The 72,089-nt window shown below is 37.8% G+C and overlaps 1 protein-coding gene and 1 long non-coding RNA gene across 8 annotated transcripts; one reads left to right on the top strand and one right to left on the bottom strand.

Annotated features, from left to right (window-relative positions):
• Nucleotides 1–2,483: 2,483 nt before the first annotated feature.
• On the bottom strand, nucleotides 2,484–6,487 carry LOC131201494 (uncharacterized). Of its 2 annotated transcripts, XR_009155873.1 has the most exons (4): nucleotides 6,303–6,487; nucleotides 4,746–5,167; nucleotides 3,362–3,537; nucleotides 2,484–2,776 (listed from the first exon to the last, which is right to left on the bottom strand). It is a non-coding gene; the product is annotated as an uncharacterized LOC131201494 (long non-coding RNA). The 2 variants fall into 2 exon arrangements; XR_009155872.1 differs by lacking the exon at nucleotides 3,362–3,537.
• A 152-nt stretch (nucleotides 6,488–6,639) lies between these two features.
• On the top strand, nucleotides 6,640–46,045 carry PCGF5 (polycomb group ring finger 5). Of its 6 annotated transcripts, none has more exons than XM_058189499.1 (10): nucleotides 6,640–6,659; nucleotides 28,616–28,921; nucleotides 30,048–30,144; nucleotides 32,924–32,979; nucleotides 33,077–33,136; nucleotides 33,626–33,774; nucleotides 34,836–34,934; nucleotides 36,125–36,214; nucleotides 38,760–38,819; nucleotides 41,991–46,045. In XM_058189499.1, exons 2-10 carry the CDS (start codon nucleotides 28,810–28,812, stop codon nucleotides 42,036–42,038), a joined length of 771 nt encoding a protein of 256 aa, XP_058045482.1. In that variant the 5' UTR covers nucleotides 6,640–6,659; nucleotides 28,616–28,809; the 3' UTR covers nucleotides 42,039–46,045. The 6 variants fall into 6 exon arrangements, with proteins under 6 accessions (XP_058045482.1, XP_058045480.1, XP_058045481.1 ...); XM_058189497.1 differs by lacking the exon at nucleotides 6,640–6,659 and adding an exon at nucleotides 7,207–7,375; XM_058189498.1 differs by lacking the exon at nucleotides 6,640–6,659 and adding an exon at nucleotides 7,408–7,605.
• Nucleotides 46,046–72,089: the final 26,044 nt, after the last annotated feature.

Genomic DNA, 72,089 nt, shown 5'->3' on the forward strand with positions numbered 1-72,089 from the left:
GTTTCAAAGCCGAAGAGCCAGTGCTGTCCAAAGACATCTCCGTGGTCATGTGACCGGCATGACTCAACGCCAAAGGCACACGGAACAGTTACCTTCCCACCAAAGGTGGTCCCTATTTTTTCTATTTGCATTTTTTATGTGCTTTCGAACTGCTAGGTTGGCAGAAGCTGAGACAAGTAATGGGAGCTCACCCCTTACACGGCAGCACTAGGGATTCGAACTGCTGAACTGCCGACCTTTCGATCGACAAGCTCAGCATCTTAGCCCCTGAGCCACTGCATCCCTTACACCAAAATAATCACACATAAATCTCAGAATTGCTGCCTTATTGTTAGGTCTTTAACCATGTTCTCTGTTTGGCCGCTGAGTCTATTTCCAGCTCAGTCACAGTTCAGCAGGATTTGCACTAGAGTCAGTTTCCAAACATGTCTCTTCAATGGAGAACTGTTGTTGTTTTTTCTTTTGCAGCTCCAAAGGCCAAATACAGTAAAAATGTGGATAAAGAATGAGTGCTGGCTTTTGGGTCCACATATTGGTTAACTGAAGATTAAACCGGAGGATATATTCATGACCTCATTGGGTGTTCTGTACACTTTGAGGTGTACACATATCGATTTAAGACAGTTGTGAGTCAGTCTAAAACTATTTCCAAAGGCATGACAAACTAAAATTGTGAAAGTCCTGCAGCAAATGAGTGGTTTCTTTGATTCTGGCTTAGCATGTGCATGAACTTATCCATTGTGGTTTGTAAACCATTGTTTATGGTTTAGCTGTTGTATTTCTTCCTTAGGAATTCTGAAGAGGAATTTGTTTGTCTCAAGTGGCCTAGTTCATCCATTGTACTTGATTGCTCAGTAAACATTCTGAATATTCCATTCTCTCAATCATATTGTAATATACTGTACACTTAGCATTAAACTACAAAGATGCCAAATAGATTAGCCTTGCACTTTAGGCTCTAGGCTAAGGGAAATCTTGCCAGTCATAATTTCCATGGCTCCAAAGTCAAGTTAGCTTTGCCATGGTTGACTCTTAGTTCTCCATTACAGAAGAAGTGTGTGAGAACAATAATCTGTCTAGAGAGAATTTAAATACATTCAACTTTTTTAAAAAAAAGGAGAATTGGAAGCTTTGAAACTGAATATCAGTACTTAGTATTTGGATAGCAGATGAACGGACAAACAGATCCTGGGCTGTAATTTTTCTCAAATTACTATGATGTATAGAACTTGGCTTGGTTTTAGCCATTTCTACCCCCACTGCAATCAAAATAATTTTTGGCAGTTTAGGTACAATGTATAATTTAAAACATCCATGGTGACATATAAAACAAACAAAAAGTAACGAACAACAGTAAAATCAAGAATCAGTCACAAAACAAGATGATGCAATAAAAATGAAAGTGAAAAGTTCCTATCCATATAAATTTAGGGGAAAACCATGCAAAACGATTTGATTTAGATGATACAGTAATTCTTACTTTAAAATGTGCATTGATTATGATATTTACACATTATCATAGGAACATTTTACATACCCTTCCTTGTTAATTGGTAGTATATAAATGGCTGTTCTGGATTCATATTTATTTATTTATTATTTATAGGAAATTTATATTGCCACCTATTCGCATATGGCGACTCAAGGCAGCATACAAGAATGTAACAATAATACAAAAATTTATCATCTCAGGATTAGCTAGTGCAGTAGAGTTTAGCTGTCATTACATAGAGATACAAATATATGAAAATTGTGATAAAAGGGAAGGGAAATTTTCAGCTGTGAATCAGATTCAGCCCCAAAATATTCCCCACCAAGCCCATGAATAATTTGAGAAAATGTCTTCCCTTTTCCTTTGTCTGGTTATGTTTGGAGTAATCTCAGTCTTGGTCTGAAATAAGATTAAGATTCTCAAGATTAAGAGAAAGTACATAAATGTTCAAAGTTGCAGCAGAATTGCAATGAGTGGTCAAAAAGTCCACCAGAAAAATGGAGAACTTCAGATGCTGTTGAATATGCAGCTCTAAAGGCAGGTGGCTAGATTTAGGATACAGCCATTATATAGAAGCCTATTGGGTAGAAATATTCAACACTGAATACAGGGTTTGTTCAAGACAATTAAAGGAAGAAAACAAAGTAACACTGCAAATATAATGTTTCATCTGTATCAGTGTATCTGAACCTTGGAAACTTTAAGATATATGGACTTCAACCCCCAAAGTTCTCCAGCCACTAAGATAGATAGGAAATTCTGGGAATTGAAGTTCACATGTATTAAAGTTATTAAGGCTGAGAAACACTGGTCTATATGTTGTTCATAATCTAACTAGTACTAAGAAGGCAACAGGAAACTGAAATAAAATTAAAGTTTCAGCAACTATACTCCACAGTCGCATCTAAGAATTACAATACTTGAGCAATCAAATCAGCATTATTGTACCAAATAGCAACTTTATTTATTGCATTATGTATTATTGGTAAAATCTCTATCACACAATATTCATGTATCAATGAAAGTCTTCTAATAAATATTTACTTAAACAGCAATATAACAAATTCAGGTAGTTCTTTCCACCTGAAATAATTACAGATTCTTTTTACATTTAAATTTTAAAAAAATAACAGTAAGCCGCTCATGAAGGAAATGAAACTATTATAATCAGAAAAATAATGATCTAGCCGGATGAACTCTTCTATGCTTTTTGCACCATGGAAATCTGTATGGCGCCACAATGTATCAACATTTTAGGGTCCAGGATTCATAGAAAAATATTATCTGAGAATAAAAAACATATCTTCATTTAAAAATGTTGCAATAAACATTACTTTTCATAAAAACATCTCAAATTCTCTTTGTATTTAGAAGAAGCTCACACAAAAAAGATGGATACTAAACAGTAAATACTTTAAAATATTTTGGACTTCACAATTGAAACTTTATTTTCATTTCAACCTTTATGGGAGAATTTGGATGCTGAAAAGAGGAAGAAAGCAGTCTTTTCATCATAAAACAAATATAATTCGGGAAAGGAGTAAAGTCCCCTAAAAGTTTAGCATTTGGCTTTGTCCACTTCAATGGGAAAAAGTTAAGTGCGTGCCGTAATTTTCCCATTTATTTAATGGGATTTAAAGGTGTTAATTCTGGCTAGAGTGTATCTGTAGCTAAACACAAGGTAAACAAACTGCTTATACATCTCCCCTTGGAGTATTTATCCAAAAGCTCCAACTCCCTAGGAATGTTTCAGAAGCTGTTGATTTAAGAGTTTTTGTGAATTAACAGCACTGTTTATAAAGGACATGAATTCCATGCTGTTTCAACCCATGTACTCTTAGACTCTTCCCAAATGTTTTGAAAACAAACCTGGCTTTTCCTTTAAGAGCTATTTGGATTGGCATCCTCTGTTGGCCCGGTTCATACGGCTTTTAGAAGCTGCAGTGCAGAAATTAAACAAGTTCTGGTTTCTCAGCTGCTTTTTTGCCAGTCCAGGAAAAGCTTCTCTCACTTAATTCTTGCATGCCAAGTTCCCTTGAAAAGCACTGGATAAACAACCATTTTTAATAGCAATAGTACTTAAGACTTATACACCGCTTCACAGTGCTTTTACAGCCCTCTCTAAGTGGTTTACAGATTCAGCATACTGCCCCCAACAATTTGGGTCCTCTAAAGTTTGCTTTTTTAAAAAAACAATTTTAATCAATCATGTGAGTATTAAATAGGTAAGATAGTGTAATAATATGCTTTGATTGCAACATGCAAAGGAATGCTTTATTATGAAATACAGCATTTTTTTAAGAAATAAAGAGGGGAAGTATATTCTCATTCATAAAATATCTACTCAGAAGTCTCGCTGAGCTCAATAGGAGTTACCACTAAATAGGCATGCATAAGAATTTTCAGTGGAGAATAATGGACATCTAGATAGCATGGACTGCAATTTTCACCATGCCTTATTCTATATTCTCCCTCCTTCCCTCCCTCCCTATGTATGTATTTTATTTTATTTTTGTCAAACACAACAGTATATATAAGTATAAGTATGAAATAACCATACAAATTGGATACAATCAAGGGGAACATTAAGACAGGAACAGTAGCACTCTCTGGGAAGTTTACAATGGCAAAATATTTCCCCCAACAATCTAGGATGGTCATCATTTTACCAACCTCAGAAGGATGGAAGGCTGAATCAACCTTGAGCTACACCAGGATTGAACTCCAGGCTGGGGGCAATCACCCTGCAATGCTGCATTCTAATCACTGCATCATCAGGGCTCCTAATATATAGCTCTATGGCTGGAGACCAATATGATTTTGAGTACCACATTGTCCTTTAGCCATAGAAAGATGGAGAACAGCCAACCCCCAAACAGCAAACCCAAACCCAAATAAACGCTAAAACAGAATATTCAATCCCACATTCAAAACATGGCATGAGGCTAATTAAATATAAAAGCAGAATGGTGAGTTATGTGATGTTAACTACTGTTATCCACAGCAATAGAGTTAGAGTCACTGGTGAAATCCAAATTTTCTTACTACTGGTTCTGTGGGTATGGCTTGGTGGGGATGGTGTGGCTTGGTGGGCGTGGCTTGGTGGGCGTGGCAGGGGAAGGATACTGCAAAATCCCCATTCCCACCCCACTCCTGGGGGAAGGATATTGTAAAATCTCCATTCCCACCCCACTCTGGGGCCAGCCAGAGGTGGTATTTGCCAGTTCTCTGAACCACTCAAAATTTCTGCTACCTGTTCTCGAGAATCTGTCAGAACCTGCTGGATTTCTGAAGATAGATTCCATTCCTGGACAAAAATTACATGCCAACCATGAACATTGCTGCTTTCCTTCCTGTGATTGGGAATTATTCTTCTTTCTTGGTTATGTGAGGTGGATGGGCGTAAAAATAGAGGAAGCAATTCCAAAAGTGGCACCCTCCAAATATGATGGCATGTCAGATCCAAAAAGAGTTCCCAAGCCATCTGAATGGCAAGAGATTGGAGAAGGTTGAGTTGAGACATAGGAAAACCAAATGAAAATAGTTTGCTAAAAACCAGGATTAGCCAGAAGTGTATAATGTCTGTTCATTAGGTAGTTGTATTGAATGATGAAAAAGACTGTTGATGGTTGAAATGTCTTTGAACAGACTGTTGATGGATTGCTTGATGGCAATCTGTGGGATAAAGATATTATTTATCAAAAGACAAAGGAGCAGTATTTGGTAAACAAATAATAGAAAAACCTACATTTCCATGCAGCAATGGAAAACAAAGGTCCAGTTAAATAAGAAATGAGGAGGCAGGAATGCCATTCTTTGTCTGTTACTAGAAATGCTTTTCCAACCAGAGGGGTAGCAACTGAAGGAAGGGAAAATGGTGGGGTGGGGGAAATGATAGGCAAGTTACAGAGAAAAAAATGTGCCCTGTCATTTGTTTCAATCTTGATTTGCTCCTTGGCAGCTTCTATTTACAAAAATAAAGGGAAAGAATTCACAAAACTGTAAGATTGAAAATACAGATTTAAAATCTTGCACCAATCCAGGAATATAAAGACTGGCTGAGCCATCAAGGAGCTTTGGAGACATTTTTACTGAGAAATTATCTTGTTAAAACCTGGACATCAAATCTTACCACCACTTTGAATATGCCTTTGGCTTATCTTGGGCTCATGTTTAGATACTGAAAAAATCAATTTTTCTTTCAGTTTTATAGAATATGCTGTGTAATTAAAAGCCCTTTGGGGAAGCTAATTTGTCCAGTCAAATTCTGTCATTTGAAATCAGGTACAGACAGGTTTAGGACTTGAACACACCAATCTTTTAAGAATACCCCAGCTGTCCCAAACTAGCATCTAACACAAGCTATTGAATCAGGTTATATAAAGGATGAATTTGCAATTACTGATTCATTTTGAATCAAATGCCCCAAGGTGGCAAGATCCATCTCAGGGACACACGAAGAGACACAAACAGTATACCATCTCTCAAATTTTGGCTCCTGGCTGCATTTCTCCAGATAGACCTCAGTGACAAAATCATTCCAATAAGCTTCCTTTCTATTGCTGGGGCAAGAGGCACTTTGTGTAGTGGTTAAGGCATCATGCTAGAAACCAGGAGATCCCGAGTTCTGGTCCCGCTTTAGGCACAAAACCAGCTGGGTGACCTTGAACTAGTCATGTTCTCCCAGCCTTAGGAAGCAGGCGATGCAAGCCACTTCCAAAATCTTGCCAAGAAAATTGCAGGGACCAGTCCGGCCAGTCTCCAGGAGCCAACACACACATACACCTCCCTAAACTCCACACACTCCTACTTTGATCGGTGTACTGCGAGTTGACTCGCTAGAGTCCTCTGTACATTAACCGCTCTGCGGGGACTTTAAAGCTCTACTTTCCCATGGGTAAGAAGACTACAACGATAGAGTTATCGTCCTAGCTTTTCCTTCTTCGAACCCAACACCTTTCCACAGTTCTTGAAACGTTCGGAGGTGCACAACTAAAGAACTCCCGTCGCTATTAAAGGCACGGGGAAGGGGGGGGGGGAAGGACATCTAAGGGCAGCAGCAGCGTCACCGCGCCTTCATCTTGCTTTAGGGAGCATGCGTCGGGAGCTACGCACATGCTCCTTGCTCCAGAGTCCTGGTAGCGTGTGCGCGGCTGGACCAGGAAGGGTAAAAAAAAAAAAAGTGTGTGGGGGGGGAGAATGCCTCGCGGGCAGAGTGGGGGAAGAGTCGAGCAGCGGCGGCGCGCGCGCGTGCGCAAGGGGACGCGTTCGCTCGCGGGCTCGCAGGATGCCATTGGCTCTTCGGCTGGTGCGCAAAAAAAAAAAAAAAAAGAGAGCTTTGCCACCCCGGGGAGCCGAAGTCCCTTCAGCGGGGCAAAAGTTGCCAGCCGCCCTCTCGCGCCGCTCTTCACTAAAGGGGCGGCGGGGGGGGGGGTCGGACTCCGAGCGGCGGCCGCACCATGGCGTGTGCGAGACGAGAGGGCGGGCAGCGAAAGGCTGTGCCCCAGTTTCGTGTCCAATCAGAGAATGAATTGTGTTGTGCACTGAGCAGGGCAGCAATGCGTAAACAACCAGCTCTGGGAAAGTCCTCCGCTTTCTCTTCACCCCCACCGCCCCCCCCCCACCAGCACCACGCTCCCTCCACTCCGCGGCGCGAGCCTTCCTCCTCCCTCCCTCCCACCTTCCTCCGCTCGCTCCTTCCCCCCCCCCTCCCCGGCAGGAACTCCTGTCAGCTGAACGGCAGCACCTCTCGCTCCCCGGCACCATCCACAGGAGTCCGGCGCTGCTGCTGCTGCTGCTGCTGCCCCTGCTGCGTCCGCGGGCTGCGCTCTCGGGAGGGGGGGCCCGTTCGGGAAGTGAGGGGCGGGGGGGGAGAGAAGAAAGGTAAGGGAACCTTCTGCCCCGGTTCTGTGGAGGGAAAGCGGAGGAGGAGCGGGGGGGGGGAGAGAGAAAGAAAGGCGCCTGGCGAAGGGCAGAAGGGAAGGGGGAACGGCTCCCACCCCCTGTCAGAAGAAGTTGAGGGAAGGCAGCGTCTCTGCTCCGGCCACTTCGCGCCTTGTGTCCCGAGAAGAGCCGCTCGTCCGCCGCCTTGTGCCAAAGGGCCGGCGAAGAGAGTTAATAACTTCTTTCTTATTTGCCTCTTTCCCCCCCCCCCCACACACACCCTTCCTTCTCCTCCTGCCCCCCCTCCCTCCCCGCTTGATTCGGAGTCGCTCCCAAACGGGCTGACATTTCCCAAGGCGGCGGGGTGGGTGGGGTGAGGAAACCCGAAGAGACCCTTGGGAGAGGTTGGCTTGAAGCTCCGCCAAGGGGAACCGAGGGCGGCCAAGCAAACACCCCACCACCCCCACCACCCCAAGGGGGCCCGAGGGCGGCCTGGGGGGGTTGCTGCGTCGCTTCTTCCATTCCGGATTTTTCTAGCCCAGCAAGCCCGCGTCACTCGGGGTTTTATTTTTATTTTATTATTATTATTTTTGCAAAAGAGCGAGAGGGTGGCTGGTCCCGGGAGGGAGCATCGGCTGCTCTTCTCCGTCCCGGAGGCGGCTTGCTTGCTTGCCTTCCGCTTTTGGTTTGCTGGGAGCCAGCCCGTGTTGTTATGTAAGGTGGTCGCAAGAGGAGGAACGGCGCAAGTTGTGACTGGGGCGAAGGGAGAAAGAGAGAGCCCGAATACCTCTCTCTCTCTCTCCCTCTCCCTCTCTCTCTCGTTTCTGTCTTTTTCGGGTGCGATGTTTCTGGCCCTGCTCAGCCGGAGGAAACCTTGCACACGCGCAGTCAAAAATCCCCAAAAGTGAAACTGACCAGCCCGATCGGGCGTGCACCTGACCCGGCAAGTGCCCGAGTCCAAAGGGAGGTGATGCTTTTTTGGTGTTTTTTTTTTAAGGTTCGGGATGGAAACGTCACCTATGGACTGAGGTGTATTACCACCGTGTACCTGTCTTTTTTGGGGGGGCACGTGGGTTTTCTACCCCCTCCCTCCGGTGCTTTCGTCACGTTGGAAAATAAGAGGTAAATCGATATTCGGGAGCCGTGGGTGGAGTTAGAAGAACTCAGGGGCGTAATCGAATCCCGCCGATTCTGGGTAAAAGGATTTGTGGATTAGAACCCACGTGTGTGTTTTGCTTGTTAATTCGGCCTCGAAAAGGATGAGTTGAATGGATGAATCATCAGTTCCCTGGAAGAATGACTCACTTCTGCTACGCGCGCCCGCGAGCATGCATGCTTTAGATTAGTTTTTCCAATCTCGGATCGAAGTAGTAGAGGGTGATCAGAGGAGAAACTAAATTTAAAAAAAAAAAAAAAACTGCTCTTTTGGTGTCCATTCCAACAAATTTCATTGGGAGCCGAACTTCCCTTTTGGATTTTGTCTTGGCATGTTAAATTATCTTAAGTCTCTGATTAAATGAGTATCATGTGTCAAGATGACATTCGCCTAGTTTGCAATTAGTAGAAGCTTTGAAGTTTATTCAAGAACACAGGGTGTTCTTTTTTGTTGTTTTTTTTTTAAGGTTCGGGATGGAAACGTCACCTATGGACTGAGGTGTATTACCACCGTGTACCTGTCTTTTTTGGGGGGGCACGTGGGTTTTCTACCCCCTCCCTCCGGTGCTTTCGTCACGTTGGAAAATAAGAGGTAAATCGATATTCGGGAGCCGTGGGTGGAGTTAGAAGAACTCAGGGGCGTAATCGAATCCCGCCGATTCTGGGTAAAAGGATTTGTGGATTAGAACCCACGTGTGTGTTTTGCTTGTTAATTCGGCCTCGAAAAGGATGAGTTGAATGGATGAATCATCAGTTCCCTGGAAGAATGACTCACTTCTGCTACGCGCGCCCGCGAGCATGCATGCTTTAGATTAGTTTTTCCAATCTCGGATCGAAGTAGTAGAGGGTGATCAGAGGAGAAACTAAATTTAAAAAAAAACAAACTGCTCTTTTGGTGTCCATTCCAACAAATTTCATTGGGAGCCGAACTTCCCTTTTGGATTTTGTCTTGGCATGTTAAATTATCTTAAGTCTCTGATTAAATGAGTATCATGTGTCAAGATGACATTCGCCTAGTTTGCAATTAGTAGAAGCTTTGAAGTTTATTCAAGAACACAGGGTGTTCTTTTTTGTGCCTTAGGGAAAAGAAGAGCGATATGAAACGATGAAATGTACATTTATTTCTCTAATGTATTATGTGTTTCCTTTACAGAAGTTAACTTTGTTGTGATGAATTTTAAGACATTGTGGAATTTGAGCTTGTTGAAATTATATAATATACATTTAGTTTAAATACCAAGCAACAGCTAAGCAATGCCCCTTCATCAAGTTCTGTTGTCCTGATCTTTTAGAAGAGATTCTCAATAACAATTTTAGTATGGAGATGCTGCCATATTAAACAATAGTAGTAGTATGGACTACAGCAGAACATAATAGAATAGCCAGTTTTAATGCTTAGATATTCAGGGTTTTGAAACATTTATAGTAAGAGGATATGCAATCATTTAAAGTTGTATTAAAAATGTTTCCCTGATATGCATGACTGCAGTGTACTTCACTGTACAAACAAAATCATTTTCTTCATTTATTGTTTGTTCAGAGCCTTAATGTTGAAATCATTGGCAATAAACCAGAGTGGTTTAATGGACTGAAGTAAACTCATAAGCTGTGTTGATGGATTCATCCCAATTAAATTTAAGTTACAATTACAATCCTAAACATTGTGCTATTGGAGGAAATCATCCTGAATTCAGGAAAATTTAGCTATTTCCACACTATTGATTTATAATATCTTACAGCATTGTCTGGTTAACTGCAGAGATTGGCTGGATGTCCACTATAAAACAGTATAAATCATAGGTGTGGAAGTAGCCTAAATAAACATGCACATGTTAAGCCTCACTGAGATTTCTGAGGAAAGTTAGTCACAAATAGCTAAGTCAGCACTAATTTTAGTAAAGTACTAAGTTTAATTTGCTATAGATTGCTGCACTTAGTATACCATAGCTACTAGAAAAATATGCTAGAGAACTTGGTGGGGTTTGGGGGTTTTTTGTGTTAATATGGAGTTATATAATGAGTTTATAATTTTATAACTTCACTAATCTTGGTGACGTTCAACAATTTAGGAATTTGTATTGAATATTTCAGAAAGAATTTGTTAGGATGTATGAGAATAACATTATAGCTTGCTTGAACCAAATAAGTCTGGATCTTGTAAATTACCAGGACAGACAATTATTGGGAATCCCCTGTTTCATTGTGGAAGAAAATGAAGTGTAGATGAGATAAGCCAACTTAATTGAATAAAAGTTACTTAATCCCAAGAATATATTGCAAGTACAGCAAAAACTTGTATTTCTGGGGTTGGTACCTTCTGTTTCTAATGAAAATAGGAAAATTAACTTTTCTGTGCTCTGAATTTATTGCAGAGCACAATAAACCAGTAATCAGTCAGAGTAAATCCTGCATGGATCTTTCTCTAGGAACTTTTGTTGTCTGTTTCTATTTGTTATTTTATCTCTGAGAGTGCACTCTAATGAAATGCCTGGGATGCCTTTGCAAAGTGTTACTGTGCAAAAGTGTTAGGCAGTTGTGCAAAATTGCTGCACATTAAGAATGCTTTCAGAAATCAAAGTGTTAATAGTTTATTTCTATCAATTAACAAAATGGAAAGTAAACGAAAAGAAGAGAAACCCAAATCAAATCAATATTTAGTGTGGCCACCCTTTGCCTTCAAATCAGCACCAATTCTTACACTTGTATAAAGTCAGGGATTTTATAGAATTAGAATCAGGTGTTTGATTAACCAATTATACCAAGCAAGTGCTAATGATAATTAATTTCCTATGTAAATCGAAACCAATCAGAAACAGAAACAGACACCTAGGAGGCTTAAAACTGGCAGAGGAACAGCTAAACCCTGCTAATAGGGTGAGTTGTGGAAGTCAGTTTCATGTCACAGGTCTCACACCATGGCAAAACTGAGGACAGGAACAAGGCACAAGGTATCAATACAATACAGCATCAGCAAGGTCTCTCTCAGGTAAAGATTTCAAAGTAGACCAGGGCTTCAAGATTTGCTGTTCAAGCTCTTTTGAAGAAGCACAAAGAAACAGTCAATGTTGAGGACTGTAGATGCAGGGGTCAGTCAAGGAAACAATGCAACAGATGAAAGACACATCATACTTACTTCCCTTTGATATTGGAAGATGTCCAGCAATGCCATCAGCACGGAACTGGCAGAAACCAGTGGGACGCAGGTACACCCATCTACTGTCCTGAGAAGTCTGGCCAGAAGTGGTCTTCATGGAAGAATTGTAACAAAAAAGCCATACCTCTTGACGTGGAAACAAGGCAAAGTGATTCACTATGCATGAAAACATAGGAACTGATGTGCAGAAAAATGGCAGCCTCTGGATTTGATGGGTCAAAATTTGAAATATTTGGCTATAGCAGGAAGCAGTTTGCTCACCCAAGGACTGGAGAGCAGTACAATAATGAGTGTCTGTAGGCAACAGTGAAGCATGGGGGAGGTTTCTTGAAAGTTTGGGACTGCATTTCTGCAAATGGACTTGGAGATTTGGTCAGGATTAAAGGTGTTCTCAGTGCTGAGAAATACAGACAGATACCTATCCGTCATTCCATACCTTTATGGAGGCATGTGATTGGCCCCAAATATATTCTGCAGCAGGACAATGGCCCCAAACATACAGCCAATGTCATTAAGATACACTCTGCTAGAGAGAAGTTCCCTGAACTTTTTTCTAGCATGGGTTCCATCATGAGTCCAAAAACTCAGAAGATTAAACCTCTGGTCCTGGTGACCAACCCAGATTGGATCCTTGGAACATGATTATGAGACACGTGTATTTGTCTTCATTAATCATTAACAACTATCATCAGTGTAAAGAATAACAAGAAAGTCCTGGAAATGATGGTTTGACCCCCACATAGCCCTGATAACATCATCAAATCTGTTTGGATTACATGAAAAGGCAGAAATATTTGAGGCAGCCTACATCCACAGAACATCTGTGATTCTCCAAGATGTTAAGAACAACCTTGAAGGAACCTTGCAGAGTTCTTTCAAAAACTGTGTGCAAGGGTCCTTGAAGAATTGATGATGTTTTGAAGGCAAAGGGCGATCACCCCAAATATTGATTTGATTTGGATTTCTCTTCTGTTCATTTACTTTCAATTTCATTAATTTATAAAAAATAAAGTATTAACACTTCTATTTCTGAAAGCATTATTAATTTACAACATTTTTGCACAACATCCTAACACTTTTTCACAATGCTTTAGGTCTGCTGTGATGGAGTACAATTTTTGATGGCTGAGCCACAGTTAATACTATAAGGCTGAGAATTGCAAAATATGCATATAGGTATAGCAACATTTTGAGTGGGGATTTTTGGGTACATTCTTTATTTCTAAATTATGATAGAATGTTTCCCACTTCAAAATAGCAGTGTTTCAGCAAAGATCCAGGAGCTCTAGGAGGGCTAAAAAGATGAACAAGAATATCCATACATATGTATCCAGCATGCCTTTCCCTTTCATTAAACAAAGCAAGAAAGAGTAAGAAGTACTAGGCAAAATAAATTAAAGGCAAGAGATCAGAGGAATTTTAATTCAAATGAAATTGCTGCTGGTACATTTTATTAAACTTTACCATAACTTTATAATCTTACAAATCATCCTTGTTCAACCATATTCATATACTGTCTCATGTTGCCTTTTCTCGTAAAATTTCTTACCTATCTTTATGAGGACCTCAAAAACTCCATCCTTATACAAGCTGGTTAAAGTATCTACTCTAATATGGTAGATTCCGATCTACCATATTAGATCTGAAATTTTTGAGATACAGTATCTAATGAGTTTTGTGATTTAGAAAGCATTTATGCAGCATACATACTGATTTTTTTTCTGTAATTACAGCAATAACAGTATCTACTCTACTTTTTTATCCATGTTTATTCTCACTATCAGCTTAAGTGTGGGTAGATAAAATGTTACTATAACTTTGAACTACAGTAGCTAATGTGCATATTCGTAGCTTTCTTGGCTTCTGAACTAATGATCAGGATGTTTGTTTCTGCCATTTGCAGGGGGAGTTGTAGCACAAAATGTAGAATACAGAAATATAAGTAGCCATAATTGGTTCTTACGGGCTTAGATACAAGTTCATGTGAAAATATTACTAAGTATGCAAAACTTTTAAGACTTTCACCTGAGTTACATATTGGCTATTATCATCTTTCTCATATTCTCATCTTTCCTATTATCTTCTCCTATTGGTATTTTATGATTTATCGCTTGTAGTTTGTATCTTTATGATTAATTATTGTAACTATGATTTATGACCTATCACTTGATTATTACATGTGTGTACACTGAGAGCTTATGCACCAGATTTATGATTTATCACTTTGTTACTTGCATGTACACTGAAAGTGTATGCACCAGAGACAAATTTGTTTCGTTTTGCTTCATTTCGTTTTTAATTCCAATTCCAATTCCTATTTCTATTCCAATTCCCATTCCCATTCCCCATTCCATTCCATTCCATTCCATTCCATTCTATTCTATTCTATTCTATTCTTTGTCTTTTTAATTAAATTTATTTATTTATTGCTGCAATTTATATTCCATCAATTCTGAAAAGGCTCTAAATGGCTTATAAATAATATAATCATAGTTACAATCATCAATCATAAAGATACAATATAACTTTACAATAAAATGTATAGATATAAAAGTGACTAACTTTCCAACCAATAACAATATTAAATCTTCCTGTTCACTAAGACACTAAGGAAAATAGTCATGACAACAATTTGCCTACCAGAAGAAGAGGACAATAGCATATTTATCAATCCTCAGAGGCTTTCCTGAATACCAGCAATTGGTGGGATTTTTCATTATTCTATGAGAGTGAGAATGCCTGAAGGGTTACTCTTGTGAGAAAAAAGTTCTATGAAAAGGATAGGAATATGACTCGAAGTATTTGGTTATAGGAACCAGGAAAGCATTAACCAAGCAAGCGGATAGACATTGGGTGAAATCCGTGGCTGCTGCATATAAAGAATCATTATATGCAAGAAAAGAGGAAGTTGTTAAAAGAGTTGGGGGGAGAACTCAGAGGAAAATAATGTTCATCCATGAGCTGTGAGCAGAACAAAAAAGGTGTGCAGAATATTTTCCTAGCTATACTACTGTATGGCAAAGACAAAAGGAAATTGAGATAAAGGGTACAATGTTCAGAGAAATATGACAAAATTGGAGGGAAACTAGGGAGTATTAAAACAAAAAAGCCTCAGGAAAAATCCTTATCCTTTGGTAGGTGTTCCATCAAGGGAAGTTGACTCTTAAGTACTGTCAAAGTTTGTTCCTATAAATGATCATTTTCAATTTATAGGAGTAACTACAGCTTAACAAAATGCAAACTATTGACTATGAATGGTTTCTGGAAGCTTCTGTTCCTAGATCATCAAAATTCCAATCCTAATGTTATATTTTGTGCAATTTTAAATTATTGTATGCCATAATAATTTAGTGCTTATGAAAGAAAAAATAGAATATATATTGTATTGTGCCAGTATTTAGGATATGCCTCTGAATGTGAATTTATTTGCAGGTAGTCCTCGACTTATGACCACAATTCAGCCCAAAATTTCTGATGCTAAGTGAAAATTAAGTGAATTTTGCTCCATTTTACTACCTTTCTTGACACAGTTGTGAATTGCTGCAATTTTTTAGTAACATAGTTGTTAACTTTGTCAGAAGGTCGCAAAAGGAGATCACATGACCCTGGGGCACTGCAATGGTCATAAATATGAGACAGTCACCAAGTGTTTGGATTTTGATCACATGACCCTGGGGTTAGGGTTGAGCAGGGGATTGAACTAGAAGATCTCCAAGGTCGCTTCCAAATCTGTTATTCTGTTAAAAACTTCGTTAACTTTGAGCGGTTACTAAATGAACTGTTATAACTTAAGGACTACCTGTATTCATTCATTTATTTAAATTATAGGCATTCATCTTATATTAAACTCTGGGTGGCTATCAGTCAACAATATCCGATTTATATTGCAGTCCTTAACCTGAAATAAGGAATTGTCCAAAAGCTTATTTTCCTATATGTTTGTAAACTGGGTTGCAGCAATTTCATCAGTAAATAATTTTCAGAAGTAGATGAAGGCAATGTCCACCTATGAACGTGCACATTGTATGTTTTTTTGTCTACCTGTTTTAAAACTGTAAAGGCAGATCTTTTTTTTTAAGAATGGCACCTTTAATTTTGTTTAAACAAAGTTCTTTTGTCACAAAGGTTAGTCAAAAGTGGCAAGGAAAAAAGATACAAGAAAAAATTGTAATTAATCATTCCAAATAATTCACATCTAGCCTTTTATTCTCACAATGATTATCCAGATCCTACAGAAATCTCATAAGCAGGTCACAAATGTAGTGTCTTCTGTAATTGACATCAAGAAACCAGTTGCCTCAGGTTTCAAAATTTTTTATTACTGGTTCTGTGGGTTTGGCTTGGTGGATGTGGCATGGCTTGGGCATGGTAGGAGAAGGATACTGTAAAATCTCCATTCCCACCCCACTCCAGGGGAAGGATACTATAAAATCCCCATTTCCTCCCAATCAGCTGGGACTTGGGAGGCAGAGAATAGATGGGGGTGGGGCCAGTCAGAATTTTTATTATCAGTTCTCCGAACTACTCTAAATTTCTGCTACTGGTTCTCCAGAACTGGTCAGAACCTGTTGAAACCCACCTTTGAGTTGCCTCCAACAATACTATTATCCACAAGTAACCTTAATCTATATGACTTGAACCTCTCTTAAGCAATTTAAGTTGGTGGTTTGATTTATTCTGGTAGTACCAAAATAAATTATGCTGTGTGAAGAAGAGCTTTTTAAATTTGAATTTCTACAATTTCAATTCAGTGGATAATCTGAGATTCTTAATTATTTTTCTACATGATACATATTTGTACATATATGTACTGGGCATATCTTGATCACACAACCCTTTGTTGGAAGAAATGTCCATCTGGGTCAGTTCCAAGTGGGAAGAAAGACACTGGAAATATGGAGACTGCTTGGAGATATGGTTTAATGGTGGACATGACCACACGATTTGAGGTCCTGGGCAAAAAGAGCACATGGGTGAGATAGGGAGAGAGTTTTATACCCTCTGTTGAGCTTTGAACTTGCTTCCTGTTCCATCGGCAAGAAATATATCCTGATTGGCTGTCAGACTGATTGGTTGTCAGATTTCCATGGGGCCATGCAGGGATAACTTTGTAGATTGTCTTGAGTCCCAAGCTTGGTTGAATCTTGATGGGTGATGTAATCTTCTCAGGTGTCATGTGGTGAGATGGGTAGAGGGCTAATCCTATTATGTCCTGAGGGTGAAGGTCTTTTATGTTGTAGATAAGCTGGCCTTTTGTCTTGTAGATAGGATGTCCCAGCCTTTCTGGGGCTATTAGCAAAGATGGGGGCTGCTTTCCAAGAGCATGTTTCTCCTGTTCTCATCCAGGGAGGTATAATATTCTGCCTTTTTAATATTTCCTAGAATATTTCATTCTTCTAAGAAAGGGATGGGTGCTAACTTCCTACAAATTATTTGTCTTGTTTTCTTCAAAGTTAAAGCTTCCTAATCATTGTAGCCTTCACCATCAGTTGCTGAAGCTGTTTGATCACTGAATGATTTTTTCTGCCTTTTTTTTAGCTCTTCAGTGTGTTTTGAGATAATGATCAGAACTGTTCACAGTTTTAAGTACAACTATAATCACTCCCATAAAGTGTATTGTCTTGTCTCTGAGGCATTATTCTACTGTGTCTTTACATCAGTGGTGGGTTTAAATTGTTTTTACTACCAGTTCTGTGGGTGTGGCTTGGTGGGCGTGGCATGGTTTGGTGGGCGTGGCTTGATGGGCGTGGCAGGGGAAGGATACTATAAAATCTCCATTCCCCCCCACTCCAGGGGAAAGATACTGCAAAATCCCCATTTCCTCCTGATCAGAATTGGGAGGCAGAGAATTGGGAATTGGGAGGCAGAGAATAGATGGGGGCAGGACCAGTCAGAATTTTTATTATCGGTTCTCTGAACTTCTCAAAAGTTCCGCTACCGGTTCTCCAGAACTGGTCAAAACCTACTGAAACCCACCTCTGCTTTACATCCTTGGATACATCATACTACAACTACATACTACTACGACAACTTCTGACCTTCGAACCTTCCGCCGCGAGCTTAAGACACATCTATTTATTTGCGCAGGACTGGACTAGAATTTTTTTAAATTTAAATTTTAAATTTGGTTTTAATGGGGTTTTTATTATTTATTTTACATATTCGGCCTTTGTAATAAGTTTTTTAATTAATGTTTTATTAGATACGTTTTATATGGCTGTAAACCGCCCTGAGTCCCTAGGGAGATAAGGCGGTATAAAAGTGTGAACAAATAAATAAATAATAAATAAATAAAAATACAAAATACATAGTTATTTCAGTGTGCCCCAGAGCATACTGGATTATTTAGGACAGTGACGGCGAACCTTTTTGGCACTGAGTGCTGAAAAGGGAGTGCTGCATGTGTGCTTGTCTGAGTCGCAACCCAAAAGAGGAATTGCCCAGGGTGCATGCGCACATCGAAAATGAACTTTTGGTTTTGGGCACATGTGCCATAGGTTTGCCATCACAGATTTAAGAGAAAATACAATGCTTAAATATACAAGTGTATTTAAAATGTATGGATGTGACCACTTCTATCAAATTTCTATGCTGAACAAAACAAGTTTGAATTATAAATGGTTCTCATTTTAGAAGCAGCAGCAGATAGTTGGAAATCAGTGTGCTAGTCCTGTTGACTTACATCTTTGTATATCATTGTCACTTTTGCTGTAATAAACAGGTCATCGCAAATCCCCCCCTTCCGGTCACCCCAAAAGTTGACTGAAAGAATGAATTTTTTCAGGAAAAAAGTGTTTCTCTTTCCCATTACACATGCTGGTCATTAATATACATGAACTGATTTCTTAAGATTGAGAAGTACTTGAGCATCTATTTCTGTATCACATTCCTCTTAAAATATTCTTCCATTACCTTGTAAAGGCATAGTTTCAATTCTTGCTGTAGTCTATACCTGTACACGAAAAAAGAAAGATCACAAGTTCACATAAAATAAATCCAAGAACATGTCTAGATATCATCTTAAGACAAAGAATGAAATTGAAATAGAAAGGATACAGTAGAGAATGGAATGAGGCAGGATGAGGCAGATCTAACGATCCTAATAACTCCTGTTTGCCGACAAGCAGACCCTTCCATAGAAGTTCCTTTAGTTTTATTCCAGCAGATTATCCTGATGCCAGGTCTCAATTGGTACTGTCTTAAAAATGTCTTTAAAATGGAACTATACATAGCAGTGTCATTTACATATTGAGTTCTCTTATTTTTAAAATATTTTTCACTATCTCTTTTTGATACTTAAGGGGATGAGAATGAAAACGTTTTGTGAAGAGAAGTTTCTTATTGACTATTGCTGGATTTGTGACAACAAAATATTCAAGATGCAATAAAAAACATAAATACAGCTTGGATTTGCTCTAGAATCTAGATGGACAGAAATTCAATATTTTATTGTGAAAGTGTTCTGTAATCTAGAGATCCAGAGTGCGACTAAAAAATAAAATTGCATCTAGATTTTTAAAAGTGCTTAAGATATCTAATAACATGAAACTTTTCATTATTTTAGTCAGGAAAATAGTTTTGATTCTTTTGTCACTATGTCTATTTTAATTGCCATACTTAGTTTAATTAATTCCCATAATCCCAAAAGCTTTAACCAAAAACTTTCTACTATTGACCTCACCCCATTCCTAAAAGGACTATAAGGGGCGTGCATAAGAGCACAAACATGCCTACCGTTCCTGTCTTATTGTTTGCTTGTTTCTTTTTTTCTTCTTCTTATATATATATATGCTTATACTTCCTTTTATTACCTCATATATATATTTATATACTATATAATCTTTTATGTGATGCTTATATATATTGTTGTGACAAAATAAATAAATAAAAAATAAATAAAATAAATGAGTTTTTGGATTGGCATGAATTTTCAGTGAAATAAATAAACAACATATACAGAAATCTCCAAGACTAGGACAATAAGTTATTGTTTCTTGCTTGTAGAGAGGAAATGAGAAAAGGAAGGTCAGATTTATTGCAAAACATTTTGTTATCTTTAATGTTCCCAGAATCATTAATCTGATTTACCCATAGATTTGCTAATTCCTCTCAATGGCCATATCTGGGTTCCATGTTGATTTTTATATCAGATAATAAAATTGTATCACCAGTGAATGTCAAAAGAAATCACTCAGCAAAAGGCAAATTCCAAAATTGGGGCTAAATTGAAATAGAAATAACATATGGTAGACTGGCCAGGGTGTGTATGTGGAAGGTGTATAATTAGTAAGTATGAAGAAAATACTATAAACGTTTAGCAAAATATCATCTCTGTTCTCTTGCCTTAAGTATACCTCTTAGTCACTCCATAAATAAAACATGATGCACAGGTTTCTGACTTTATGATTTTTATGGATTTTCAAAGAAGTTGTTTTTGTGATGAAAGAATAGGTTAAATAGGTTTTCTTAGATTAAAGATTTATACACTACGCTATTTGTGCTAACCACAACAGCTTCAATTACCTGAGACAGTAAGGCTCAGAACTATTATTCATTAATGGTAAAAACTATAGTGCTGTGGAGATTCCACCCACTTTATTAAAAACAAGGGATGCATCATTGTTTGAAGCACATCTTGAACTTTTTTATACTGTGTGAAATGTAACCTGGTACATTTTCATATGTTTGAGCAAGTAGAAAGTCTTTCCCAAGAAAGTCTTGCTTTAGGTATGAGATGCAGCCTACGTGGTCAATTGTATGCCAAAAAATGCCTATGTAATTCAGGAATATTAATTCACACCAGGAATAGTTTGCAGAAAGAGTTCCAGTTCCATTTTGTATCTGTACACATGTGATTCCAGAATAAGTATGTTTTTGAAAAGTGAGGTGCGTCAAAAAATAAAACTATGTGGGGAAAAAATTATCACTACTGTACAGTAAGTTTGGGCTAGGTTTGTTCAAAGTAAAACATATTTGTGTGCTTGTAGTAATACTCTGCAGGATGTATCTCAGTCATACTAGGATGTTGAAGTGAAGATGATCTATTCTAGTATAAGTTCAACAGGTTTCCTGTATAATGCAACTGGTATTAAATTATTCTGAGCAGTCCAAGAGAACCAGTTTGGTGTGGTGGTCAAGGCATCATTCTGGAAACTGGAAAATAGTGAGTTCTAGTCCCACTTGAAGCACAAAACCCACTGGATGACCTTGGGCCAATCACTTTCTCTCAACTCTAAAAAGGAGGCAATGGCAAACCACTTACGAAAAACCTTGTCAGGAAAACTGCTGGGACTTTTCCAAGCAGTCTCTGAGAATCAGACATGATTGAACAGAAGGAAAAAAAAACCTCACCAGGTAATACCTAATCATAGTAATAGCTGGTTATATATGGATGAGTTCAACGTTTATTCAAGACCTTCTGATATATAAAGCACTAGAGAAATGCTCTTAATGATGGGGTATGAGTGCGTATTGGTGCATTTAAACAATGTTATTAAAGACTTGGAAGCCCAACAACAACAAGATAAGTCTGCTTTTTCCTAAGAACATTTTCTTTGAGCAGTCAAATTCCTCTTTTCAAAGCAGTGAGATATCTACATCATATAACTGTCCCCAAACTCCGAAGGGCACTAATTTTAGCACACTGCAGTGTACTTCCCACACCAGTTTTACAAGACCAGTGTAAAAAAATTCCATATGAGTTGACACTGCACTTGTCCACAGTTCACATCACATCCTACTATACTGTAACTTCTGTAAGGACTCTGATAAAATACCCAAGAAACATTGATATTTTTTATGTACAAATACTATTATCAGAGCACTCGTTTCTTTGAATGTAGCTAAATTTTGTTATACTGTTTACAAAATCAGGCAGATTTTGAGTATTATCAACAATCCACCACTAATTGTAACATTTTAGTATTATTTGATGTCCCTTATTTGTAATGCTGTTCTGTGACATAATCAAAATTATTATTAAGCACTTTTAAAAGTGTATGATACTGTTTCTAAATCCATGGACTGCTATTTGCATGTAACTGGAACTGAAATATCCTATTATATTTGGAAACAATATATGAGTTGCTTTACTGTAAACGTATGAGAGGATGTATTTATTTTACTCCACTGTAGCATATATAATTATTCAGATTCACCTACCCCATTGTGTTAAAATAGTTACATAAAATGGCATTTGAATGTCATTATTAAACATTAAGCTATTGTTTGTAGAATTTCTATTTGTCTTCCTTCTCATGCATACTGCTGCGGAGTGTCTTATGGTGCCACATGCTATATCTAGAATAACTATGGATTGTCTAGTGCAGGGGTCTCCAACCTTGGCAACTTTAAGCCTGGCGGACTTCAACTCCCAGAACCCCCCAGCTGGGGAATTCTGGGAGTTGAAGTCCGCCAGGCTTAAAGTTGCCAAGGTTGGAGACCCCTAGTCTAGTGGGAAAGATAAGGCTTTGCAGGGCATCACTTTAATTGAAGTGTTTGAGCCAACTTCTCATTTCTGGATTTAGACACAGTTAACTTAAACTTGGATTCAAAAATCTAGAACATTAGTTAGCAGAAAAAGGTTTTCGGTATCTGCTGGCTGCTGATTTTGTTACCATCCAAATATGGGAGCTCTACCTGGGAAGAAGAAAAAGAAGATGCAATTTCTAGAGTTGAAGAATGGTGGTGCATTGATATTCCCACAATTATAAAAAGACCATTTTGCAATTGAATCTGCAGTGTCATAAAAGAAAGATATTCATACATGGAAACTCACTGGGACTTTTTGGACCAGTTATTCTGTCCCAGTCCAACCCATTTCTCAGATGGTGGGGAAAAATCAGAGGAAGAATGCTATGTGGGCTATCTTGATCTCCTAAATGAAAGGTGGATGTAAATCTGATTAATGATAATGGTCAATAACAATTTAGTTTTGATGTATTTTTGAACCACAGTTCAAATACAATCAAACTTAGGACAGTGTTTTTCAAACCCGGTAACTTTAAAATATGTGGACTTCAACTCCTAGAATTCCCCAGCCATAATACATTTTAGAGTTGCCAAGTTTGAAAAGCAGCTTCTTGTAATTCATATATCTTACATTGAGCAGATTTCTAAATTTTGTGTACTGGGAAATTCTACTGCTGTGGTGGAGTATTTTAACAACTCCTAAATCCCTGCCAGCTTCAGGCTTGGTAGAACAGTAATATGTCATCGTCGTAATACAGAAATAGTTGTGTTTATCTGTTTTCAACTATTCTAAAAGCAGTTTCTCTTTTCCCTTGAATCCAGTGGACTGAATATATTTAGCCATTCAAAAATTGTATAGACCTCCTGATCACAAAAAAAGAAATTCTTACTAGTGTAATCAAAGTTGGGGGCTGGCATTGAACTTACTTAGTTTTACACCAAATTAAAAGTATAATCATAAGCCAAAATTTAGACAGTGGGCATCTTAAAGTGTGACTACTAGATCTAGGGGGCAAAAATCTGGATAACCACTAGATGACAGCAAGGAGAGGCAGAAAACTAGCTCTTTGCTGCTTTCTTGTGGTCATGTATTCCATTGATAGTTCCAAACTTGGTTCTTTAGCCTCTGTTTGATTCTCAAAACAACAATGAGGATCAAGTAGGTCAGGGGTGTCAAACTTGATTTCATTGAGGGCTGCATCAGGCTTGTTGTTGACTTTGGGAGGGTGTCAGGTGCGTGTGGCCGGGATGGGTGTGGCCAGGGTGGGCATGGCCAGCTGGACATCGCTCATGGCCAGGGGCACCTATGGTGGCTCAGGTGGAGCTGGGGGGATCCATTGTCCCCAGCAGAGGAATGCGAGACAAGGGCAAGCACCAAATCCTTGTCCACCAAAGGAGCCTTGCCATCCCTCTCAGGCCATGCGGAGGACCCTTCGATAGTAGCACAGGCTGCCCAGAGCCATGGGTAGTGGAGGGCATGTGCCCAGCCCTGTCCAGTTTCCAGGGTGGCCCCTTGGGCTAGATCTAACCACCTCATGGGCTGGATCCAACCCATGGGCCTTGAGTTTGATGCCCCTGAAGTAGATCTTGTAACATTTTACTAGCCAAAGTAAATAATCTGCTTTATGTTTTACTTTCCATTTTCATTTCTCTACCAGAACAAAGATTTCACTTGTATTTTGGGACCACAAAACTCACAGCTGTTGCAGTTTGTGCCACCCTGTAAATATAGTAAAATAGCTGCTTGTGTAAATTTTGCTTTTTATCTGTTCAGTTGTAATCTATTCAGGCACTATTTTTTTTCTGTGAAAAAAGAAAAAAAATTCATTCATCTCAAACACACAAGGAAATGACTCAGCAATTTGGCTCAAAATTCTGTAAAGCTTAAAAGTTGAAGCTGAAACATAAGGAAGTCGCCTAACTTTAAAAATTACCTTGAAACCTGTATCACGTACAGAAAATCTTACACGTTGACCATTACAAATATGTTTAAAATATGGAACACTGCTTCTTTCCACTCTGTGAGCAGCCTTTTAGCATCCCAGTTTCTTTCAAGCAGTTGTATGATCATATGATTATCATATGATGTGAACCACTGTGGCGCAGTGGTTAGAGGGCAGTACTGCAGGCTACTTCTGCTGACTGCCGGCTGCCTGCAATTTGGCAGTTCAAATCTCACCAGGCTCAAGGTTGATTCAGGCTTCCATCCTTCCAAGGTGGGTAAAGTGAGAACCCATTGTTGAGGGCAATATGCTGACTCTGTAAATCGCTTAGGGCTGTAAAGCGCTGTAAAGCAGTATATAAGTCTAAGTGCTATTGCTATTAGGAAATGTAGTAAGCAGTGTTTCTCAAATTCTGCAACTTTATGATGTATTGACTTCAAATTCTAGAAAGCTGGCTGGAGAATTCTGGGTGTTGAAGTCCAGATATCTTAAAAGTTATTGAGCTAGAGAAAAACTGATGTAGATATTTGGAATTTCAAGTCACATCATCTCATACAGAAAATAGGAATTACAAGAGATGTGGTAACTAGGCACTGATATAGGAAGTGGCTTTGTTCTATTTAACTGTATTGACACCTTCACTGCTAACCTTATAGTGGGCTAATATCAGGCTTCTGTATGAGCCTGGGGGGGAAAAGATACAGCCCTATCTAATCACAGGAGGAAAAAAACTTTTCAAAGTTAATCCTAATGTCTCTAGTCATTTGGTAGTTTATACACTAGTAAGAAGTTTACACTGTACACTTTTTAAAAATCAATTTATTGTTTTATCATAGAAAATAAAATACAGAACAATAAAACAAACAAAACAAACAAAACAAAAATATACATTCAACACTAACAACAACAAAAAATAGTATACAAAAAAGGAAGAAAAAGTGGTAAAGTAAATTTAACATTCAATATATAGGATCCAGCCTGGCTGAATGCTGAACGAAAAGAAAAAGCAATAAATTCTCTTCCCCTTTTATCTATATCTATATCTAGATACCTCCCCTTCCCTCCCTCCCTCCCTCTCTCTCTTCCCCTCCCCCTCCCCCTCTCCCTCTCTTTCTCCATGTATTTATATATTTATATCTACATATGAATGAAAATAGGGGGGGGAAAGTCAACAGGTTGAGCTGAATGTTAGGCTAATCTTCAAATCCCTCTGTTAACCATCTGTTCACCATGATTCGATCCCTAGCTAACTAATCACAGGAGGGAAAAAACTTTCCAAAGTTCATCTGTATGTCTAGTCATTTGGTGATTTATAACTAGTAAGAAGTTTACACTGTACACTTACGTGTTGAATTCTATAAAGGAAGAAAGTATTCAAAAGTAATAAATATATGAAGAAAAATAACTTTTCAGTCACATATAGTTATCTTTATGCTAGATTATAAAACTAAGTATCTGGATTTATTTTGTTTTTTAACTGAAAGTAAATATTTAGAAATCCCAATTAGGAAAGTACAGAATATTAAGAAAAGTCCTTTGCAATCCACAGGAGCATAAACAAAGCACCTTTCTTGGACTCATTAAAGCAGCTGTGTCTTTTGCCAGACTTACACAGCTAATTCCAAAGCTGCTTCCTCTGGTCTCTGAATGTTACGAAGCATTTCTTTCAAATATTTGTATCAAATGCATTACCACAGAATGACAATTTCCAGCCCAGAATTGAAAAAGCTAAGAAAGTAATCCTCCAAAAGTCTGGTTTTTATAGTTACACATAAACTGCTTTTGCAAAATATTCTTTAATAGTTGTTTTAATTTTTATTGCCCAAAAAATAACATTAGAGATAAAAACTAGGGAAATATAAGGAGTAGGCATTTTTGTGGAATGACTGTACCTATGATTCCTACCGAACAAAATGTTTTTCATATTACTGTTGTGGTAAAACCAAGATGTTTTGATCAGAAGTGGCATAATTTCATCTTTGATTTGAGGGATGAATAAATATACATTAAAATCTTCTTATCTTCCTTAAAAATGAAAGAAAAAAAATCTCCTCAATTTCTTAAATAGCAAATTAATGTAAACCTAAGGAGGAGGAGTGTTCTCAGACCAGCCTACCAAACAAAGTTGTTGGGGGAAATAGGAGGAGGGAATACTATGTGCATCACTTTCAGATACTGACAAAAACGGAAATTCTGTTTCAAATGAATAATTATTCCATATAGTTTAGTCACCGGTTTATTTTCAGCAATTAAAATTGTGTTTAACAGAAGTTTGTTATGCCATCAAGTCCTTTTCAACCTCTGTCAACTGCATTTATTTTTTTATTTTTATTTTTATTTGAATTTATATCCCGCCCTTCTCCGAAGACTCAGGGCAGCTTACATTGTGTAAGGCAATAGTTTCATCCATTTGTATATTATATACGAAGTCAACTTGTATTGCCCCCCCAACAATCTGGGTCCTCATTTTATCTACCTTATAAAGGATGGAAGGCTGAGTCAACCATAGCATAGATAGATTTTCTCCATGATGATCTAATCTGTTCTTTCAAGTCTCCCAAGGATGCCTGTGGTGAATCTATCCTCCTCCTCCTCTTCCTCCCTTTCCTTCCACCTCCTTTCCCAGTATTAGAGCATTGTGCAGAGGCCTGGGTCTTTGTATAATACGTTCTAAGTAAAATAATTTGAGCCTAGTCATTTGTGCTTCAAGTGAGAATACTAGGTTGATTTGTTCAATGAAAGAACATATAAATAATTATCTTTAAATAAGCATTTGAGGCTGATTTATGGAATGATTGCTTAGATTGTCAGAAGAGCTATCAGTCTGCTTTCCCTTTCTCCTTTGCTATCCTCTTTAACTGTCCACTGCTCTCATCTCTTTCGACTCTTTTGCTATCTCCAAATTATCTTAGCTTTTTTACTGCTTTCTGGATAAGGAAGATCTTTTACTGGAATGACAAATGGGATTGTTTGCATCCCTTTTGCAGATAATGGAAAACCCTTTTTGGCAAAAGGGGCAATTTGAAGCAAAGTGGCCAGGATTGAGTAACCGTCATTGTGCCATGGCTTGCGTGTCTGGATTATAATGGCATACATTTAAGGCCATTGTTAATATGATCAGATTAGTTAAAATGCTAAAGGCGATTTTGTTGCCTCAAATCTGTTTTGGGTTGCTAATTACCGTATATACTCGAGTATAAGCCGAGTTTTTCAGCACGTTTTTTGTGCTGAAAAACGTCCCCTCGGCTTATACTCGGGTCTATACGGCTTATACTCGAGTTTTGGTTTTTTTTAAGGCCCTCGGCTTATATTCAGTATATACGGCTTATACTCAGTTTTTTTTTCTTTTTCACATTTTACCGGACGCTGGAAGCCCTGCCAAGCCCTGCGGTGCAGTGAGAGGCGGGCGGGGAGCCGCCAGCCTTCTCAGCTGAGGAGGAGGGTTTCAACCGGTAGGTGCCTCATTTCCCACCCTCGGCTTATACTCGAGTCCCCAGTTTACCCCAGTTTTTGGGGTAAAATTGGGGACCTCGGCTTATACTCGGATCGGCTTATATTCGAGTATATACGGTAATTCAGCTCCCATTCTTCAGATGCTGCCATATTTATCATTGTCACCCTTTTTAATGGCAGCATAATGAAAATAAAATTAATATTACAAAAAGTTTTAGTATTCCTGGTGGCACTTCCTATATATCTAAAACCCCACTTATGTTTTGATATGCATTTTTGTTGACCTCTCCCTCTACCAACTCCTTGTCCAAGAACTTGGAAAGTATTTTATTGAGCCACAGTTCTCAATTAGGTGGTCTTCCCATGTGTTAGAGCAACTCCCATATGTCCCAGCTGATCTTGCCGGGGTGAGAAATGATAGCAGCTGAAAGTCAATCTCTGGTGGTCTGAGTCCCCATACTCGGCATTCATTTATCACCATTATGTACATTCAAGGACTGGCGGATGAAGTTGAAAGAACCCTGAGATTAAGGGGATGGAAACAGGCCTATTCTGCTAAGGCTTGGGGTGGGGGGGGCTGCCTCTCTGCCAAAAAAGGCTCGATTGGGGGGGGGGAGGTTGCATATCCTCTTCTTCCCCTACTGAAACTGGTGATAACTGCCAGGTAGGAGCCCGGTCACATTCCTGGTTTAGAGTCTTGGACCATAAGTGACTGTGGAAGATGTGAACTCCCCCATAGGGGCTATCTATGGATGGCTCAAGAAGGGAACTTACAACCTCCCCCTCCAGGATCTCTTGCAAACTCCTCTCTTTTTGCTGCTGTGATTTTCAGCAGTCTGGGGTAAGGAAAGAGGTAAGCAAGACCTCAATGTGGGCTTGCCTCTATGTTCTTTTTTCTGTTTCTCCCCCACCTTTCACTACAAACTCTTGCAGGCAACATTCTTCTTGTTTTAATGAGCAGGAAAAGGTTGGGGAAGGGGTGGGGGGGAAGCATAACCAATTCCTCCCTGGTATGTGTCTCTCATTTCCTGGAATTTATTTGTTTCCTTGGCTTGTTTGTTACAGGACTGAAAGATGTCTAACTCTAAGAAGAAAATGGGGTTTAGCATTGTCACCTCTTGAGAATCCAGATCCTGCTCCAATGCTGGGAGACACCCAGCTGCAGCCAGCAGCACCTCAGTTCCAGTGATCCCAAATCTTTTGCCTTCCAAATCCACGCCTCAAGTCTGATCACTTTATTCTGCCTGCTAGAACCGCAAATGGCTACTCAGAGAAAGCACTCTGTGAAAGATTTCAACCCCTATATCACCTGCTGCATCTGTAAAGGGTATTTGATCAAGCCAACTACCGTCACCGAGTGCCTCCATACTTGTAAGTAGGGATTTGTGAGGCATCCTGTTCCCCCCTATTTTAATTAATGCTCATTAATTAATTAATGCTTTTGCAGTTGTTAGATTAAGGCTCATGGTTTAGAAGCCATTGATGTTTAATATTTACTAGAACAGGGGTCTCCGACTTTGTCAACTTTAAGCCTGGAGAACTTCAACTCCCAGCAAAGCTGGCTGGGGAATTCTGGGAATTGAAGTCCGCCAGGCTTAAAGTTGATAAAGTTGGAGACCCCTGTAGTAGAACATATTTCGGTATACATTGTCTGTCACATACAAGATATGTTTGAATTATTAATTAATAGTAAGGAGTTGGAAACCCCGAAGGGAATTTTAACAGTAGGACCATATTAATTAATTTATTTTTATCCTACATTTATTTGTTTGTTTTGTTGTTTATTATAGTTTTACCCCATCTTTATTACTTTATAAGTAACTCAAAGCAGTGAACATACATAATGCTGCTTCCTTTTCTTATTTTCCCCACACAACAGTGCTGTGGGGTGGATTGGGCTGAGAGGTTGGCCCAAAATCACCACAGCTGGCTGTCATGGCTTTCATACCTGGTTTTTAGCCTGGTACTTTAACCAGGAGAATAAACATATATGACAGCAAGAGACATAGAGCCTGGATCCAGATGTTCCAGGAATCAGAGTGCTTTCAGCAGAAAATGGAATGTGGGAGACATACGGTAAATGAAAAGTACATTTGCAAGTATTTAGAAAAATATCTCTCCCTCACATATTAACAACAGCCATTGTAAGATATACAGGTGTTCAGAGTACCTCCTTCTCCTCCAAGGATATTAGATGAAAGCATGAGATACAATATTTAACTCTATAAAAATAGACATAATAATCACATAAACTGTACAGTGCTAAATCGGGCATAATTCTTTCATAACTTGATTTGACAATCTTCAATACTTTAAAACTTCATTGCCAGAATGGTCTTAAATCTCCAAGCTCAAGTATTTGGGTTGTCAAATAACATGTGGAAAGTCAGGATATATTTCTAGTAGATCTTGGGATATTAGACTTCCTTGAAAAAATCAGTAGTTTGCAGTTATTATTTACATATTTTCCTAAAACACATCTTATCTGATTTTGCAGTCTGCAAGAGTTGTATTGTGCAACACTTTGAAGACAGCAATGATTGCCCAAGATGTGGCAATCAAGTACATGAGACCAATCCATTAGAAATGTTACGGTAAGGGGTTATTTAACAAATTTAATAAATTATTTCAAAGGAAAACAGTTCATCAACAGTGTTATGAAACGGTATAAGAAAATATATATATCTAGTGCTGGAATTCCAAATTACCAACATGTTAGATAATTGAGAATAATAGAATTGTTCTTGTCACTTTAACAAAATGTTAGTCATTCAATCTTTATAATTAAAGATTACAAGACACATTTTAAATTAGTTTCAAATATTACAAAAGGATCTCCCTTATTTCAGTCAAATCAGTTTCAGTTTTATAGGTCACAAATCATTAATTTCCCAGGTTGTCAACCAATTTTATATTGCCAACCAATTTTAAATTATACTGGAAAAATTCCTTTCTTTATAGCATCTAAATATTTTTGCACATTTGCTTTGCAACTATAGTAAGATACGGTTCCATAATATGATATGTACTTAACTTTTTCATCTTCTCTTCTTGTTCAACTCTGAAGCTACTTCCCACCTCTCTAGTTTTTTGGTGGCTTATTTTCTTTATATGAGCTTAAACATTACTGGGTATCAGCACATATAATAAAAGATTTTCCCTTTCTTCCCATCCACCATGTTTCAGATTTCCAAATGTCATGAGCAGCAGGAAAGCAAATACCTTCCTACACTCTCTAGCAATCTACTAAACAAGTGACTGACAAACACTTATACTGCAGGGTTCCCCAGAAATATGGTTCACTTGACAGGGGACTATAACACCTACAACAAGACATATAATCATTTTTTAGGCAAACAAAACTTAGTGGTAGGAAGCATCATGGACAACACATACAAAGGTTCTAAACAACATGCTCATTATGGAAAAGAATGACGTTTCTAGGAAAAGAGTAGATAGTGATGTGGAATGATGGGAAACTACAATAACATGGTAATGACTGCTGCTCTGTGTTTTTCCTTGGTTAAGGGGTTAAAGAAAAAAAGTGATGTTTGTTTTTTAGAAAAACAATTTAATCTCCCAAAATAGCAAACACAATGCGAGGGAACACTTAGTATGAAACCAGTTGGAAACACATTAATGCGTTAAAGCTTTACTAGACAACTTGTGCCTCATTTCTGCTAGCTGAATGAGTGCAGGAGCCAGAAGGAGGCAGGAAAGGATGGGCATACAGCCCTCCCATCTTCCCTACAGGTTTCTGGGAAGTGTAGTCAGAAGGAGTGGTGGAGCTGAAGTGGCCACAATTTCATTCCCACAAGTTATGGGTCACAGCATTCTGTAAATTAATCCATTTGAATTATCTTGATTCAATAATTGTTGTCCTATACCTTCCAATTTCACCCAGTTGAGTTCCAGGAATAAAGATAGATAGATAGATAGATAGATAGATAGATAGATAGATAGATAGATAGATAGATAGATAGATAGATAGATAGATAGATAGATAGATTTACTTCTGTATCTATAATTGTAGCTAATTTTTAATTAAACTAAGAATTGTATCTTTTGAGATCTTATGGATTTCCAAAAATACAAATGAATGTTTTCTTGTTGAAGAATTATGCTAGTCTAAGATTCAAGGAATTTTGTGTGTGTGTTTGTGAGCATGTGCACGTGTATAATTTTATTCAGAAAATATAAGTATTAAACATGGAAAAATTACATATAAAATTATATACTTGGCTTTGCAATTATATGCTGCATCAAAGCATCACACCACCTGATCTTTTCCTTTGTTTATATATTCATATCCTACTATTACTGTTTTCTCTCTGCCTGAGAAAAATTAATAACTTGTGTTATGCATGGCTATCTATGAGAAATAGTCATGGAGTCAGATATATGAATATCTTCTCAAAATCTCTGTATCTTCGTATTTTAAATCTCTTGATATCTTCTTATTTTTCTAGTTCAAGGTGATGGCAGTAGCTCAACAAGGAAAGAAGTGTTAGAGTGTAAACTGATGGCTTGAATCAGGGATTCATTCATTAAAAACTTGTTTATGAATTCATTTATAAACTTGTTCTGTACACAGCTAGCATGTACTCTGTATCCTATTTTTACATTTTGATCCCCATTTGTTCTTCAGTAATTTTAAGAATATAGATACTCTTGGCATTAATTTAAATAGTTGTGGATCAAAAATTACAATATACACCCAGATGTCTCCTCATCGTACTTCTAAGCATATTTAAGCATATGAAGCATATTTATAAACAGCTAATATCATTACCCAACTGTGGATGCAATTTAGTGCCATTATAATAAACGGCAATTCAAACAATTTCATGGGCTTCAGATTCTGACAATACGTTAAAGCAAGTCTATTGTTCTAAGATAACAAGACAGATATGTTTCTGGATGGGGTCTTTATGCATGTGTATATGTAGACTACTCTCTTTATGCATGTGTATATGTAGTAGAATATTTGAGTTCTTTCTGATTCTGGAACAAAATAGTATCTTGCAGATCAATATCATAGTCCTCAAAAGAGCAAGGATTAACTTAGAATTAATTTAAGATTGTTGCCGTTCAAAATTACAGAGCAAACAATAGAGCCCCATTAGCTTTATGGAAACCAAAAATCAAATTACAAATATTGCTATCTTATGGAGTACATTTCTTCCCTACAGAATAGCCATGGAGTTTGTAATCATTCTCAGAACATTTGCTCAAAAAGAAATTGAAAATAGATTTAGAATAGCTTTGTTATTTCCCATTGAAGTTCTGTAATGTATGCCTGTAATGTATGTTAACATATGAATATATACATATTAAGTATTTTGAGTTATTGATTTTTTTTTTCTTTTCCAGGCTGGATAATACTTTAGAAGAAATTATATTTAAGCTGGTTCCAGGACTTCGAGAAGGTATGTTTTTGCTCCTCTTAACAAGATTATTTCTCTTGGTAATCCTGTTGCATTATTAATTTGAATTACAAATTTGTTTTTTGTTACTGAAAACTAGAAGAATTGCACCGTGAAGCTGAATTCTGGAAGAAAAACAAACCTATAGAAAATGGAGGAGGTATTTACATTTATTTCACAATGTAACGTTTTAACTTCCAACTTATTAAAATGTCAGAAACTGTAGTCTTATTTTTCACTTGAATTTGTTAATAAATGCAAATATGTACATCTCACTGAAGGAATTAGCCATCCATCATCAGTGCCTCTATTTTATATAACTTAAACTTTAAATAATTAGATGTCATAAACTGCATTACTGATTTCAAGTACTTCTTCAGAACATTTTCTGCCTCGCCTAAGTTTGAAAAGCAAAAGTAGAATTTCTCTGCTTATTGATGAGACCTTCTCCCACTTTTTTTAACCGGAGAAGTTTCTTGTAGAAGGTACACAGCAAGAGGAATAGAAAACAGCTGCTCCAGACAGAATGGAACTCTCTTGGCACTGCTTCAATGAGATACATGAAATTGGTTTCAAGAAAACTTGACCTAGATTGCAATCTTAGCTTGTTACTTTCTACATTGCTATCTGTGCACTTTTTTGGTTTCAGAAGAAAATGCAAATTCTGAAAATCCTAAAGATGGTGAAAATGGAGATGAAAACCAAGAAGACAAAGATTATCACAGGAGTGACCCACAGATTGCTATTTGTCTGGATTGTTTACGTAACAATGGGCAGTCTGGTGATAATATAGTAAAAGTGAGTTTTGAACTCTTTAAATATGTCTATGGAGATTCTCAGTCATCCAGGTCATGGTTGTCTCAAAGGTGCTTTTTCAAGAGGCAACTGGACTTTCTGGTTTTTCTTTGAAGACATTTCGCTTCTCAACTGAAGAAGCTTCTTGGATGAGAATTGAGCCATCCTGAAAAAGCAACTTTGGGACAACTCTTTATACAGTATTAATTAGTAGAATGATGCAGAGTAAATCGGTATGATAGAAACAAGTAAGATTTGTTACTTGAAAGGTGATTTTCTATAATTCAAGGAAATCCGAACTAATTTCTTATTTTTTTCTGCAGTTACCCTACCTGGGTCTTCATTCCACTGTCTAAGTGAGCTAATTTTAAAGTTCTAAATGTAATGAAAAGTTAAGAAACTCTGATTCTACGGTGCTGTTGAACATTATAATACAATAATATTTGCAGGACCTCAAATTCCGCGCCTCTGGATTAAAAGAAAAATATCTTTGATTAACAGAGGAAGAATCAGTATCTTGCTCCCAACTGATTTTTCTGTTACTTAAGAGATTAATGGGATGTATATTTTGTCATATAACAAATATTAAACAGTTTTTATTAGAAATTAATTAATTAATAATGCATCAAAGAAGTCATTACATTCAGTAAATTTAATTTGTATAAAATCATTCTTGCATGTCACAGAAGATATAATATATTCTAGCATTGGTTAGAATTCAAGCCAGTTTAGTCTAATGGTTAAGGCATCAGGCTAGAAACTGGGAGACCATGAGTTCTAGTCCTGCTTTAGCCATGAAAATTGGCTGGTGGTGGGCCAGTCATCCTCTTTCAGCCCGACATACCTCACTCACAGCTTTGTTGTGGGGAAAATAAGTGGAGGAAGGAAGGTATGTTGGATACGTCACAGTCTTGAGATGTTTGTAAAAAAAATAATAAGGACAGGATATATATAAATAAATAAATAAAATTTGATAGGTTATCAGATTAGGTAGATAGTATTTGGAGTGCAAGCAATTGAGATTTTAATATCTAAGTTTTCAGTTTTTGTATCTTTTTCTTTAGGGGTTGATGAAGAAATTCATCCGGTGTTCTACACGAGTAACTGTAGGAACCATCAAGAAATTTCTAAGTTTAAAATTAAAGCTTCCAAGTTCTTATGAGGTATGATGTTCTCTCACCCAAAGTAGTAGACCCTGTCCTTTGACTAAGTGAATTTAAAGGATCACAACTTTAACTACCTAAACCATTTTTCCTTGCATTGCAAATATGGAAAGTCATATAGTACATTAACAATATTTTTCCTTTAGTGACTTTAGTGAAGTGTTCATGAGTCCTATTCCAATATAAACTGGCATTCAATTGCACTTTTAAATCTCATAATCCAATTTAAAGTCTCTATTTTATTGAAGATGGTCAATCACCAAGAAAGAAAAAGAGTAGACTATTAGGAGAACATTTTATAAATGGTTTCCATCTGAAAACTTTTCATCTGAAATATTGTGTAGTATATTACAATCCAAACAGAATACAAAATCATACTATAAGGCATGTAACTCTGAAATTAGATGTAGATTTATTTTAAAACAATTAAATGCGTAAAGCAATTTTCTAACGTTGTATGTATATCAATATTTATGACTGTATTACTTGGATCACAATTTACTTTAGTATATATGCTTTGTATGCTAATGACCTTAGATTTTGTCCTTGAAAAAATGCTTAAAAATAATTTTGCAGGTTATTTTAAAGGCCCTGCTTGAACCCTGGAAAATTATTGCTACAGTGCTGAACTGGATGGCTAAAATAGTGTAACATCATTTTTTAAAATTTTCTTATGCCAAATAAGACTTTAGTTTTTCTCCTTTCCTCATGCAGAAGATATACTGCATATAAAACAGCACAAGATAATTTCCTAATTTGCATATTCATCTTGCCATAAAAAATACAAGTGTATAACTCTTCTATCTATTTAAAAACATCCAATGATTTAATATAAAGACCAAATGAATCCCAAAATAAATATTGGGGGGGACGGGACCAGGCAAATGTATTTAACAGCTGTAATGGATGTCCTATGTTTTAAACACTTTATTTTAAGCAGCTTGTTTAGATGGAAAATACAGTTTGTATTTGGGAATAATAATTAAAATCTATGTAAGTAGCTAAAAGTCATTTTGTCTGCATTTTTCTTGCTCATTAAATATCTACCTTGCATAAGAATAATCAAGCTGTGGTAGGCTTCTAATATCTTGTTCCTCTTATATATTAATGATTCTCTTTTAGGAAAGATGAACATAGCTCTAAAAATGTTTTTATAATACTTCTTCAAGTAACTGTTTTTTGTTTTAAAGCTGGATGTACTATGCAATGGGGAAATCATGGGGAAGGATCATACTATGGAATTCATCTACATGACAAGATGGAGACTACGAGGCGAAAATGTAAATGAAATAAGTTTTTATTATTAGGCTTTTAGTTTATATATGAATATATTAATTATAGGGCTTTTAGCTATGTATTATATTAATTATATTCCTTTTAAATAGCAATAGCAATAGACTTATATACACTGCTTTATAGTGCTTTACAGCCCTCTCTAAGCAGTTTATAGAGTCATTATATTGCCCCCAACAATCTGGGTCCTCATTTTACTGACCTTGGAAGGATAGAAGGCTGAGTCAACCTTGACCCGGTGAGACTCGAACTCCTGGAGTGAGCAGTGAGTTAGCCCTGAAGTACTACATTCTAATCACTGTGCCACCATGGCTCTTAAAATGCTTTTGTGTGTGTGTGTTTGTGTATGTGTGTGTGAGAAGGAGAATGAGACAGACAGAGACTGTGTCTCCCTCAATCTTGGGTCACTTCTAGCACCACAGTCTTCTGAACACAGAGCTCTGATGGTACTAGGTTCTGCTGGAGCCCTAGAGATCACAGCTCTGAGTTCTTCTTCCACCACTGGGACCACTTTGGCCTTTACTTTTCCATATCCTCTCCAGTTCCTCCTTCAGTCCCTTGGAACTTCTCCAGTTTCTCATACACTGTCCTCCTCACCTTGCTGTAACTTGGCACTGCTACATTTAAAACATAAGGCTTCCTGCCATTTTTTAAAGTATTTGCACTTAACAAAGTATATCTTGTAACAAATGATGATCTCCTTCTTCTACTTGTCCTCCTTGTGAAGCAGGAGTGTCGCCTGGGATTTAAAGGAGATAAATTGCTATTTAAGGGTTAGGCCAACTTACTTCAACTTCCCTCCATCTTCAATATTGCTATTTAAATAGCCCTTTCTAAGCAGTATGGGCACGTGGAATGAATTCTTGCTAACAAGCAAAATAAATCCTTACCTGTTTGTGAGTCCGCTGCTAGAATTCATTGAAAGAGTGCCCATAAGGTAGTAAGGTGTGCAAAAAACAAATAAAATAGTATAGCAGATATATTGGGGTCATTTAGGCCCTGATTCAAAAGCATCTAGATTGATTCAGAGAATTATCCAGGGAAATTATTCAGGAAAAAGGAAAATCTAACAGGAATATCAGCAATAACCAGAAACAGACTACTCAAAAGCACAAAACTGGCCAAACACTTTGTGGTTTTTTTGCAGTCTGTTTCTGGTTATTGCTGATATTCCCATTAGATTTACTGTTATCAGCAGGCAACAGTTCAGATAAATAGAAGAAATGAAGTCAGTAATTGCCAGAATTGTCCTAGGGTGAGGAGAATTATGAAGAAAGAGGGCTTGTCAAACAACTTAGCCTATTTTCATAAAGGCAGGTTGGCTGATACATAACTAAAATTCCACCAAATTCAGAGATCTCTAGGCCAGACAAGGCTAGGATTTGTCATGCCTCTGTAATCTGAAGTCAGGAAAATCTTGACTTTAAAAAGATGGATAAAGTATATAACATTCATAGCAGGTTTAATATAAATATAAAATGATTTAGAAGAAGGGCATTGATCTTAGTGACATCTCCAATTAAAGATCATAGAGCAAGTAGTGGACCAACTCTGTTTGAGATTCAGGAGAGTTGATAGAAGAGGCAATGCCAGTCTAGCTGACCAATAGTTTAATTTTGTTAGTTTTTAGTTTTATCATTTGATAGTTCCTCCAAGACCAGTGGAAAATTGTTAAAATATTTTAATATACACTGTTGATTTCCAATAGTTAAAGTGCATGACTTCTAACCTGCTATGCCATTATGGTATGGTTTAGTAACATGGTATATATGTGAAAGTTAATTGCAACCATCATGCCTGACATAGCATGGTTAAAGAAGCCATTAGTGTCATATTGTAATTGTTGAATGATTCGGCATTTTAACAATTGTTATCATTAACTAAAACTAGACGATTACCATTTTTATGAGACCTATTCTTTTACTGAATTCACAATTGGTGTAATTAATGTTAATGTTAATTAAATTTGTTTGCATAGTTTTTGCCTGCAAAATTCCTGGCAATATAGAGATTCATTTTTTTTTTGCAAATCTTATTGCTAACCTCTTAATGTCTCCCTTTCCTCACTGCTGTTCTTACTTTTATTGTGTTGTGTTTTTTAATGACACCTTGCTGCCTTAAAGCATTCATATAAGTCAGGGATACTTTAATTCAAGTGAGATTTCCAATATCCACCCTGCCATCTGCCTCCAATTATATCTTGAAAATTATTGTTTTTTAGAGCATCCATGGGTTTTTTTGTAGTCAGAATTGGGAGAACACGAAAGCAGCACATTGGAGAGATGGGTGTGTGTGTGTATAATTTCATACATACATACATACATAATGTTATAGATTCTTAAACATTATAACTAATGTTATATGTATAATTAAAGTTATAAAATTTTTTTAAAAAATTCTGGCAGCCATATAGCTCATCTCTTACGGGTCAGAAAATTACATTCTTGAATATGCAACTATTTTTAAATGACTGATGATCAGTGTTCAGTTGTGGATGCCTCTTATCTGATCAGAAAATCATCTCCTTCGCAGTTTCGGTGTCAGAACTGCTCCTCATCACAAGTCTGCTCACAGGATGGCTCTTTTTATCAGGTAAGAGGCACTCCCCGACTGTACACATTGTAGTCATTAAGACATTATCCTTTGAAATTCAGTTTAGATGGGAGCTGAATGTGTCTTTCATTTTCTTTTGGACTAAGTTCTCTAGGCTAAATTTAATTATAAAGATTGAAGCCTTGGGTTTTTTGTCTGAATGTTTACCTAGATTTTTTTTTAAAAATTGCATGGGGCAAGCTATATTCATTAATTTATATTTTGTGTAGAATGCTATAGGCTCTTCATGGGCTCCCAAATTATAAAACCAATTTCGTAAATCAGTTTGAAATAAAGATAAGTATGTTGTAATATTTCAATAATTTAGTTCAGATTTTTTATGCTGTTGATTAATTGTAGCCTTACAGTAAGGTATGATAGGATACCATGTGCATGGATATTAACCCAGGTAAAATTATGTTTAATTGCAAGTTGACAGTCTTATTTTTTGTAAACTAATCAGGCTTAATGCTTTCAAGTATTGCCTTCTTTGAAGCTTTGCTAACTTTAGCAATATTCTATGTAACTCCATTTGTATTATCAAGACATCATAATGCAGCAATAGAATAATCTCTGAAAATTTGTGTCATGGACATTAGGATTCATGACTAGTACTATAGATATTTTGGGAAATGAATATTATAGAAAATTAGTGTAACCATTATGGCTTAGCCATAGTGTAACCTTGATGGCTACACTATCTTAGCTGAATGATTGGGTGTTACGAATATTTGGTTTCATAGATTGGGGCTTCAGGGGATAAGAAGCTTAGGATTTGAAAGTTATTTTTATAAAATATTAGAATTATACTGCAAAAATATTGTGTTTTATACAGCAACCGTATTTTCAAAGAAGGAGAGCTAGTCCACAATGCCATTTGTCATAATGGGCTCCCAATCTTAAGCATTCATAGTTATGCTGCCCTTCCGTTACAGAGCTCCCTTTTACTTTGCTCCCCTATTTTATATAACCAGGTATATATATAGTAAATCATCCTTCCATGGGAGAAATTGAAAAAACATTATGAACTCTTTATGGTGAGACTGTAAAATACAGTGTTATATCCAGCATTAGAATAAATTTGTTTGAGCAAGATCTGTTACACATTGCCATTGAGTTAGTCGTGTAAATATTTTCTAGTAGAGAAAATAATAGAGACCTTTGCAGTTAGGTGCAGGAAGTACAGCCATAATTCATGTAAATGGACAGTTGCTTTGGGGAAAATGCATATCATTGCATTGTCATGTTCCCGTATTTTCAGATTATATCTCTAAAGAGTGGGAGATTTTCATAAGGGAGGTATGACTATGCAAATGTTGTTACAGAACATTTCTCATCATCCCTCAACATTGTCAACAGTTACTGGAGATGGTGTGAATTGGACTTTAGCAACAGGTTGCACAAGTTTTCATCCTGACATTAGGATGAAAAAAATCAGGCCCCAGTACATGGTTAACAAACACTGTTCAGGAATTAATTTTCTACGGCACTGTTTTTCAATCTTGGCCCCTTGAAGATGTGTGGACTTCAACTCCCAGAATTCCACAGCCAGCAAGAGTTGAAGTCCACACATCTTCAAATGGCCAAGGTTGAAAAACACTGTAATCTAAGGTATTTTTAAAAAATTTCCTTGGCTTTCTGGGATGTATCCTATTTGCAGCTGTATCATAGGCATCTGCAAGGAAAGGTAATTCAAAGAAATGTCACATAGCCACATAATTTACATGCTTGTGTCTGATACTGAGAGGCAAGTACGGAAGGCTGGGGTTTGTATCATGATGGTTCCTGACATTATCTTTGCATCATCACAGTGTATAACAGGTGAATTATGGTCTGCTTGGGAATTTTAAAGAGAGCACCCTTAAATGAATATTAGGCCCAATCAGAACAACTGGTGAAGATTACTTTTTTTTTTAATGCAATCGAGTACAACACTAACCTCAATGTTCCAGTATACTGTTACTGTGAGGACAATTATTAGCAGCAGTAGGTTCTTACAGTCCTGGATACCACTTCTTAGCTACCTTGTATATATTCTTTTGTTTCATTTTTTAAATTGCTAGTTTCTTTCTATTTAATGATGGTACTCTATGTAAGACATTAAGGTTCTAAATCTAATCTTCTTCTCTGGTAATATCACATTACTAACCAGAGCATACAAAACATTTACTAGACCAATTCTCGAATACAGCTCATCTGTCTGGAACCCATATTACATATCTGACATTAATACAATTGAATGTGTCCAGAAAGATTTCACAAGAAGAGTCCTCCACTCCTCTGCTCGCAACAAAATACCTTATGCCACCAGGCTTGAAATTCTGGGCTTAGACAACCTAAAACAATGTCACTTTTGGTATGACCTAAGCGTAGATTATAAAATTATCTGCTACAATGTCCTATTTGTCAATGACTACTTCAGCTTCAACCACAACAATACACAAGCACACAATAGATACAAGGTAAACTGCACCAAACTCAACTGCAGAAAATATGACTTCAGCAACAGAGTGGTCAATTCCTGGAATGCACTACCTGACTCTGTGGTTTCATCCCAAAACCCCCAAAATTTTAACCTAAGACTGTCTACTGTTGACCTCACCCCATTCCTAAGAGGTCTATAAGGGGCGTGCATAAGAGCACCAACGTGCCTACTGTCCCTGTCCTAACATTTCTTCTATTTGTATCTATTTTATGTATCCAATCCATGCTTATACTTATTACCCAATATGTTCTTGACAAATAAATATAAATTTAAAAAATGTATCCATAGAGAGAATTAAAATGACTTCAATACTGAAAACAATTGGTTCAGGGACAACTTCCACGCCACCCTTATAGGGGGCGGTTGCTTTCTTTAGCCTGTCCAGCAATCCTTCTGTAGATCATGAGGAATTGCTTAGGAAGAAAAGTGCTAGTGAATTCAGATTGTTGAGAACATGGCCAATTTATTTTTCATTTTGAGAATATTGATTGGTTTATTGATGAGCCAGGTGGACATGAGAGTTTAATTCACACAACTCTTACCCTTGTATTATTTTATTCCACTTAACATTGATGAGGAAGAACTTATTAACTAAATTCTGTTGAATTGTTAAGTCATTACACTGCTTGTTTATTTATGTTCTACCTGCGATTATTGTTTCTGTTCTGTTTTCATTGTGGTTTTAGTCTTATCCCATGGTACTCCAGTATCGACCCAGAATTGACTTCAGTTAAACCAAAGGGCCAGATTCTACTGAGATTAAACCTGCACTATGTTGTTTACCCATCGACAGATTGCACAATGAATGGATGTGCCTGGATTGGGGGGGAGGGGGGAAACCACTCGAATTTCAACCTGCGAAAATGGACTTCTCTTCAGCTGATCAAGTACTTTGTCCCTGCTGTTAGAGTAAACCAAGTGCCATTCTGCAACTTCAACATTCATGATATATTTGTGGCATCAAAAGACTGTAAATTATAGCCAAATCATTAAATGTATAGTCAAGAAACAGAATCTCTTGAATATTTGCTTTGCCTGATAAGAAAACTTAAATGGTTCCATAACACCGATTACATTAGAAAAAATAGCTGTCTTCTATTTCTCTTGTGGTATTATTGTTTTTTTTCCATATGTACTGTTTTACTGAAGAAAAAGTTGTTTAAAAGTACTGTATAAAAGGTTAAAAACTATACCTTTAAATATTTTGTATATAATACATGTTTCAGAAAAGTGGTTATTTTACCACTACTTTTACTTGTTCAGCTTCTCATAGAATCTGATGTAGTTCACTCATTAATATGCAGTGATCATTTAGCAGTATCTTAACAGATTTTGTATCAAAGAAGTTGAAAACATCCATACTGAATTGAACTTGACTGGTACAATATCAAATGATCTCCTTTCAATAATACACAAAACTTATTTAAAGTTTTGATTTGGAATAATAGCACATTGGTATATGTGCAGCAGGTAAAATGAGAATTTTTGAAAGAAGAGATATTTTAAATTTTATTGTAATTTAACTAAAAAAACTATTGTGAAAACTTTATTCTCAAAGTGTTGGTTATATTTTTAATCGTTGCTTTCCCTTTGAAATTTGGTAATAATATTAGAAAGTTGTGGATTGAAATTGGTGGTCTTAAATGTGTTGGACTACAGCCACTGGAATGGCATCTGCTTCTGTATTCTTTAAACATATTCAGTAATATGCATCAGTACATGAGCCAGTTTAATTGCATTATAGGCACAGTCTAGGTTTACCAGGAATCTTACTGTTGTTATGAAATGGGTTGTCAAGTAAATTTGAATGGTTACAAAGCTATTTGACCAAAACTACTGGCTGTTCAGGGTGTTTGCGTTTGTTTTTTTTTCATAACAGTAGTGTTCAAAAATATTAATGGTTGCCTTAGGTATTATATGTGAATTCTTTCTTGTTCAATAATGTTGTGCTATGGATATTACTACAGAAATCACAATGTATTGTATACTGTTTTTTCTCGTCTTCCATTACTTTTTTGCAGTTAAAAGCAAAGGTAACAGTCAAATTTAACGATTTGTACAATTTTTAATAAACATCATTCTTTATATAGTAAATTACATACCATAAGAAGTAATTCACTCTAGAAAACTACTGAGTTTTGGAAACTAATCTCGAATATTGTATGCCTTCCTTGTAGTACAGGGGTCTTATAAGTAAGAGCATGTAAAGTAGATCATTATTTCTAGAGGAAAAACATGCTATTTGTACCAGGTCAAATCCCACGCTAATAGACTTGGTTCTAAGGTTCTAGTCCAGAGTAATCAGCTGTAGATTACAATATTGTGCAATGCTTGTTATGCTTGGGGCCAGCACTTTCTGACGAATGTAGAGAATTCTCAGTTAAATGTTAAATCATCTGTTAACTGTTCTTAGCTCATTGAAAAAGTATAATTTGTACGTGCTTCTTTTGTTAGATGCAATAGGTTGGATCCAAATGCCAGTTTCAGCTCTTGCCTAGAGGATTTTTCTTTTCTTTTCTTTTCTTTTTTTTTCTTTTTTTGTCTAGTTAAATGTGACATACCTTGGCATACCCAAAAAATATTTTTGCCGTTCCCTTCTATTTTCAAAGCAGCTGATACATTGCTTTTGAAACTACTTTTACATATACAAAACTTTGGACCCATGAAACTCATTCTGTGAATCTTAGTCAGAATTTTATATATTCTGATTGGGTTTACCCATTGTGCTTTGTCATCACAAAGCTTGTTTGGTTTTGGCTTAGCTTATGCTGTGAACCCATGTGGGTTGTAAACTATGATTGATGGCTTTGAAGACATATTAAACCAGCCAGTTTTGATTTATCCAATGAATCAATCATGCCATAACACAGAAGAAGTCGGATCTAGTTAGGGACCTGATTACATAACTTTGTACATAAAGCTCTTTCAGTCTTCAGTTTAACATGTATATAATGACAACAGATTTCTTAATGCATTCAGTGTCTTAAGAGTGGCTTTGAATATTCCCTTCAAGCAAGGGGGTAAAAGATATATATGTGATTTGTGGGGTTTTTTCCATAATTCTGGATAACACCCAAAGCTGCAATTCCCATATTCCTGGAATAAATGACTATGAACTTAGAAATATGTATGTCTCCCCATGGAGAGTATACATAGGGCATTACTTTCTACTTTATCACAAACCCTAGGAAATGGATGCATAATTCAAATTTTCAGGGCTTTTGGGTGAATCTAAATGTACCTGCTCCTAAGTCATCTTATCAATACAGATCAGTCCTACATAATGCCTTTATCATTTTTTCTGGTATTTTTTGCAATTAATTGATCTTCCACTACTGCTGAGCAAACATTGCTAATTCATCAGCAATGAGACTTAACTGTCCCAATATTAATAGGAAGCATCTAGTCTTTTTCTCATGTCAGCACTCTGTCAGGCTGAGCATTGTTAAAATTAAACATCCATGCAACTGTAAAAGCATTCTTGATTTTACAATTAAGTATGTGCACAATTTCTGTTTCCAGGTTTTCTTCTGAGGAATGACTAATTATCTTGTCTCATTAGAAGAAATGTATATTCCATAGGTTAATTTCAACTGATCTGTGTTACATTTCCAATCTCCTATTTCTTATTATATTGTAGCGGACTGAAGCATTTTGTCCAAATCCGCCAAAATATTTTCTGCTGTACCTAGCAGGGATTTTGCCTTTTGCTATACAAAAGGACCATATGAAAACAAATGTTTTAGGCTCTGAATAAAAAAAAACAAAAAACCTTTCAATAGCAATTCAGTGAATTTCCAGTTTTCAGAACCAGCTTATTTCATTTTTGTAATATAATTTAACTGTGATTAGTAAGAGATTTTCCAATTGAGTTGTGGGGGGAAGCATAAAAGTCCAAGATATGACTTCTCAGCTGTGAAAGTAAAAGCCTTAAAATATTTATTGCACATCTAACCTCCTTGTGGCCTACAAATTTGCATTTCTAATACAGGTGCATTGTACCTCTACACTGTAGATGCTTATTGTCAAAATTCACAACATGTTAATATAGTGTTAGAGAATCTGAGCATTTCCTTTTAAAACATGAAAAGTGGCTTTTATTTAGCCACTGAACCAAAAATCCTTTTACTCTACAATAATTTTCCACAAAGCGACACAAAGGAAATGGAATTATCCATTAAAAGCAATAAAAAAAAATAGTTGGGGAGTAGGTTCCTTTTCATCAGTATCCTATTCACTTTAGATGCTTGTGAATGTGGCACATGTGCTCAGGCTTATTTCAAAATACGTCCTTTACTCTGAATAAGAGACAACTGCAGGAGGGTCTATAGCAGGGGTGTCAAACTCGCAGCCCGCGGGTCGGATGCATCATGCGCTGGCCACACCCATGCCCGGTTTAGCAAAGAGGGGAAAGTCACGCTATGTCACTAGACGCCACCGTGATGACGCAAGTTTGACACTCCTGGTCTACAGGGTGTCAGTGACTTGTGCACCATGATGACATGATCGTGAGGTGACTTTACCTACTTGTGTCATTTGCCATGAGGCCATTGATACAAGCTGTATGACCACATCATTTGCCCAGTGATATTTAAGTGTTGCTATGACTCATAATCACAGTACATTGCTGCTAGGAAGTACCACAGTTCGGGGAGAGGCTAAATCTTTTTAGGTAGAAAAGTCTCAAAATAATTGGCATCTTCAGTTAAAAAACCGAGTTCTATTTAGAAGTATAGATAATTCCCTACATTATGTGGAGATAATACTGAGTTAACATAACATAACATAACATAACATCAGAGTTGGAAGGGACCTTGGAGGCCTTCTAGTCCAACCCCCTGCCCAGGCAGGAAACCCTACACCATCTCAGTCAGATGGTTATCCAACATTTTCTTAAAAATTTCCAGTGTTGGAGCATTCACAACTTCTGCAGGCAAGTCGTTCCACTGATTAATTGTTCTAACTGTCAGGAAATTTCTCCTTAGTTCTAAGTTGCTTCTTTCCTTGATCAGTTTCCACCCATTGCTTCTTGTTCTGTTGATAGAAAGCACTACTGTAAAACATTTTAATATACTGTATTTTGAAAGAGAATGTGCTTGCTGTATTGAAGCAAATGTCTTTATTTAAATGTTACGGTTTAGATTTATCTGTCTGCACAAACACAAAGATAATACTTTTTTTTGTTGCTTTTGTTAATGATATTTTAGCAAGCTAGCTGTAATACACTTTCCAGTTACTTTTATGACAAGCGACCTGCCATTTTTAATTGAAGCTCATCTCAAATTCTTACATGGTGCAATTATTTTAAATAAACTATGGAAATCTATAGAGTATTAAAATATTCAGTTGTCCAAGAGAGAAAGCTGATGCTTGCCATTATTTACATGGAAAGTACTATGAATGCTGTGCAGGAAGAAAAATATTCTGATTATTTTTGAGTTATTAAAACAAAGTAGATTGAATATGCAGTGGGATCCACTGATTTTGTACGTGTGATAAGAAGATTGTAATAATATAAAAGAAAAATTTGCAAAATGTCTAACATTCTTTTAAAAAATTACCAAAAGTTACTTGTTTCAAAAGTATCTTCCTTCCTTCCCTCCCTCCCTCCCTCCCTCCTTCCTTCCTTCCTTCCTTTTTCTTTCTTGTTCTTTTTCTTTCCCGTTCTTTCTCTCTTACTGTCTCTCTGTCTTTCTCACTTTCTTTCTCTTTCTTTCTTTCGCATTTTTACTTCCTGAATTGTTGGATTGAAATGTGAGTTTCTTTAGAATTGATCTTGCTAATCTTTTTTTTAAGGCCTAACTTTATAGAAATAACTTATATTTTTATTAAAATATTTATATGAATTGAAAGTAAATGCTCTGTTAGAATCTTCCTAAACTGCAAAGCATGCTAGATGTAAATACTGGAGTTACAACCCATAATATCATGAAAAAACTAGATTTGAGAAGATTGATTATTAATCACCCTCTGGTTCTCAGTGACATTTTCTAGCTTGGGGAGGGGGGTGCAGAGAAGCCATTTTCAAAGTAATTCTGAGTAACGCCCCCCCTCCTCAGCCCGCCCAGGATTCAGGAAGTAAAAATTTCAGATTTCTGTTTTTATTGCTGTTGGCTGTAATTTATTTAGCCACTGAACCAAAAATCCAATACGCTCTTACTCTACAAAGCACAAAACTGAACAAATTGTTAGTCTTTTTAAATAATTATGGTTTCATGATAACCTATTTAACACAAGTGATAAAATATTAGCATTCGCTTTGCAAATTTTTACTATATTTTACATTAAAACTGATTTCATTAACACCTGTCCTATTTACAGGTAAGGCAATGTTGGGTATTAATTTTCCCCCAAAGTAATTTAATGGAAAACCTTCAAGGACACGTTTTTTTAAAATATTTTCTTCTAAAAGTATCTAAAAAGTATACTTTGCTAGAATTGAGAAACATAAAATACCAGCCAAAATGAAGAAATGATGCTTTTCTTTAAAAAAAAAACATATTCCAGATGACTTCTGGAGAATAAAATTGGAAATAAAACATGCATAACTACTTTGGGCTAAAAAACATACCTAAGACTGTCTTTTTAAGTTTCAAAAAATGACAAAAAACATGTAGTAATTCTCTTTGTACTTCTTTCTGATTATCATTATAAAAACTCTTGCAATATATACACCTTAATGCACAATATTCCATTATTATATCTTTTTTTAAGTTGGAAATATTTTACAGAGGGGGTTTTTTTGGTCAGAATTAGTAATACCTTAAACCTTTTTGTGGTTGTAAAGGTTAGATTATGAATATTCAAATTGAAGTGAAAGGGGGTCATTATTAATGACTTGGTGTCTCCTACTTGTCAAAATATATGTATTTTTGTAAAAGAAATGCACTTGTAAATATTCAATCAAGCTATGTTTTGTTTTGGAAAAAAGATGTTGCTGCTTAGGGAATTACCTAGAAATGGTATTGCTTTGTATTCATGACAAATACATTCTGTTCCTGTTTAAATAGTTACAGCAGAGTTAGATGCATTTTATATATGGACTTAACCCAAATATGTCTTGAGCATGCCACAAGAGTTTCTCATTAAATTCACCTGAAGGCAGAATATACATTGGTGCCGTGTTTTCATCTTCCGTATTAGCTTGGTGGTGTCTTATAATTTCTATTTTGGTCATTGTGACATAACAAGTTCATTATGAGAGCTGCAATCCAGAATAATCGCAGCAAAGTATATTTTCAGTGTGCAAAGTCTAAAAGTGCTGTCAGATTTTGAAATAAAAAACACTAGCACTGCAGGCACAGAAGAAAGACTTGGAACAGGCATGGTAAAAAGAGAAAATCAAGGAGATTGATCAAAATGTTCTCACCAGTGCCCTGAATTCTATCACCAATAGATAAACCCTCTCTTGTGGGGTACTTGTACAACTGAACACTAAGCAAATATAGATAGGGGCCTTTTCTAGAGCCCAATTTCATGCCTTCAGTTCTACTGGAGGGAAGATTTAATGGGACTCCTTATTCACAGAGACTTTGCAACTATTTTAATTAGTTATGCTGTTTTATTGTCCTATTTTTCCCCTTCCCCGGTAACTAATTGCTATATTTCTCTTTTTACTGTATTCTTTTATTTAAAAGCTGGTCAGAGTAACTCTTACTTAGCATGGTTGTTCCAGGGGTGAAATCCAGCAGGTTCTGACAGGTTCTGAAGAACCGGAAGCAGAAATTTTGAGCAGTTCGGAGAACCAGCAAATACCACCTCTGGCTGTCCCCAGAGTAGGGTGGGAATGGAGATTTTTCAATATCCTTCCCCCAGGAGTGGGGAGGGAATGGAGATTTTTCCAGTATCCTTTCCCTGCCATGCCCACCAAGCCACGCTCACCAAGTCACACCACGTCCACCAAGCTACACCCACAGAACCGGTAGTAAAAAAAATTGGATTTCACTACTGGGTTAATCCATTGCCCAGCCATTCAGAAGTCTTCTATTATGGTTCATTGCACGGTCAGCAAGATATTCAGACTGAATTTGGCATTTTTGTCCATCTATCAAGTTCTTACCAAGGACCTGCTATTAATTATATTATAGTCATTATATACTGACTATCAAGCTGCTGTCCTTCAGACTGCATTGATTGCTAATATCAAGAATATCATAAGCTGCTGACAGAAACCCCAGCCTGTATATCCTATATGCTGCAACATGCTTCTATCTCATTGGATAAAACTTATAAAAATTAAGTCAGAAATAAGTTTACAAAAATTAATTTTTGTAAAAAGTAATTTGCTATTTATCACCATATTGCTACTTTTTGAGCAATTGTTACTAACCTGCAGCCTATGACAAACATTTTTCTGGACCTTTTATTTTTTGTATATTTTGTGCTAAATTATTCGGATCACGTGTAAAAAATTCTCATTTGTAATAGAATAGAATTTTTTATTGGCCAAGTGTGATTGGACACACAAGGAACTTTTCTTGGTGCATATGCTCTCAGTGTACATAAAATGACTTTAAAGGAATATGTATGTTGGGAACAGGTATACAAAGATATCTTCATATGAACTGCAGAAACTCAAAAATACTTCAGTCTCAGAATTGTAATTTTTCATGCACCACTGATTATAATTGAATTTGATTTCATTTAATCTTTGCCCATTCTTATTTTTTCTGAAGTTGAATATTTAGATCTTAATGCCAAAGGCCACATGGGCTTTTCAGAACTTCCTACTACAGAGCCCTGAAGGCTATGTCCCTACTGAGGGTTAGAACCATTGCAAACAAGAAAGCACAAATGCAAGGACTACCAAGCCAAGGAGTTATGTGTGGTTATTTGATAAGTTATTTTATGTGATGCCTTTAATAACTTAGTAAATAACTTAGTTTTTTTTTCCAGTTATGGAATTCTATTATTTTAGAAATGCAGATGTTGAGGCTTAAATTTAAAAACAGAAAGGAGAAACATAAGAAGTTAAAGAATTGGCAAATGAGCCATTAGACAAAACACACTTTGATTTAGCAATGCAAAGAGATGTAAACATGATTATATGAGACAACCAGTGAAGCTAACAGAAGTGGATATAGTTCATAAGCATTGAACTTAGTATAGAGTTCATGAAAAAATGGTTAGTACCTAAAAGGGAAGTCACTGTTAATTAAGCTCAACATCTGGTGGTTTTATGGACATTTCCAGGCAGCTTTTGAGGCTAAAATATAGAATACTGCAATTCACTGTAGCAGTGTACAGTAAGTACACTACTAACTAGAGCATACAAAACATTTGCCAAACCTATTCTTGAATACAGTTCATCCGTCTGGAACCCATACCACATTTCTGACATAAATACAATAGAACGAATCCAGAAATATTTCACTAGAAGAGTTCTTCACTCCTCCGAAAACAACAAAATACCTTATACCAACAGACTTGAAATCCTGGGATTAGAAAATTTACAACTCCGTCGACTTCGACATGACCTGTGTTTAACACACAAAATCATCTATTGCAATATCCTTCCTATAAAAGACTACTTCAGCTTCAATCGCAATATTACAAGAGCAAAAAATAGATTCAAGCTAAATGTCAACTGCTTCAAACTTGGTTGCAGAAAATATGACTTCTGTAACAGAGTTGTTAATGCTTGGAACTCATTACCTGACTCCATAGTCTCTACTCAAAATCCCAAAATCTTCAACCAAAAACTGTCTACTATTGACCTCACCCCATTCCTAAGAGGACTATAAGGGGCGTGCATAAGAGCACAATAGTGCCTACCGTTCCTGTCCTATTGTTCCCTTTATTATATCAAATTAATATAGTTGATGCATATTTTTTACTCATATATTGTTATCTGGTTAATGTCTTTCATCCAGGAGCTCAAAATAGAGTACAGGGCACCTTCCTGGTTTTTTCCAACAATAACCCTGTGAGGTATGGTGGGCTGGGAGAGAGTGACTGACATGAAGTCACCCAAAGATCTTCTGTGATGGAGGCTGGAGTAGAAGTTTGCTTTTATCTTCTTAGTCTAACACCACACTGGCTGTCCAGCATTTTCATATTGAGCATTAATGCTTTTCCAAATCGTGTCACAAAATCAGTAAAATCAGTTTTCTTTCCTGCATTTTCATCAACATTCTTCTTGATTTGCCCAGCTCATTGATCTTGGCTGTAACATCTACCAAATAATGTATTGTGAAGAAACCAAGCCCTTTTTGGGCAAAATGCTCCATCTGCTGGCCTATTTATTAATGCTTAACTCGTTTTTCAGTTCTATCTTGATGTAATTTCTACCGAAGGAAAGTTTACTTTACTATTTTTGAGGCTGTATTTTGAAGAAATCATTGCAGGGCTTCTGCAGCCCACGGAGGTGTTCTGTTTCCTGTGGGGATCGCTTCTGACAATATCTGTCTTTTGATTCTTGAGCTCAGCTTCAGCATTTTAGTTTATTCTGAAAGCAGGGCTTGTACAATACCCAAAATTTACATGCACATACAGACGTGCACAAGATTCAGGATTTGGAATTTCCCGTTTTATGAGGTATCCATTTACACACCTTGTCCGTCCATTCTGGTTAGGCTTCTGGATGTAGGTTCACCGTCACGCTGATGGGACAACTGGAGAAGGATTTTGAGTGCATGTTTACCCACAATAGGGGCACATCTGCCATGTGGAAAAGCTTTTGATTGAAGATTTACATTCCACCATGTTCAGAGCCATATCAACTGAAGTTTACCGCGTGTCATTAACTATCCTATCCAGGGAAATTCACCAACATTTTTACAACCAACCATTCCAGGAGAAATAGGGAAGAATGCTGCCAAGTTATAACAGTTTGAAAGGTAAGCATAGATCTGAAGAATTCCACATTCATTTAAATATGGTTTGAGTGCCAAAGATTGGAAATCTATGCCCTGAAAAGCTTCTTGGTATGAACCCTATGTATTTATTAATAAAGCTATGGATATATATGTGTGTATATGTCTACAAGTCTTAATTTTGGGCAATAATTCTGTGTTCCACAACATTTTCATATTTCCTTTATTAGTCGTCCTACCATTAGCTCAAGATAGAGTAAATTTATTGTCGTCTTATTAAATAAGCCACCCAATTGTTAAGTCTGAAAAATACACAGGGTCCTTCTTTTTCACATGAAACAGGGCTTGCCTGTTTCTACTTGGCTTCCAGTTAGTGAAAATTTGACATTAGACAAAATGTATGAAAATCATAAGCAGTCCTCCCACATATCTATATATTTTTAAAACTCTTGTCTGTTCCATACTTTGTAAGCTTCAGTTGGGCAAAATACTGTATCATAGGGCAAAACCATATAGAATAGAATAGAATAGAATAGAATAGAATAGAATAGAATAGAATAGAATAGAATAGAATAGAATAGAATTTTTTATTGGCCAAGGAATTTGTTTTGGTGCATATGCTCTCAGTGTACATAAAAGAAAAGATACGTTCATCAAGGTACAACATTTACAACACAATTGATGGTCAGTATATCAATATAAATCATAAGGATTGCCAGCAACAAGTTACAGTCATACAGTCATAAGTGGAAAGAGATTGGTGATGGGAACGATGAAAAAATTAATAGTAGTGCAGATTCAGTAAATAGTTTGACAGTGTTGATGGAATTATTTGTTTAGCAGAGTGACGGCCTTCGGGGAAAAACTGTTCTTGTGTCTAGTTGTTCTGGTGTGCAGTGCTCTATAGCGTCGTTTTGAGGGTAGGAGTTGAAACATCATATGTTTGAATTATCAACAGATAATTCAAACAGGCTAATTTACAGAATACCAGGACCCATTACTCTCTGGGAAATGAAATTTGGGGTAGGTTTTTTTTGGGGTTTTTTGCTGGTTCACTGCTGCTGGGGAGGGAGGGAGGGAGGGAGGGAGGATGGACTTTAACATTGACTGTCACTAGTGAATCTTCCCCCACAACTCTAACTTTACACATTGTTATTACATGTTTTAATTGGAAGAATAAGAGCCCTCTTGTATAAATAATTCTGAAAAGCTGAGGAAGAACATTTTTGTATATTAGGCTATTTCCTCTCTTATTTTAATGGGACTGGTACCAACTGTTTTATGAATTATGAGTGCAGGAGGATCCTTTCCAAATGACATCACTGAAAGCTTGCCATTACAATGAGGCATTCATAATACAGCATGCCAGCACATGTACGAGTCAGAATGAAATTATGAAATGATATTTTTTCCATAAAAAGGAACATTCCATGTCAGAACAGAAAGTATACAGCTATTGCTCAGACCAATAATATCATTCATTCATAACAGAAAAGAGAAAATAAATAAAAAGACTCTATGAAAAGTTTGTGCTTTTTAAAAAGAGAATATTTGGGAAAATAGTAAAAACAATTACATTTCCTGGGAGCTTTCTCATCAACTGCTATCATCATCTCTTAACTGGACATGCAAGAAATAAATTGTGGATTGTCAATTTGGAAATACAAGGTTTACAGTCATATCTATTGCTTTGTGACCTACAGTCAGGTACCCTGATAGTTTTGGACTATAACTTCCATTGTCCTATACTTGCTGAGGCCCATGCTGGCTAGGGAATTCTGAGAGCTGAAGTCCACAAGTCTTAAAGTTGCCACGGTTGAACACCCCTACTCTCCAAATTCCACCAGGAATTTTATAACAAATCGATGCTTAGCTTCTGTGTTCTCAGATTGCTAAGTCTTCCATCACATAGAGGTAGTATTGCTTGTTGCTTCTTCTAAATTAACCAATATATGAAGAAATACAGTCTTTTATTCAATAGGGTGATTTCCAGGAAAGTGTATGGAATTGTTGCCTTCAGAAAAGTCCCACTCTGCCGAATTGGGAACTATATTACCAGGCAGCAGCACTGACTTGGATGAAAGAATGGGTGGATTTAAGGAATACAAGACTACTAACTTTGGAAGGACATGATCTGCAACTGGGATGGCATGCCTTTTATGTATGGGAGAAGTAAGATACATACGTACTTTCATAGACACTATATAAGAAATGCATTGCTACTGGTATGGGAGAAGATCAGAGATAAATATTATATGAAAATTCCAATATGGTTATCAAGAATGGAAGCTTTAATATATCCAAATACTTTTAATCTTAGAAACATTGTTAGATATAAGGAATTATTAACAGATGGGGGGAATTGAAGTGGATACAAGATTTGGAAGAACAGGGGATTGAATTAAATTGGTATATGTATATGCAAATACAAACGATATAAAAAAGATGCTAAACTATGGTTTTTACTTAGAAAAGACAGAGCTGGATCGGATACTCATGGGAACAGAGGATAAATTAATTTTAAAAATTTACAATTTTTTGTTGGGTATTGAGTTAGAAGATGAACAAGTAAAGGAAACAATGATAGCATGGGCCAAAAATTTTTGATATTCAATAGATCTAGATAAATGGCAACAATTATGGGAGAGGAATTATAAATTAATAATGTCCACTGCATATAAAGAAAATCAATACAAAATGTTCTATAGATGGCATATGCCTCCTGAAAAACTGGCAAAAATGTTTAAAGATAAATCAGCTAAATGTTGGAAATGTCACCACTTACCAGGATCTTATTATCATATGTGGTGGACATGCCCAGAAGCTAAAAACTATTGGATTAAAATCAAGACATGGTTAGGAGAAATGACACAACAACATATTGATTTAAAACCGGAGCTATTTTTGCACAAAATTGGAAAGCAGAGAAAATACCCCTGGAAGGGGAAGTTATTAAAAAAAATTTAGACTGTGCAGAAATGAATAGATTAACTCTGATGATTAAAGTAAAAGAGGATTCAGAATATTTTAAGATATGGGATCAATTTTACCATTGGTTAGAAAAAAGATACAGATAAGCAATTGATAATTATGTAAGAAAATGGTATAATTAGAATATTGTACTTGTGAAAAAATGGTAATAGATTAAATGGAAATGAAGAAAGAAAAAACAACAAAATGATGGAGCTTGAAGAAAACACAGATGTGCCACACGGAAGAAATGACTGATGTATTAAATGTTTGTTTGTTTATAAAATAAAAAACTTTTAAAAAGAAAAGTTCCACTCATTCCAAGGCAGGATCCATATGTCACATTAATCCTTAATGCAATTCATTCAGATTCGGCTTGGGATGTGAGAGCCAAATTATTGTAATTTATGTTATAAACCCTGGTTAAAGTAATCCCTGGCTTAGCTAAATCATGAATTCTACCAGAGGTGGATTTCAGCAGGTTCTGACCAGTTCTGGAGAACCGGTAGTGGAAATATTGAGTAGTTTGGAGAACCAGTAGTAAAAATTCTGACTGGCCCCACCCCCATCCATTCTCTGCCTCCCAAGTCCCAGATGATCGGGAGGGAATGGAGATTTTACAGTATCCTTCCCCTGCCATGCCCACCAAGCCATGCTACGCACACCAAGCCACACCCACATAACTGGTAGTAAAAAAATTTGAAACCCACCACTTAATTCTACAATTGTGGTTTCTGAACCATGGTTGTGTCTTATAATTACTTATGAACTATGACTAGCTAAGGAAGCCATGATTAAAACACAGCTTCTTGAACCTGGCTAATGTTTCTTTTAAAAACATTGAAAAGGGAGTTGAAAAGGCAAATAAAAATAACTGTCAGGAAAATGAATCAGTGCTTGAGCTGAAGTTTTAAAGAGCAGAAGCCCATCATACCTTAACTGCTTTAAGGAAGCATTGTTGAGTACTGTACTTCATACATAAATTCCAAAGAGCAGCAGTATATTATTGAATAGCAGATTTATAGAGGAAAAAAATAGCTGAAGTTCCACTTGTCAGTCTCTACACTTCAGTCCAACACCCATAATCACAGAATAGTGGAGAACATATGGAGAGAACATATGGAGAGACATATGCACATGGCTGGAAAAAACCTGGAGCTGTAAATCTTAAGGCTTCTTTTCTGCTGCTGATACATGAAGTAATGTCCATCATTGCTCTCTGTTGAGTTGAGAGATGGGTATCAGAACTGTTTGGCAGAGATAGCAATTATCTACTTAATGATGCAAGTGATTAATGATTGAAAAGCCATTTGAAATGATCTGTATTGATAATCAACACACAAGTTACTATGGTCCAATTAGGGTTAGGAGCAAAAGCCCATCAGTCATAATAACTCTGAAAAATGTGTGGTATTCCTTACAATGGATCTATTAGGTAGCAGTTAAGCCCTAAAGAATGAATAGATTTACATACGGAGAAAAACAACCTCAGAGAGTAATTGCAGCTTCTTGTGACAGAGTGATGTTATCTAGAAGCCAGGAATCTCTTTTAAACAAGGGGAGAGTAGAATTAATAGCATGCATCCTTCTGATTTAGCAATGGCATTTCAGTTAAAGGAAAATTGATTCTCTGAATTGTTAACAAAATCATGGGAAACCAGGGAATCTATCTCCTACACGGCAAGACAGAAGAAATGAATGAATAATAAAGAATGAAGAAAGTTCTAAATTTTCCCCCTTGGTACACATGCTTAAAAAACTTGGGTGTTGTATCACTTAAACCATGTTACTACTACGTTCATGTCAGAAGCATCTACCAAGGGCTTCTGGGTTGAAAGGATTAGCCAGTGACATCACTGTTGCCCAGGGGGCTCATTTCATGTCCCTGTTATTTTCCCACTGGGAAAGTGGCATCTGTTTATCTACTTGCATTTGCACATTTTCGAATTCCATCATATGACTCATGATCTCAGGTTTCGAACTGCCAAGCTGTTGACCTCTCAATGGTTTTCTGGCTCAGGGTTCTAACCAGTGGTGGGTTTCAAAAATTTTCACTACCGGTTCGGTGGGCATTGCTAGGTGGGGAGGTCCATGTGACTGAGTGGGCATGACCAACTTGACATCACTCACACCCATGCCCACTCAGTCACATGACCCCCCACCTAACCATGCCCACAGAAAAAGGTAAGAAATTTTTTTGAATTTCCACCTATCTACTGCCACCCTCTCTTCACCAGTCACTCCTGTTTCCCCTCCTTTAGTGGTCCCAGTCCTAGCCCCGCTTCCTCTCCCACCACCACCTCTTTGTTCGGGCTCCTTACCTTCTGTAGCAGATGGTTCAGAGTCCGGAGGGCCCCCAGCGGCCCCCAGCCAGCGGCCCCCAGCCAGCCGCCACTGCTGGAAAGTGACTGGCAAAGAAGCCTCTTTGAGAGCTGCTTTGTGGCTGTGGCAACTGGCTGCAGGCCACTGAAAAGTACTGGAGGTCACAGAAAAAGCTGCTGTCGTCACCGCCACGTATGTGTATCCCATTGGACTTGCAAGGCAATGGAATGCGCATGCGCAAAGAACATGGCGGACAAGGTGAGTGAATGGCGACGGGCTGGTTCGGGGGCATGGCCAGCTGGCCATCACTACTAGTTCGGCGACCTTGGCCAAATTTTTGCTAATGGTTCGTGTGAACCAGTGCGAACCAGCTGAATACCACCTCTGGTTCTAACCACCTGAGCTACCATGGCCCCAACTTATGTCCTCCAGTAATGGTTCCAATGACTTAGCCTTCTTTTCCACAGCCAATTTCATCCAACTTCACAAGATGGGAATAGAGGAAGTGCTAGAATGTGATACTGTACTGTAGTTATAAGACTACTCAAACTATCAAAATCTGGTTTCCTGACAATGCTATGTCAAATGTTGACTATGTTCATATACCACACTAAGCTTCCTTAGTTTTAATCCTGGATGGCGTCTGAGGTTCAGGCTTTTCAGTTGTGTGAACTGAGCCTTATAATTCACTATTCAGAAAAGGGGGTTCATTGAATAATCTGTGGTCAGGGAAACATGGATAGGTTTATTGTGTGAAAGCATCTTTTCAATAGAGAAATAAATTGATGTCTGTCTTAATCCATTCATGTAAATTTGATTCTTTCCTTCTTTCCTACTTCACATTCTCTGTTCAGGCACAAACATGGTTTCTCATTTTGGAGGATTATTCTATCTGCTCTCGCATGATCTGTAACTTTACAGTAATATGTTTTTATGCATTGATTAAACCATGACACCTTCCCATTCCTAATTATCATTAGGATATGGGACAGGATAACCAGGACGTGGTGTAATAATAGCAATTATTCAGTTCTAAATGGGGGAAAATTAAGTCTCCATTGAGCCCTAATTTTCTGTTAATCCTAAGGAGATTAAGTACAACTTCATAGTCGTCCTTATTTCAGCCCCCTGATACATGAGATTTGGCCACATTGAGTAAAATGGTCTAATTCAAGATGAGATTATAAGAAATAAAGCATTGGTTTTGTTGCTGCTATCAGTTTCCCTCGTTTTAGCCACTTTGAGAGGATAAACTTGCTGTATAATTTGAAATGACAGCCAATTGAAATGACATGGGCTGTTATTTTTAAATAAAGCTCTTTTGTGGTTTTCTTTGGGAGAGGCGGGGGGTGGGGGCTAGGTTTGATATAAAACATAAGACATCCAAACGCATCATGCAAATGCTTTAAAGTCTGTGTTATGGCATTAAAGTATTAAACCAGGAACAAAATGTGGAATGCAAATAACCTATTTGGAATGAATGAATTTGCATGATATTGGACTCGGTCAAACAAACATCCTAGTACAGAGATCTCCAACCTTGACCACTTTAAGCCTGGAGGACTTCAACTCCCAGAATTCCCCAGCCAGCAAAGCTGGGAGTTGAAGTCCACCAGGCTTAAAGTGGCCAAGATTGGAGACCCCTGTCCTAGAACACCTTTCCATAAACCCATGCCCTGCTGTTCTTTGAAACCAATTCCCATAAATTCCAACCGACGATCCCATAAATTATGGGGGTTATTATTTTATACACACACCTTTTTTTCTCCGAAAGCTCAAAGCAGCTTATACAAAGATCTCTTTTCACCTCTATCCCAACAACAACTCTGTCAAGCACAGGGGGCCAAGAGCGACTGGCCAAAACCGGCCGCTGATTTTTCATTTGAACCATTCCACAGTGCTGCATTTTGTTATTTAAAATTTTTTATTTATTTATTTATTTATTTATTTATTTATTTATTTATTTATTTATTTATTTATTTATTTATTTATTTTGTCACACACTATATATAAGCATAAGCATGAAATAACTATACAATATATAATCATATATATAAGTATGAGTATGTTATAACTATATTAATTGGATATAATTAATATAAAAAATTCAATACAGTACACTGAAAAAGTTCTGTTTTTGTCCTAATGAATAATTTTTAAAAAAACGTTATTTTTGTCTTCCACTTTTAATTCCAGATGTCGTTCAGAAAGCTTTTGTGGTGACTTTGTTGGGATGATGCTTCTTCAACTCCCTATTCCCCAAATGTCACTATCTAAGTTAATGATTTTCTAGTATTTATTTATTAACATTATATTCCACCCATCTCGCTATCAAACTGAATTCTGGTGGATTATAATACAGTGAAAGCAAGAATATAAAAAACATAAGAAGACTTAACAGGTATAAAACTAGAAACCAAGCAGTAGAGAAGTGGGATCTTCTTTCTTGATCTTCTTTCTTACTCTGCCAGCCACCTCCAATGTAGAATGTAGAAGGCCAAGAGGTTGGGGCAGATCTCACCTCCAGCAGCAAGATCAGAGGTGGGTTTCAGCAGGTTCTGACCAGTTCTGGAGAACCGGTAGTGGAAATTTTGAGTAGTTCGGAGAACCGGTAGTAAAAATTCTGACTGGCCCCACCCCCATCTATTCTCTGCCTCCCAAACCCCAGCTGATCGGGAGGAAATGGGGATTCTGCAGTAAACTTCCCCTGGATTGGGAAGGGAATGGAGATTTTACTTCCCCTGCCATGCCCACCAAGCCATGCCCACCAAGCCACACCCACAGAACCGGTAGTAAAAAAATGTTGAAACCCATCACTGAGCAAGATATTTCAAAAAGAATGATACAACATTTTTTTTCCAAAATCTTGAAGACCAGTAACAATGGACATCTGCCTGGTTTAAATATAATGTCATTTGTACAGGAATTTCTATTCCAGGTTTTAGGGTTATGGTTGTCTACAGTATTGCTTTGCTATAATTTTCAGCATCCCAGGAAAGGAGGGGGGGAGGAATGAGGAAGGGAGGGTGGGAAGTCTAACAAGGTGAGAGAATGATTACTATTAAATAATATTATGTGCGTAGGATGAAAAGCTTTACATTATATCTATGAAACCTTGAGAAAACTTAAGGACAAGACACAAATATTGGACTCAAATCTCAGAAAACATGAGATTACATAAAATATTACGTAATGAAAAATTCATTAAAAATCTACTGAGAAACAGCCTTAACAGTTGAAATTGTTAATCCCACCTATTCAAATCTGGAATGTTTTAATATCAACCCTTGTAAAATGAATGGTCAAGGACAAGCCTATTATTCAGATGACAAAGGGTTTATTGAAAGGATATTCTACTACCGGTATAATGAATATATTTTATTTTAAAAATCTATTGTGTGGCAGAAATGCTAAACACAAAACCTAATAAATAGCATTAGTTTGATAAAAATGCAATGCATGTCAAACTCAGTATCACTTTTCTCTATACTGATGTATTCTAGCTATTGAAAAGATCCACAGATTCTGAATAACCTCCTACGCAGGTTATCACCAGCTTAGCTACAAAGACACATAATTGTAATCAGCTGAGTGCAGGAATCTTAGACCCACTAGCTAACTCAGTCACTCAACCTTAATTTTATTCTTTGGGTTTTTCCCACTTGTATTTTCCAGTTTATTCTGATTCAAGAGCACTTTTTTTTCCTCCTACATTCTTTGAAGTCTATACTCTTGTCATTGATATTTTGGAATAAATACTTACCAACATTCCAAAGAAAGTCCCATGCGTCTTCAATGTTTTTTTTCCTGTTTCAACCAGTAATCATCTGCTATTTGGAAACAATGAAACTGGTTCAGCACCATGTCAAATTTTCAAAAATACCATATGATTATATATTATTATTTATTTATTCAAGTTATATGCATCCAACTTGCCTGAAGATGACTCTAGATGGCTTATAATCATTAAAACTATCCATTTTTTTTAAAAAAAGGACAAGACATTTAACCTTCTAGACCAGGGTCTCCAACCTTGGTCCCTTTAAGACTTGTGGACTTCAACTCCCAGAGTCCCTCAGCCAGCAAAGCTGGCTGAGGAACTCTGGGAGTTGAAGTCCACAAGTCTTAAAGGGACCAAGGTTGGAGACCCCTGGTCTAGACAGCCTAACCAAATGTAGGATTCTCCTCTTTCCTTGTTTTTGGAATGCCAGCAGATAAACGAGGAAAAAGCCCATCGGAAGTCAAGCAAGAGCCCTCTGTTGAATTGACCATTCTAGTTTTCATTACTTCCTTATTCCAAAATATTTGAACACTCTTTCTTTAAAAGAATCCCAAGATTTTACATTTTGATCCACACACGTGTCTTCATGAAGTGCCAGCGGCATCCCAGACATATTTCTGCCTAGGGAAGTTAGCCAAAGACTCAATATATTGCATGGCCTAAAAATCATTGGAATATTGTGAAGAAGTGATAAGCAGTGAGCAGATACTTTGCTCCTCTACATTTCTAACCAAAACACAATCACAAATATGTCAAAGCAGAAGAGGAGAGAAAGCACAAATCCCACCATGAGGAAACAAGGCCATTGCAACTTATAATGACAACGTACAGGGATTTAAACCAGTGTTCTGTGTTGTTGACCTTGTGTTCAATATCACCTGCAAGAATGTTGTCTAAAAAAGATGGCTATGCTACAGTGCTTCTAGAGCAGGGGTGGGTTTCACTTACTTTTGTTACCAGTTCGCTCGCGCGCACACCACTTTTGTGCATGATGATGTCCAGATGGGTGGGCGGAGCCTCCCACCGCCACTGCTACCAGTTCTCCCAAAACGGGGGGAACCGGTAGCAACCCACCACTGATCTAGATGTGCCACTTTGTTGGAGAATTATAGTTGGAGCTATACATTTCTCTGCATATGCCTGCATTTGTGTATGTAGGTATTCACGATCCCTACCACTTATAGTTATAAATTGAGGATAATCTGTAAATATATAAGAGGTGAGGTGGTGCAGTGATTAGAATGCCGTACTGCAGGCTACTTCTGCTGACTGCCGGCTCACTGCAATTTGGCAGTTCAAATCTCCCCAGGCACCATCTTTCCATCCTTCCGAGGTGGGTAAAATGAGGACCCAGATTGTTGGGGGCAATATGCTGACTCTGTAAACCCCTTAGAGAGGGCTGTAAAAGCACAGTGTAGTGGTATATAAGTTTAAGTGCTATTGCTATTACTATTCATTTAGCAACCTTTTGAAGTTACAATAGCACTAAAAAAGAAATTACGATTCATCCTCACTCTTATGACTGCAAATCCCCACAGTCACGTGATCAAATGATCACGTGACTGAGAAATTCTGGGAGTTTAAGTCCATGCACCTGTGTGACCCAGACCCAAGTAGGTAGTAATAAACTTAGTCCGTGGAAAAACAAACTTTATTTGAACATCTGGGAATTACTTCATTCCCAGCATTGTTCAACTCAAAGTAAAACAAGTGCCTCCCAACACAAATTCCTCAGTTATCTAACAAACCTTAGTCCAATTAGGCAAACTGCCAAAGGCCCTTCCTGGCAAACATCCAGAAGCCACAAAAACAAAGACGTAGACAAAGCAGAAGATGCAGCTACAATGTTGTTTTCCGGCAAAGCTGAAATGTCGGTGCTGGTCTGTTTTAAGCCTTATGGGAGAGGCCAATTATCTCTTGGCCCTACTCCTGAGTTATCCTCTCTGCTTGAGCTGCTCTTGCCTTCTGGCAGCTCTTCTTATGCGTGCATTAGGAACAGGCTCCCCCCCTGTTCCTCTGCCTCTCTACTATCATCTCTGGAGGCTCTGGAGTCCGCACATCACTTCACGATGGCGCTGGCCTCACCTCAGCCTCATCACTGTCCAACTCTGTTGCCAGCTCCGTAGGCTGCTGACGGATCACACTACCTTCAAGTTAGCAAGTTTTTAAAAAAACACTGCTTTGGAGCAACCAAATTCTGAAATTTTATCTCACTTACTCCTGATAACATACTGGTAGTCCTCCATTTAAAACCATAATTTTGTTAAGTTAGACATTTGTTAAATGAGTTTTCCCCCATTTTATGAGTTTTCTTGCCACCGTTGTTAAGTGAATCACTGCAGCTGAGTAGTTAGTAACCCGGTTGCTAAATAAATCCAGCTTTCCCATTGACTATGCTTGTCAGAAGGTCGTAAAAGGCGATCACATGACCTTGCGACACAGCAATGGTCATAAATATGAACCAGTTGCCAAGCCTCTGAATCACAATTATGGGCATGCTGCTAAGGTCATAACTGTGAAAAACAGTCATACATCATTTTTTTTCAGTGCTGTTGTAACTTTGAACAGTCACTAAATGAACTGCTGTAAGTGGAGGACTGCCTGTATTGATGAATGCCTAGATATCAACATCACTTTTTAAATAATCCATTTTATGGAGGAGGGCAGGGATAAAATTCAACCGGTTCGGACCAGTTCGGCTGAACTGTAGGGACGATTTGAATCGGTTCACCTAAACGGTAAAAACCACCCCTGGTTGGCCCCTCCCATGCCCGCCTGCTCACCCGCTCGCCACTCACCCCTTCCAGCCACTTGCTTGCCCCTTCTGACCGCTCAACCTATTCAACGTTAAATGCTGCAGCAGAGAGAATCTGAACATTTTTCCCTCCATTCACAATGGAGCTGCTGAAGCCTGCCCCTTTAAGGTACTTTGACCCCTGGGAGGGAGGGGACCAGGGGGGCACTATAAAGGGAGCAGCGGCTCTGCTGTGAATGGAGGGAGAAAAGTTCAGATTCTCTCTGCTACACTTCTGGCGCTCATACACACATTTTTTCCAAATGGGTTCTGTGGGTGTGGCTTGTGAGGGGTCATGTGACTGTGGACGTGGCCATGAGTGACATTGAGTTGGCCATGCCCACTCAGTCACAGGACCCCCACCAAGCCAAGCCCACAGAACTGGTAGGGGAAAAATTTGAATGTCACCACTGGAGGGGCGGGGAATCAAAAGGCCCATCAGAACCCTTAGCTGGTGGAATTCCTTATCCTAATTCTTTGTTATGGAAGTAAAGGATTGCCAAGGATTCAGGTTGAGTAATTCTTCAAAGATTTTCATGGTTCATTTCAAATGGAAAGGTTATCTTGTTCCCCTATTGCACTAATGCAGTTCTTGATCCACATTACTTCATACAGAAGTTATTCAGACTGTGAAACTGATATAGCTCAGCCTTATTAGGATAAGACAGACTTTTCCAGCTCTGGTTTTCCAGTTTCCAGCTAGATTGGGATCTTCATATCCCCACACACCCCCACCCCTTTTTTTTACTGCTTTGTGAAGCTGGAAGATATGCACCTAAAAATAATAGCATCAAATGGATATAGCTCATTGTTACCAGAAATGTTTCATGTCCTGGACCAGTGGTTCCACGGTGACGGTGCGTGATTTTTCCATCGCTCTGGTGCACAACATGATGACTTGAGCCATCTGTCTGTATCTGGCTAAATTTATTCTTCAGCCTTCTACAACATTCAGTCGCTGATTGGTTCTTCATTCCTCTTCCCTATGTGGAAATGGCTGAAGGTTTGTTTGTTTTTAAATCTGAAATTGGAGACCAAATCAAGGAAGCATTGGTATCACACTGATCTACAAGGAGAAAGCCTCAGAAATGAAAGTATCTTAATTTTACCAGAACTGGATCACTAATAAAGGAAAATTAAGTCCTGAGTATAGCTTCATGTCAAAATTGCATCAAAATAATTCAAAATTACGAGAGGGGTGTGCGATTATGCTTCACAACATTTCTGCAAAATGTGGTATAGCAATACCATTTATTTTATAGATTTATCTTTTTATTGATACCAATAACATAACTTTCCATTCATTTATGTGTTTTTCATGTAACATTTTCATGCTTTTTGCATGAAAAACTGACAAGTTCTAATATCAGATTAAATGACAAGGTTCCCATCTTTATTCGGTATCTAAACTTCACTTTTTTGGCTTTTCGCTTTTGAATTGCAGTAGGATCATCCCTGGGGAGATTCCAGCAATAATCTGGAAGTTTAGCATGGATGGATTCCATTTCCCTTAGTCTCTTTTCTCCATGCCTGCAATATCCTGGTGGAATTTCTCCCCATGCTCATCACTCACTGCCCCACAGTTCAAAGGGAAATAGTCTAAATGCCAGTGTAAGTGCTTTATAGCAGGGGTCTCCAACCTTGACAACTTTAAGCCTGGAGGACTTCAACTCCCAGAATTCTGGGAGTTGAAGTCTTCCAGGCTTAAAGTTGTCAAGGTTGGAGACCCCTGCTTTATAGGACCTAAGCAATTTTTCCACCTGTTTTTCATAGTCATCTGCCTTGCTGTTCTCAAAACAAAAATAAATGTATACACTTCCATGTGGCACCATTTTCATTGTTATAGTGTACTTCGTCGAGAAGTTACGAGGCATCGTGATCATTAGACACTTCCCTCCCTTTTGGAAAATATGCTCGCCTGTGTATAAATCTTCATTGTGAAATATTTTGAAAACTTTAGCCAACCAGCACCTTGATCACCTGTCTTCTCATTCGTCTAATCAAAATATGAAAAATTTAACACATTTAATCTCCCAAAATTTGTAGACCAGTCTTATTCAAGTAAATATCACAGCAAACTGTTAATAAATTGCTGTCAGGTGATCAGCTCTGCACCAATAAAAGACCAAAAAACACCAAAGAGTTTTGTAGTAGCTTAAGCCAATTACATTTATTGGGGAAGGCAGAGTGGTAGCGTGGTGTAATGTTAGCCTAGGACAAGACACCCAAGTCCAAGTCCAGTTTAGCCTTGAAAACTTACTGAGCCATTCACTACTGCTTCAATCCACCGAGTGGTGGGATTCAAATTATTTAACAGCCAGTTCTCCAAAGGTCAGGTTGCCTGTCATGGGAGGCGTGGCCAAACCCGTCCTCCAGCTCCACCACATATGCGAGACGAGCCTCCCACGATGGCCAACCTGACCCTGAGCAAACCGGTTGTTAAATTACCTGCCCCCCACTATCAAAGTGGATCCTTGGTGCTGCGCTGCAATGGAGAAATGGGAAATGGAGCAGCCGGCACGAGGGAAGGAGTAGAAGTAGGGAGAAGAAAGAGGAAAAGCCACCTGCTCCTAGCCTTGCACCAGCCGCTCCATTGTCCATTTCTCCATTGCAATGCAGCACAGTACCCAGGATCCACTTTGATGGGGGAGGGGGGTAATTTAACAACTAGTTCACCCAAACCGGTGCGAACTGGCGGAATCCCACCATTGAATCTACCTCAAATAATCTGTTTTTGGGATAAAATGGAGATCCTTATGGAAATTTTCTTGAGTTCCCAGATAAAACGTTAAATATTAATTTAAAGAACAGTCATAATAATCTTGCTACCCCAAAACAAAGTAGGCTCCAACCCTCCTGACCTTCTATTGGCACTTAAAGACTTGGCTTTGCCAGTCCAAAGGAGGGTCTACGCATTGTGGGTGGTTGATAGATTAATAATAGATCCCACTTCCCTCCCTGCTCATCCTACTCCCTCCCTCCTCAACTTTTAGCTGGGTCTGTGTATTATATTTTGTATTTTTGTAGTATTTATTTAGTTTTATCTTCCCAGAGTTACCTTGTGGTAAGACGGGCGGCCCATAAATTTAATAAATAAATAATAACAAAATATCACACTCTATAGTGCACCATGAATTACATGCAGCATTTTCCTGAATCTGAGCATTTAAACATACATACTATCAAAGGTGTCAACTGGCGGGCTGTGGGCCAGATGCGTCACATGCAGGCCATGCCCACCCCAGCTTCACAAAGGGGGAAAATGTCCTGAAACGTCACGTGACAGCAATGTGATCTACAGCAGCGGTCACCAACTGGTGGTCTGTGGACCACTGGTGGTCCACAAGAAAATTTTCGTGGTCCGCAGAAAAATTATTTGCATTTTTATGTTGCACTAAATACTATTTATCTTTTTTTTTTAAATTCATATTAGTGTTCCACAGGATTTAAAATTATGAATGTAGTGGTCCCTGCAGTCTGAAAGGTTGGTGACTCCTGATCTAAAGTATACAGTGACAGTGTGCATGTTTCTCATCCTTCTAAGCAAGCTGAAGATCTCCCCCTAGGCCTTGGAATGATAAGCTGCTCACTGCAGATAGCCTTGAGAATTTGGCCTGATAGTCACCAAAAATCATGTGGTAATAGATAGGTTTCTGATGAAACTCTAGAAGCGCAGCTAATTCCTTTTTTTGGAGCACTGCCTAATGGTGAGCAAGGTGAAATACTGAAAAAAATTAAGGAATTTATAACAGAGCCAGTTAACAACACGTATAGTGGTAGAATATTTGACTGAATTAGTGGCAAAAGGGCTGCAAGAAGCAATCTCCCGAAATGCTTCCAGACAACAACAGTATCTGCAACAACAATAATAAATGCAACAAAAATATGGGCTATAATAAAAGCGAGGCAAATAAAAACACTCAGAGTATGGTTTCCAAAGTTTGTTTGTAAAATGCTATAGATCAGTGGGAGGACAAAAAAAGGGGGAAGACAGAAACCAAATATTTATCTATGCTATTTTAGTAGGTTTTTTTTCTTTTTTTCAGCATTTGCAAATAACATTGTAGAGATAGTGGTACTAAAACCAAAGGTTTATATATATTTCTTATCATAAAAATAACTCATTATACTTTGGTCAATCTTTTATTAATGTTACACTGATTGTTAACTGTATAATTTTAGTAATTCTCTTGGTGCACTTATTGATATCTCCTAGAATTATATCTTTATACGAGATATGAGACACAATGCAACTGCAGCTGATTTAGATGGCCAAGAAGAGCTAAACAGACCCTTGTCACTGACCGTGTCACCCACACCCTATTCATTGAAATGAGATAGATTCTTATCCTGATATAAATCTTGCCACAGTGATATGAGCTGCGGTGCACAGTGGTTAGAGTGCAGTGCTGCAGGCTACTTCTGCTGCCTGCCGGCTGCCTGCAATTTGGCAGTTCAAATCTCACTGGGGTCAAGGTTGACTCAGCCTTCCATCCTTCCGAGGTGGGTGAAATGAGGGCCCAAATTGTTGGGGGCAAGATGCTGACTCTGTAAACCGCTTCGACAGGGCTGTAAAGCACTGTATATAAGTCTAAGTGCTATTGCTATTGCCCAATGAACAGAGAAAATTCTACTTCAGCAGCAGAACAATAAAGCCAACTTTCTGCTGTCTTCCCGAGTGACGATGAATCATACATCATCATGAGGACCTGTTCTTAAAAATGAGCGGTGCTATAGTAGAGAGATTAGAAGATTAAGGTTGATTTTATAAACTTGGTTCCTATTCAAGCCACAACAAACAAAATTTAACCTATTCATCTATTGTAATTCAACTGTTTCATCATTAAATCTGCTTTGGTAGCTCTTTTGTTCAAGAATAGCTATCTTAAGAGTCAGGGACAGAGGCCCTTGCTGGATCTTAAGCTATCTAAATACAATACTTTGTGTACCTTGGTAGCAGTAATTTCATCCCTTAATGAAGAGGGTTACTAGATGAAGATGCTGTGCGTGTTTTGCAACACGATGAGCCCTCTTAAACAATGTTAGACTTGTTCTAAATCTCAGTAGATCCTCATTGTTTCCATGAATGGAAAACTTCTGTTTCAAAGCTGTTTGCTCTCTTTAAACTGACTAGCCATGAAAAATTGAAACTGGAAACAGCCTGAACGGACAGTTGGGTCTATTGTTAGTTAACTAGGTCAGTTTCACCCCAGATCATTTCATTTGGACTATGTAAGGCAGGAAGAAAAGAAAGGAAAAGAAAAGAAAAAAGAAAAGAAAAGAAAAGAAAAGGAACAGAGCTGCAAACAGTCAAAACAGCCCAGATCAATCTTGGGTGGATTTTACGGTAGAATCAGCTGGTTGAAAATTCATCACCTAGAAGTATCCAGTGTCTTATGTTCTCTAGAGTTATACAACACAGCCCCAATTTCATGTTGGTTCAACTTCGTTTCTTTCAGGCCTATGAGTCAGAGAACCTTCTGTGCATCACTCTTCATGTACAGAAATATGTTCTCTAATAGTTCGTTTTGCAGTAACAGTTTTCAAATCTTTTCATAACCTAATGGTTTATCCTTCTAGGGACAAAATTGATATTTTGGATTTTTTTTTAAAAAAAAGGTAAAAGTAATCCCAACCCAAATTCCTACTGTTTTCTGACAATGTAAACTTTGAATTTTGCATTATTGTTGAACATCTTATTCTTGCTATTAGGATATCTGCCTCTTCCAGCAATAGATTTGTACAAGAGTCTCTTCCTGGTGGCCAACACCCTTTAAGCTCAGGGTTGGGTGTTTTGGGAGGGATGAAAAAGAAACATGCTGAGTTTCTGCTCAATTTTTAAAGAGAAAAATTGGAAAGATACAAACAGTACGAGATGCTCTGGCACAGACAAAATTCTTGTCTATTGATTTCACTAATGAAACTACGCACACCTAGACATATATGGCCAGTCAATTTGATCTTGCCACTATCAAAATTCTTGCTAGATCAGCAGTTTAGCACCTTGTTTACTTTGAAGAATGCAGCAAGCAATATCTCTGGTTATAGGTAGAAGCAATCGTATTAATTAAGTGCATTGGGAAGAGAAAATGAAATCAGAAGTCCCTCCTCCTCATCCTCTCTGCTTTCTCAGCCTCCTCTCCCTCCCCTTAGCCACAAACTTCTCTTTCTGAAAAACAGACCAAAACAGACTTTTCTTTAGCTATGCTATCTCAACCACTTTTTGGTTCAGTACAGAATTAACAGAGAGCCTCCATTGTTCCAGTGCAAAGTTGTAATCAATAGGCAAAAATTGGCTCCATCAATGGACACTTTCAAATAATATATTCTGCTCTAAACCTTACACAATCTCACTCACCGTGCTCCATGAATATCCAGAAATGTAAAAATGGCACCATGGACAGCGACTATGGGAAGGAATGGCAAAGCCACTGCTCAGATCCATTGGTGTGAAGGAATGTAGACCTGACTTTGAGAATGGGAACGAATGAACAAGAGCGAACTTTAGGAAAATATCGGTCCTGGAAAAGAGGAAAGCTTTAGAAAGAAAATCTATCAACCTGCCTTGATGTTATTTGGCACATTCAGCTGCAGAAGACAACCTTAGGAACCATATTCAGCTGCAGAAGACAACCTTAGGAACCATATTCAGCTGCAGAAGACAGCCTTAGGAACCATATTCAGCTGCAGAAGACAACCTTAGGAACCACATTCAGCTGCAGAAGACAACCTTAGGAACCATATTCAGCTGCAGAAGACAACCTTAGGAACCATATTCAGCTGCAGAAGACAGCCTTAGGAACCATATTCAGCTGCAGAAGACAACCTTAGGAACCACATTCAGCTGCAGAAGACAACCTTAGGAACCACATTCAGCTGCAGAAGACAACCTTAGGAACCACATTCAGCTGCAGAAGACAACCTTAGGAACCACATTCAGCTGCAGAAGACCTCCTTAGGAACCCATTCAGCTGCAGAAGACAGCCTTAGGAACCATATTCAGCTGCAGAAGACAACCTTGGGAACCTGGGGAGATGAGGGGGATATCAACACGAGCCTTGGTCAAAACATCCTATGTGTTGGAACTTTGTGCCACCTGTATATGATTACGAAGATTGAAAACCATCTTTGCAGTCAATGATCCTTCTCTCCTCCCATCCTTACCATCAACATTTCCCCAATAAAAAATGGGGGTGTCCCATGTTTATGATACATTATTTATTGATGTGTTTATGTGCTCATTTGCTTTCTAAAAAGAGAAGAAGAGAAGACGCCTAGAGAGTTCCTGGAGGTCTAGCCGTTCAGAGGCTGATCGGACACTAGTGAAGTCCTATACAAGGACTTACCTAGTGGCATTGAGAAGCGGCGTTGCTCGCCTCCTCCTCATTGCGTCGGCAGATAACCGCCCAGCCGCCCTGTTCCGGGTGACTTGTTCCCTTCTTCAGCAGGGGGAGCGGGATGACCCGCTGCAGGGACGTGCTGAGGAGTTTAACGGTTATCTATATGATAAAATCGTTCAGCTTCGGGACGGGTTGGACCAAGATTGCGGTGACTCAGGTGAGGCGTCCGAGGGTGGTCTTGGTGACATTGTCTGGGATGAGTTTGACCCTGTGGCTCCCGAGGACATGGACAGGTTGTTGGGTAGACTGAATGCCACCACGTGTTTACTGGACCCGTGCCCTCCTGGCTGGTGCTGGCCACCAGGAGGTGACACGAGGCTGGCTCCAGGCGATTACGATCGCTTCTTTGGTGGAGGTGTCTTTCCGGCCGCCTTGAAAGAGGCGGTGGTGAGACCCTCCTTAAGAAGCCTTCCTGACCCGCTGTTTTAGGTAATTATCGTCCGGTCTCAACCCGCCCGGCGAAGGTTGTAGAGAGTATGGTGGCATATCAGTTTCCCTGCACCTGGATGAAACCGTCTATCTAGACCCGTTCCAGTCGGTTTCCGGCGGTTACAGCACAGAGACGGCTTTGGTCGCGTTGGTGGATGATCTCTGGAGGGCCAGGGATGAGGTTGTTCCTCTGCCCTGGTCCTATTAGACCTCTCAGCGGCTTTCGATACCATCGACCATGGTATCCTGCTGCGCCGGCTGGAGGGATTGGGAGT

The sequence above is a fragment of the Ahaetulla prasina genome, chromosome 6 (genome assembly GCF_028640845.1).
Source record: "Ahaetulla prasina isolate Xishuangbanna chromosome 6, ASM2864084v1, whole genome shotgun sequence".
NCBI lineage: Eukaryota > Metazoa > Chordata > Lepidosauria > Squamata > Colubridae > Ahaetulla > Ahaetulla prasina.

What these genes read in the sequence shown, in the direction of transcription:
- PCGF5 (XM_058189499.1), top strand. Translation starts at nt 28,810, where the DNA reads ATGGCTACTCAGAGAAAGCACTCTGTGAAAGATTTCAACCCCTATATC. An exon ending in GGTTCCAGGACTTCGAGAAG is followed by an intron (nt 32,980 to 33,076) that starts GTATGTTTTTGC and finishes ACTGAAAACTAG; the next exon opens with AAGAATTGCACCGTGAAGCT. An exon ending in CTGGTGATAATATAGTAAAA is followed by an intron (nt 33,775 to 34,835) that starts GTGAGTTTTGAA and finishes CTTTTTCTTTAG; the next exon opens with GGGTTGATGAAGAAATTCAT.